At 30.8% G+C, this 72089-nt stretch overlaps 3 protein-coding genes and 1 long non-coding RNA gene across 32 annotated transcripts; all 4 read right to left on the bottom strand.

The window, feature by feature from the left end:
• Positions 1-23509: 23509 nt before the first annotated feature.
• On the bottom strand, positions 23510-25545 carry LOC131647422 (uncharacterized). Its single transcript, XR_009297831.1, has 3 exons — positions 25206-25545; positions 24951-25015; positions 23510-24398 (listed from the first exon to the last, which is right to left on the bottom strand). It is a non-coding gene; the product is annotated as an uncharacterized LOC131647422 (long non-coding RNA).
• A 1400-nt stretch (positions 25546-26945) lies between these two features.
• LOC131652952 (uncharacterized) lies at positions 26946-34061 on the bottom strand. Of its 29 annotated transcripts, XR_009298906.1 has the most exons (13): positions 33503-34055; positions 33335-33412; positions 33043-33131; positions 32165-32910; positions 31804-32059; positions 31488-31601; positions 31276-31372; positions 31142-31184; positions 30967-31070; positions 30714-30878; positions 30281-30383; positions 28717-30082; positions 26946-28613 (listed from the first exon to the last, which is right to left on the bottom strand). XR_009298906.1 is itself a non-coding variant. In XM_058922949.1 (4 exons), exons 1-4 carry the CDS (start codon positions 28742-28744, stop codon positions 27770-27772), a joined length of 411 nt encoding a protein of 136 aa, XP_058778932.1. In that variant the 5' UTR covers positions 28745-30202; the 3' UTR covers positions 26946-27769. The 29 variants fall into 29 exon arrangements, 1 of the variants encoding a protein (XP_058778932.1); XR_009298913.1 differs by having other exon boundaries at positions 30967-31601; positions 32165-32265; positions 32429-32443; positions 32828-32910; positions 33503-34059; XR_009298895.1 differs by having other exon boundaries at positions 26946-27587; positions 27831-27939; positions 28025-28613; positions 30967-31601; positions 33503-34057.
• Positions 34062-41828: 7767 nt separating this feature from the next.
• Positions 41829-42955, bottom strand: LOC131647421 (BAG family molecular chaperone regulator 2-like). The gene is made up of 2 exons (XM_058917310.1): positions 42559-42955; positions 41829-42369 (listed from the first exon to the last, which is right to left on the bottom strand). The coding sequence occupies exons 1-2, from the start codon at positions 42806-42808 to the stop codon at positions 42143-42145; spliced, it is 477 nt and encodes a 158-aa protein (XP_058773293.1). The 5' UTR covers positions 42809-42955; the 3' UTR covers positions 41829-42142.
• A 9748-nt stretch (positions 42956-52703) lies between these two features.
• Positions 52704-53872, bottom strand: LOC131647420 (BAG family molecular chaperone regulator 2-like). Its single transcript, XM_058917309.1, has 2 exons — positions 53425-53872; positions 52704-53234 (listed from the first exon to the last, which is right to left on the bottom strand). The coding sequence occupies exons 1-2, from the start codon at positions 53672-53674 to the stop codon at positions 53008-53010; spliced, it is 477 nt and encodes a 158-aa protein (XP_058773292.1). The 5' UTR covers positions 53675-53872; the 3' UTR covers positions 52704-53007.
• Between the last annotated feature and the right edge of the window lie 18217 nt (positions 53873-72089).

Raw genomic sequence — 72089 nt, 5'->3', positions numbered from 1 at the left:
CAAATTCTGTGAATATTAACTTGCTGAAACGCTGCTCAATTCAAAGCTCAGAAACTTCATCTTCATCAAAGCTCACTACATTGCTGTTGTAATATATTAGTGAGATTAAGCTTAAACGTTAAGAGAAATATCACTGTTGTGATTATAGCTTTTCAGAAGCATTTGTAATACTCTTAGAATTGATTACATTAATTTGTAAGTAACTAGAGTGATCAAGTGTTGATCAGGATACTCTAGGAAGTCTTAGCTTGTGTCTAAGCAGTTGTAATTAGAGTGATCACGTGGTGGTCAGGATACTCTAAGAAAGTCTTAGCTTGTGTCTAAGCATTTGTTCCTGGAGTGATCAGGTTGTGATCAGGATACTCTAGAAGACTTAGTCGCGGACTAAGTGGAAAACCATTGTAATCTGTTGCGATTAGTGGATTAAATCCTCTGGTGAGGTAAATCACTCCGTGGGGGTGGACTGGAGTAGTTTAGTTAACAACGAACCAGGATAAAAATAACTGTGCATATTGTTTTTATCGTTCAAGTTTTTAGACTACACTTATTCAAACCCCCCCCCCCTTTCTAAGTGTTTTTCTATCCTTCAAATTGTTCAACTAATTAAATAATATATTCATCGGATTACCAGATGTATGAGTGAATATTACTGACGCCTAATTGGTCATGCGTAAAAATCTCTTTCATGTCATCTAGTGCAACATTTTCGAGGAATTCAATACCAAAGACAACTTCATCCATATTAATTTCACGGAAAGCACTTGTCGTCAAATCTGACATATCAACAAGTGTTCCGAGCGTCTGCCGTTATCGAGGCACAAAAGCACCTCTTTTTGCCACGGCCTTCGGAGGACCATTTTCCTTGGGTGGTACGCTACTAACTTGTTGCGTCACTTGTTGTGACCCTCGAGCAGATACCTAAAAGTCATATAACTTAGGTAAATTATAAAATCATGCAGTTTTAGATTTAGATCATATATTAACACTTTAAATGTACCTCTTTTAGTGATGCAACAGACTCGTCTTCCTGCAAAATCCCTTTACCTTTAATTGCGGGTTTTGTAGGAGTAGTCTAAAATTATCATGTAAAAAATAACTAACGTAACGGTTCAGAATTTACATTCGAAAACTAAATGATTCATAATGGTTTTCAACATACCTCATCACCAATGAAAATGAGGTCTGAGGGCCATGCAACAAATGACCCTATTGCATCTCGCAGCAATGTTGTCTCTGAGACCATGTCAGGTATCGGTAGCACCGCATCATGATCTAATACAACATCAATTGATACTTTCAGGTGTCCATCCGGGAGAGGTCTATGGTGAAGTAAATCTCCCAAAGTGTTGTGCACTTTTCCCTTGCCAACTAGGCGATAATCCGGTGACGATAAGTATAGTTGGCAAGATGAAATGCCCTAAACCAATAATAAATATAGAGTCATTATCATTACAGAAATAGAACAATTGTAAGAAAAAAGAATTTATAATTACCTCAGGAAATTTTCTTTGACAGTTGATACTAGCTTTATCACTAGTTTCTTTCACCGATGAAGTATTGCACTTTTCTCTCATATATATCTTTTTATCTCTTTGCAATTCAGAGACTTGTGCTTGTAATTCTTGTAATTTTTGCAACACTTCTTCATTGGCAGGATTTCTTCTCCTAGAATTCTTATAGAAAGAGGTTGGAGTCACACCATGACCTTTACCCCTCACCCGACCGGGATACTCAGGAACATCTAGTGCTCTACTGAACCGCGTCAACCTGACGCCCATAACAGCAACCCAAGCAAGGACACGTCATTCGACTCGGGTCTTCGACGTGTGCAACCGCAAACTTAACAAATTCCGATACCCCTTTCTCGTACTCTTTCGACAATCGATTTGAATTCATCCATGTCTTATCCATGTCTTAATTAATCTAAACAAAAATAACTAATTAAGGCACAACACAGTATAATGCGTTTCTGTCAAAACGCAAAGTATACACAGAATGAATCCGAAGCAATAAAACGCAACATATTACTTTGTCGAGAGAACAATTAATTACCTGTATAGAAGTAAGCAACTTCTAGACCCACACAATGTAAGATTCTTGAAAACGATCAAACTTTCACTCTTCACAAGTAACCCCTATCTAGCAAAGATATTCCTGGAAAATATAAAATAAAAAAGTTAATTGAAGAGTATAAAATGACATGAATAGACAAATTTTACATGTGAAAATAAGCATCATTCCATAATTAAAGTGTATGCTTCAATTTAATTTCCAAATAATAAGCAGAGTTTGTGATTCTAAATTTCAATAGGCAAACGAATTTCAGAGCCAGAATTCGTATTTGTCCAATATTGGCAAATGCAAGTAAATTAGCTCAAAACACAACAATACGAGTCGGTAATGTTGAATTTGAACTTGACTTACCAAAGAAAGAAGAGGGGTTATTGGTTTCGACGGCGGATGATGCTGCTTTGATGTTCTTCAAATCGGCGATGGCCTTCGACTAACTACACCAATACAAAAAAGTCTTAACCAACTTTTTATTAAAACTATTAAGACTAATAATGAAAAAAGAAAATAGCAAGTTGTAAGTTCAAGAAAGAATTATTATGCATATAATTTACAAACATACAAACATATTCTAAAGAACAAAGGCATGGAGAGATAGAGAAAGTTCTAAACATATTAGGATGGAAATACAAATGACAAGTATCATAATGAAGATAACATGGGAAATGATGTGTCATATATCAAATAGTAGAGAACAACGATGACAACCACGACTAGTGGAATGTATCTATGTTGCAGCAATCCATGTTTTATTGGAATGCATCCATCAAACAGAAGACACAATCCAACTATGCAAAATATTATTTCATACATTATTAACAATAAATTATGATCATAACCAATTGTCAAATAACTATGGCAAGTTGGCAACTAATAATTAATTAGTAATTGGCCAACAATTAACAGATGAAGCAATCACCCAATTGCATACAATTTTTTCAAAAGATGAAGCAATCAATCCCTTGATTATGAAGACATGATAAAGATTTAGGTTTTCCACTTTTATCTAATGATATTGACATTAGTTCAGCCAATACACAAACTTCCTAGTGCCAAAATTATTCAATCAGAAGTAACTATTCTTAGATTGGTGTTTGGTAATGTAAAACATGTAGGATAATGTAAAAAATTTCACAGAAGTATTAAACAGCCTATATTTTATTTCTCAGATATGGGAGTATATTAAACAATCAAAGAACTCATCACTAATTTAATCAATAAACTCACAAACAAAATAATCACTATCATCTAAAACCATATCAACTAAAACCCTAACAATGTCATCTAACAATATCAACTAAAACCCTAACAATGTAACTCCTCAATATCAACTAAAACCCTAACAATGTCAGTAAAATATTGCATTCAATAGAACCTACCTTGAGATAGAGATAATGGAAAGAGATGGAGAACAAGCACGGAGGAGGGCGAACGGAGAGGCGACGACGGTGGAGGAGGGCAAACAGAGAGGCGAGGAGGGCGAACGGAGATGGAGACGGCGACAAAGGACAGAGGCTAGGGCTCTAAGTTCGTTTGGAGAAGAAGTTGTTCGTGAAAAATAGAGTTCTGAGAGAGAGGCAAAGAATGCGTGTGTTTGTTATTTTGTTTAAAAATTTCAAATTTAAATGGGCTACGCCAGCGCTTTTACTAAAGCACTTTCATACCCCCCCTTTACCAGCGCTTTTACTAAAGCGCTTTCATACCCCCTATATCAGCGCTTTTCCTAAAAGCGCTTTCGTAGATGCGTTGCCAAAAGACAAATTTGGCATAGTGTCATATTGGATTTTTTTTTTTTAAAATAGCCTAATCTTTATATTTTAGAATTGAATGAAAATCATTTAATTTCTAAATATTAAAATGTCTCAAATTGGCCCATACTTTATACTGGCCCAGTACCTGATTAAACTATCAAAAAGTTAAAATAAAAGTTTAAGATAGTTTCTTTATATATCTTCCTAGGATTCTGCGGAAAAAAACTTCAAAATACTCCTATATTTTGGAAGTGTATCTTCGAAGATATTTTTTTCGGAAAAAAAGGTTATTTCGGATGTGCATATCCGAATACACATTTTTTTTAAAAATTAAATTTGAATTCGGAGATGCACTTCCAAAGACATTTTTTTTGGAAAAGGAGTGTCTTCGGAGATGCATATCCGAAATATTGCAATTTTTTGTCTTAGAACTTTTCAGATATTCATATCCGAAAAAACTCAATACTTATTAAAAAATTAAAATCAAGGTGAATCAATACAATTAATAATATAATTAATTATATTAATTAAAATATATTATTAAATATATATATATAATTATAATCAATATATAATAATAATAACATTATTCTAATAAATATTTAAATTGACACCTTATTTTTATATAAAGTTAATAATAATAATACTAAAGATATTTATTTACTAATTATTTATTATTTTTTATGATACATAAAAAAATCATTTCATAAACGAATTATCAAAAACAATTTAATATTTATAAACAAATTTTCCAAAACAATTTTAAAGTTAAACATTACTTTATCTATAAATGATTTTTTTAATCATAATTAGTTATTAAAATAATTTTTATATTTATGATTTTTATTTATTATTTTAAAAAACTATGTCATTCGAAATTTATATTAAAATATAAATAAAGTAGTAAATAATTTTATTCTTACTTGATCTCTTTTATTTTAAATTTTTGTTGAATGATTATTAATGTATTTATTTTTTATATAATCATAATTATTGTGTATTAGTAATAATTTTAATAATTATTAATATGAAATTCATCAAAAAATAATGAAATTTTTTATGAGTTTTATTTTTTAATTTATAATTGGAATTGAAATAGAAATTTGAACAATATACTTATCATTATTATTATTCCTAACTTATAAATTATATCAATTTTAAGATATCTGAATTAATCAATATTCTAAATTTTTTAATTTTTGGGATTTTTTCGGATATGCATATCTAAAAAAAAACAGCTATTTTTTTGGGGTTTTTTCGGATATGCATATCCGAATTAACCAAAATCCCAATTTTTTGGGTATTTCGAAGATACATCTCGGAATTAATCAAAATCCCAATTTTTTTTTTGTGTTTTCAGTGATGCATCTTCGAAGAGTATTTTGGAGTTTTCAGCAGGGATTTTCACCCCATAAGAGTCTACAAAAAATTGTCAAAAATTAAAATAAATAAAAGTTTAATCTATTTTAAACTAGACTTAAAATTTGATATGGTCCAATAATAGGCTTAACCGAAAAAATCGATATAGCAAACTGACCCAAATTAAATCAAACCCAAAAAAATGATACTCAAAAGGGTCGGAAATCAAACTCATATATCTCATCCAAAGGTTAGTCCAATTTTGAATTTTGGGCCCGAACTGATCTATTGTCCATCCCTACATAAATCGATGTTCAATGTAAAGGAAAGCGCTTCAGCTGGTATAGTAGTGATGGGACCTACATGAGCAGAATAGACAGGATCCTAGTATCTGATGTTCTGATCACAACATGGGGAATTAAAGGGCAACTCATTGACAAGCGGGACGTTTCCGACCATTGCCCAATTTGGCTTATTTCTGATTTTGCCGACTGGGGCCCAAAACCGTTTAGAGTTAATGATAACTGGTTTGAAGATTCGTCTTTCTTGTCTTTCGTGGAAAGAGAATGGAGGAGTATCAAGGTTAAGGGAAGGAGTGACTATATCCTGAAGGAAAAATTAAAGATTCTAAAATCTAGTCTCAGGACTTGGAATGTGGAACAATATGGCAGAATCGATCTGGAGATATCAGAGGGGATTCAGGAAATAAACAAAGCTGATCTTCTGCTAGAGTCTTGCAGGGAGGATTTTAACAAGGAAGTGGTCATTGAAAGGAGTAGAGTTACAAGCGAGTTGTGGTCGAAGTTATGCAAAAAGGAGAATTTCTTGAGACAAAAGAGCAGGCTGAAGTGGGACACCTACGGTGATGCAAACGGTAGGTTCTTTCACGGTTGTATGAAGGAGAGACGCTTAAGGAATCATATCAGTTCTATTCTTGTGGAGGACCGGTTGGTGGAGTCCGTAGAGGAAGTGAAGGAGGAAGCTCGAAGGTTCTATTCCAGTCTGTATGCCGAACCAGATTCTATGCGCCCTTGTTTATCAGGTATAAGTTTCTGAGCCTTATCTAGTAGCGAAGCTGCTTTTCTGGAACTTCCTTTTTCAGATTCTGAGATTAAGGATGCGATTTGGGCCTGTGACGGTTCCAAAAGTCCGGGTCTGGACGGGTTCAATCTCAACTTTATAAAGAGATGCTGGAGTTTCATGGGACAGGATTTTGTCAACCTCTTTAAGGATTTTTACAATCACGGCAGACTATCCAAGGCGATTGTATCTTCTTTTCTTACTCTTATTCCGAAAAGAGAAAATCCAATGGGTTTAGCTGAATACAGGCCTATCTGTCTTGTGGGATGTGTGCATAAAGTTATATCCAAGTTGCTTGCTTCGAGGCTTAAAAGGGTGTTGGACCCAATCGTGTCGGTGAATCAAAGTGCTTTTGTCCCGGGAAGATTTTTGCTCGACGGAGTGCTTGTAGCCAACGAAGTGGTCGATCAAGCGAAGAAATCTAAGAACAAGTGTCTTCTTTTCAAAGTCGATTTCGAGAAAGCTTATGATACGGTCAGCTGGGACTATTTAAGGAGTGTTATGTGCAGGATGGGGTTTGGATCTCGCAGGATGGAGGCAACGGTTTTCTCGAGTTGGATGTCCGTTTTAGTTAACGAAAGCGCTACTAAAGATTTCAAGGTGGAAAGAGGGTTACGTCAGGGAGACCCTCTTTCCCCTTTCTTATTTGTTCTGGCAGCGGAAGGGTTAGCTGGTCTTGTTAAGCTTGCAATCGCAGCTGATGCCTACAGGGGTTATAAGGTGGGAAACGATTGTGTCGTGGATCTTTTGCAGTTTGCATACGATACTCTTATGGTGGGAAACACTTCTTGGAATCAAGTGTGGGCGCTGAAAGCAATTCTGAGGTCGTTCGAGGTGGCATCGGGTCTGAGGGTTAATTATAACAAGTGTAGGCTAATCGGGATCAACTTGGATCAACGTTTTCTTGAGGCAGCTGCCTGTTTTTTATCTTGCAGGATTGAAGGAAGCACATTCAAATTTCTCGGCATACCGATAGGTAGCAATCCTGGGCTTTACTCTACTTGGGTTCCGCTTATTTCAAAGATGAATTCGAAGCTATCAGACTGGAAGAACAGATTTTTAAGTTTCGGGGGCAGAATTACTTTGTTGAAATCGGTGCTTTCAAGCCTTGCCATCTTCCAATTATCTTTCTATCAAGCGCCATTGAAGGTTTGTAAGGAGATTCAACGGATCCAATCTAGCTTTTTGTGGGGCGAAAAGGAAAATATTAGGAAAGTTCATTGGGTTTCTTGGGATCGGATTTGTCAACCGGTCGAGTTCGGCGGATTAGGGGTGAAGAAGGTAGATGTTTTCAATAAGGCATTGTTGTTGAAGTGGTGCTGGAGGATTATTAACGGAGAATCAGGGTTGTGGTCGAACGTTTTGGAAGCTAAATATGGTCCTATCCTTTTTCAAATTATAGTAGGGGCTGCAGACAGGAATAGCCGCGGCTTCTCGACATGGTGGAAAAATATAGTTAACTTGGAGTGTGGAGATTCTTTTTCTGTGCTGACAGGTAATCTCTCGTATCGGCTGGGAAGCGGCGAAAACATTCTCTTCTGGGAATCTGTTTGGCTCGGAAATTCATCGCTGAGGGAAGATTACCCAGGTTTGTACGACATTAGTACAAAGAAGGGCAAGAAAATCAAAGAGTTTGGAGGACGGTACGACGATTCCTGGATTTGGGGAGATTATGGAATAAATCCGGAGTTACTGTCAGTTGGAGAGGTCGATGCTTTTCAACAACTTCGTCTTCGTGTTGATCTTTTTGTCTCGACGGCGAACGCAAAGGACATGGTTTTATGGCAGCACGATATTGAACAGGGTTACACTACAAAGCAAGGATATTTACGCTTGGCAGGAGGGGGAGAAGTTTCGTCCTTTGATGAGGATCTTTCAAAAGCTTTCAGCCTTTTATGGTCTGCTGCTGCTCCTTTCAACATCAAGGGCTTTGTTTGGAGATGCTTTTTGAATAGGTTGCCAACAAAGGATCAGCTCCGTCGCAGAGGAATTATTTTAACGAATGCGGATCTATCCTGTGTCTTTTGTGCAAATGAGGATGAATCTTTATTCCACTGTTTTTTCGACTGCTTGGTCTCGAGGTTAGTGTGGGATAACATTGCGGAGTGGATTGGTCTGGAACCGCACCTAGCTGCTAACCCGTGGCAAATTTTTCTTCATTGGTGTTCTTTTGCGAGGAAGTCGAAGGTAAAGAAAAGAAGAGAGGGTTTGATCTGGATGGCAGTGGTGAGGGGTTTGTGGTTAAGAAGAAATGACATCATTTTTAATGGTGGGTCTTGCAATGTAAATGATATCACCTGGGAAATTAAATTAAAGATTTGGAGATGGTCCTTTTTTGGTGAAATTGCCTATTCCAAATGTAATTTCTACGAATTCTGTAAAAACCCGTTATTTTACTTAGCGTAGGGTGCAGTTGGTTGGTAATCTCTCCGCATTTCCGAGCACTTTGGCTCTTCTTTTGTAAGCGGGTTCGAGTACCCCTAGTACTCGGTTTAATATAATCCTAGCTTATAAAAAAAACAATAACCTTACAAACACAACAAAACTCACAATTAATGCAAGCTACGAAGTTGAAATTAACAGAAAAACAAACAACAAAGATGTCATGGGATGGAGCAAATAAAACAAATTACGACAAACAATTATACAGGAAACCAACATACTGGAAGAAACTTCTTGAGAGTAAAAGCCCGATTGATTTCAATTCTAAGATATGAGGCAATTTGTAAAACAGGTTTCTCAAGAATGTGCACATGTGGGATCTTTGGTAGAGTCCTAATCAAAATCAAAATATGAAAACCCAATCAACTAACATAAAAGAAAATACATCATAAGGCCAAATTGAACCACAATAAAAACAATTTACTTTTCATTGTAGAACCTCATTAAAGTAGTGTTTTAAAAATCGGACCGGATATTAAATCGGTGAAGGTATTGGGCCACTGATTTATTGGTCAAACCGCATGACTAAACTGGATAACTCGGTTGAATAGACCGGTCATTATAACAAAACAATATAGGGATAAAACATGTCGACATGATGATTCAGTCTCTACAATATATAACTTGCACTTAAATTTTTTTAAAATATCATATCCTAAATAAATTCACAAGTTCATAATTTAATTCAAATTTTAAACATAGGTGTCACACAGAATAAAATAGTACGAAATTACAAAGTATATATTTGCAAACAAATTTAATCGCGACATAATCTAATTGAATAAATTATAATAAATAATTTCATTGTCTACTAAATTTAATTTTAAAGAAGAAAAAATTATTTCAATGTTAGTATCTCTTTCTTCAATATCAAAATCAACTGCATGTGAAACATCTTTATTTATTTATTTATTTTTTTTTATTTTCTATTTTTTTTATTAAAATGATGGTTTTTTAAGTTTTTGAAATAAAAAAAATTTAAAATGCTTTTAAACCACCGGTTCTGAAAAACCGTCGATTTTTCCGATTTTTTTGATTTACACCGGTTTTGACCGGTTCACACCGGTTCAATGACATATCCGATCCAACAATCAAACCAGACCGATTACCTAGCCGGTTTGCGGTTCAACCGATCCGACCAGCCGATCCGATTCGGTTTTTAAAACATCGACACCTTGGTGAAAATGGTTTTGACGAAGATGATGAAGTGAGAATATGAAGATGATGAAAATATGTAATAAATATTTATAATGGTAGATTTAAATGAAAAAATTTAGTGGTTGAGATGACTTGAGCACAAGGTCTCTTAATTTGAACCTTAATAAGGTCAAATTTTGTTTTTCATTTTTGTTTCAAGATTTCAATGCATACAAAAATTTTAAAAAATAAAAGTCAATGTGGATTTGAAAAAAATTAAAAATATATAAAAATTCCTTATTATTAAAAAAACTAATAATTAAAAAAAAAACTGTCACGTCAAAGATTCTAATAATTAGATTTTACGAAAAACCAAAAAAATCTTCAAATGTTAAAGAAAAAATTCAATTTTTTTATTAAGGATTTTCAAAACTCGCCTATTTAACAAAGAAAAAATATCTATTAATTCAATTATTAATTATTATATGAAGGACTTTCTCAATTTTTTTATTAGATGTCGTTTTGAATTGTTTTTACACTTATTAAAAAGATATAATTTGTATTGTATGAAAATATAAATTATGAAGAATTTTATAAAATAAAAAAAAAAAAAAAGAGTATTAGAAGAGTTCATGTTAAAATCTTAGACCATTCACATCTATACCATTCTATTTAGTAGTGTAAATGAGTCTCACTCAATATAGTATAATATTTCACATTTTCTAAATATTTAAACCACTCATCTATATTTTTTAAATATCCTTACCACTCATTTAAATTTTAAAATGAATCTCACTAATATTATTTTTATAATTAAAAATAAAACTGTTACATTTATTATTAATATTATTTTTTATTATTATATTTTTATTTCAAAATTTCACATGTGAACAGTATTGCTACGGTGTCCTGCAAAGCTCCTCTTTCACAATATTGTCATCTATATTACTACCTCCGGTCCTATTTGTAAAAAAAGTTTTCTTTTTCAGATACATTGAATAAATAATGTATCTGAACAATATCTTGTCCAGATACATTTATTGAAATTTGTGAGGTACCCACCTATGTGGGTGCTCTCAATGCATTAAGAAATTATTTCTACTTTATTTGGTTACCATGTCTTTCATTATATTCTTATGGAATAACAGTAGGACGTTGCTCTAGCAACTAGGGGCGGTAGTTTGGTTGCCTATGCTACTTGGACTCATAGGTCAAAAAAAGAAAAGGTTGTGCTGTAGGTGTTGAATGCTCTACTATACATAGGTGTGGTCTTCTCATAATGTCTTTTTTTTTTTTTTTCGTTCAAAGATAGTGCCATGATCCAATGATGTTTGTTTGTTTGGAGCTTGGAAGGTATCGTTCGAAAAATCTATTTTTTTTATAAGCAACTTTTATATTTAACTCGGAGTATTAGGGGTACTCAAATCCGAATATAAATACGTACATAAACTGCTACCTACTTATATATAGTTTAGAGAGTATTTAGACCACTCATAAAAGTTACAATTGAGCTTCTTTGCTCCTATTTGAATCCACCACCAAGAATACATCTTCATTTTGAAGATAGTTTCATCCACATCCCCAACCTCATTATTGAAAATAATACCATTTCTAGCTCTCCATAAGCACCATGTTACATCCATCCAAATTGAAATCTCCCTTCCCTTGGTCACCTTGCCCTTCAACTTGAGAAAAAATAATAACAAATGTTCATGACAGAGGGGAGCTGCTACATTGCCTCCCTGCATGTTAAGCCATAGAAAGACAACATTCTACACTTTCTTTGCAAACTCACACCTGAACATAATATGTGTAATATCATCTAGGCTATTATTCAAATTACACAAATTGCATAGCATTTCGCATCCGCAAGTTCCACTCCCCGCCTTGCAAGTTGAACTTTCGTTGGCAGCCTGTTACGTAACAACCGCCAAGCGAAAACTTTCACTTTATGCGACACTTTCGCCTTCCAAACAAGCTTCAGAGCTGATGCAACATTCTCACTTACACCATCCTCTTCACACAGCATTAATAACCTTTCATAATATGATTTAACAGAAAATCCATTCCCTCCACCATATGGCCAAAGCATTATATCTTGTTCCATACGATTCGGCCTAACCTCCAGAAGGATTCCTGCTAGTAACGTCGCTTCCGGCCACAATTCGACGTTATTCTGATCCCATTCCCATGCTATGTTCCAATGCCATCTTTCCCCCAACCAGTAACCATTACCCTCCACCGATGCCTCCTTGTTTGTCGCTATCGCATACAAATTTGGACATAGAATGCTCAATTTAGAACCAGCTATCCATTTGGATTTCCAAAATGGGATATCCGCCCCCGCCCTAATCTCCACGACACCCATTGTGAGAAACCCGGTTTTAGGACTGTTCCTTTGATTGAGATCATATCTCTCCACCACAATGAATCATTGGAATTCGCCTCAGCCTCCTCTTCCCCCCATAACTTGTTAATCAATTTCCATATACCTCTGTTGTAGTAGTTTCATCCAAATCGCATTTCCCTCTAATCCAAATCTCCACAACCATTTGCTTAGTAATGCTTTGTTGAATAGTGACACATCTTTTATGCCAAGACCTCCATCCTCTTTAGACCTGCACAAAGACTTCTAGCTTTGCCAAACAATACCAGATTTCTCTACCGTTCCTTGCCACAGAAAGTTACGTAGAATGCTTATGATTTCCTTAACCACTATGACCGGCACCTTAAAAAACGACAAGTAATACACAGGCACATTGGACAAAACAGAATTGATTAGTGAAATTTTTCCCCCCATGTTGAAAGTTTTGCCCTCAACCTACTTATTACTAGTTTCCAAAATTCTACCCTCCTATGATTTCCTCCCACCATGATACCAAGAAACTTAAAAGGGATAGAATCAATTTGACATGATAAGAATTGGGCCGCTGCCACAAGAAAATACCTATCCATACCAACAACATATAATTTACTTTTAGCCATATTGATACGCAACCTAGACACCATTTCAAATCCACGTAAAATCGCCTTTAAAGACCAAACATTATGCCACGATCCCTCTCCTACCATAATTGTATCATCAGCAAATTGCAAAAGGCTGTATGCATCAGTGTCATTGATCTTAAACTCACTGAACAGCCCCACATCTACAGCTTATTTTACAATTCTTGCAAAACCCTCCGCCACAATTGCAAATAAAAACGGCAATAGCGGATCCCCCTGTCTCAATCCTTTCTTGACTAAGAATTCTTCCGTAGGGCTTCAATTAACTAATACAGACATGCTGCTAGAAAAAATTCCAGCCTCCAACTAGCTTAAACATTTTTGACCAAATCCCATTTTGCTCATGACACCATGCAAATATTTCCAATCAACACAATCATAAGCTTGAGCAAAGTCGACTTTAAACATAATGCAACTACTTCTTTCTCTTCTCGCAAAATCAATTAACTCATTAGTTGCAACAATGCCATCAAGAATTTGCCTACCAGGGATAAACGCTGTTTGAGTTTCGGAAGCGATCTTCCCAATCACTCTGCTCGGCCTTGCTGCCAGGATCTTTGAGACCACTTTATACTATTGGTTAGGTACTATCGATATTTGATGATAAGACCAGTCCTGCTAAATTTAAATTGTTGTTAAGAACAACCAAGATGCAATGAGTATTAACAAACAACTTTTAATCTTTGACATAAAAAAGGAAGCATAAATCATTTTCAGTATAAGGAAAACATTGTGTTGCTTTGAGTATAAAGAAAATATTGTTTCTAAAGCAAGCATAAACCATTTTGAATTTGGAAGATGAAGAGATAAAGATATACTATAAGAGTTGGGTTGAAAAGGAAATGAGATGAAGTGTGTGACTAAAGTGTTGTGTTTTTATAGAGAAAATATAGCTTTGAAAACACATAATTACCTTTTATGTAATTGAATATTAATTTTTTTCGAAAAAGGGATATTAAGGGTCTGTTTGGTTCAACGGAGGGGAGGGGAGGGGAGGAAATTTAATAGAGGGGAGGGGAATGGAGGGGAAGGGAGGGGAGGGAATTTAACTAAATATATGTTTGGTTCAAATAAGGGGAGGGGAGGGGAGGGGAGGAGTTTTTAACAACATGTATGTTTGGTTCACAAGGGGAGGGGAGGGATTTTAAAATTAAATTACCTTTTTATCCTTATAAATATTGTTATTTGTACTTCATAAAAATAATTCTAAATAACAATAGTATTGAGTAAATTTCCCCAAATAAAAACTTGTTCGTTTATAAATTATACTATAACAATAAACAACACCACAATTAGTTGAACTATAGATCTTCAACGCAAATCAAACATTATCTAATCTTGATGATTCATCTAACCCAATAAAATAATTTCTATAATTTAAAATACATAAAATAATGTTAGAATGTTAAAAAAATTGGACAAATAATATTAAACTTAAAATCTTTATTTATAACATAAATATAATATATTTGCATATTGTTATTATTATTAATAGTATAACAAAAAAATCTTATTACTATTGTATATTATAAATAAAAACTAAGGATGTTGTTATTATTAAAAAACAACATAGTATCAAAAAAGAAAATTCAACAAAATAAAAAGGAAAAAATTCACCTGAGAGCAACAAATAGCAACCGCACAGTAGAAAAAAATGAAACGTGAAATAACACAGAAAAATCTAGTCTTTAATGATTCAATAAGGGCAATCTTGGAATTAAAAAAATAATTAAGGATAAAATAGGGAAAATAATAAAATTTTGATTAATGAATCTTCCCTCCCCTCCAAATCCCCCAATTTGGAGGGGAGCAAAAAGTGAGTTTAGGAGAGAATTTGCTCCCCTCCCCTCTCCTCATAAAAAATGAACCAAACACATTTGTTTATAAATATTCCTTCCCCTCCATCTACTTCCAACTAAACGGACCCTAAGACAAGAAAGTAATGTGCGATAAGGTGATTTCATCAGAGAAAATCAATATAAATATATAAAATGTAAAGTATTTGAAAAAACCATAATTAACTTTATGATTACAAACTTTAACTATAACTATTTTGATTCTAGGTTAAAATCCTAAACCCCAAATAAAAACTTGTTCGTTTATAAATTATACTATAACAATAAACAACAGCACAATTAGTTGAACTATAGATCTTCAACGCAAATCAAACATTATCTAATCTTGATGATTCATCTAACCCAATAAAATAATTTCTATAATTTAAAATACATAAAATAATGTTAGAATGTTAAAAAAATTGGACAAATAATATTAAACTTAAAATCTTTATTTATAACATAAATATAATATATTTGCATATTGTTATTATTATTAATAGTATAACAAAAAAATCTTATTACTATTGTATATTATAAATAAAAACTGATATAAGGATGTTGTTATTATTAAAAAACAACATAGTATCAAAAAAGAAAATTCAACAAAATAAAAAGGAAAAAATTCACCTGAGAGCAACAAATAGCAACCGCACAGTAGAAAAAAATGAAACGTGAAATAACACAGAAAAATCTAGTCTTTAATGATTCAATAAGGGCAATCTTGGAATTAAAAAAATAATTAAGGATAAAATAGGGAAAATAATAAAATTTTGATTAATGAATCTTCCCTCCCCTCCAAATCCCCCAATTTGGAGGGGAGCAAAAAGTGAGTTTAGGAGAGAATTTGCTCCCCTCCCCTCTCCTCATAAAAAATGAACCAAACACATGTGTTTATAAATATTCCTTCCCCTCCATCTACTTCCAACTAAACGGACCCTAAGACAAGAAAGTAATGTGCGATAAGGTGATTTCATCAGAGAAAATCAATATAAATATATAAAATGTAAAGTATTTGAAAAAACCATAATTAACTTTATGATTACAAACTTTAACTATAACTATTTTGATTCTAGGTTAAAATCGACTAATTGCATAATGTTTAATTTATATTAATTTGACAATAAATGACGCTGACGTGTCAACATCAAACTTATTTCAACAATTTTTATTTAATTTAAATTTTAATATTATTCCATTAATTATTAGGAATTTCACAAATTATTATTGTTCCACTAATGCATTTTTTATTTTATTTTAATTGTAATCTCTTCAAATAATAATCTTAAACATGAAAAGTCAACCCATTAAATGAAAATTTAAATCACGATTAGTTAATGCAGCTTTTCTATTGCCACTTTGAAAAATAAAGCATTCAAGATTATTGTTGTATTTTATTAATGGGAAATGTTAACCAGTGCCTTTGGGGCACTCTTTAAATGATTAAAATTATAAGTTTTTATTAAAATATGTATATTCAATGCATTGAAAATGTATTGGAAATTGAAATGTTGACTTTTATAAAGAATATTTTATTTATTTAATATGCTTAAAGAGTGTCTTGATGGTACTGATTAACAAGACCCTTTATTTATTTTTAATTATACTATTAACTTAACTAATCATTCTATGCATTTATAAAATGGGTCACGCTAACGAGTGTCCCGGAGACACTCATTAAGGTTTCTAAATAAAGAAGATATTGTCTAAATAATATTTATTATTTCAATTTTCAAATCATTAAATACAAATATTTCCAATAAAACATACAATTTGTTACTTAAAAGAAATTGCAACGTCTACTTTTCTATTTTTTTTACTTTACAATTAATTTTGCAGTCAAATTCCTTGCAACCTTCAAGTAAACCCTAGCCAATTTTGAATTTTTTTCTTGGAACACAATACCCATGCAATTCGCTACGCTCATCATATCTCATTTTTCCTTTATAAACTGGAATGTCAATGACCCTCTGTGCATCTTCCAGTTTAGATAAAATTTTCGAAAAAATTGTATGCTTCTTCCTTTAAATAGACTTCGATTGTCAAACCTTCTCTGTGAAATCCTTATTTGTTTGAACTATTGACCTACTTTTTGAAAACCCCACGAGACCACCGTGGTACCATAAATCTACCTCTGAAAGAGTCGATCTCAACTAATCTAACAACACAACCCCGATACTCATTCATCTTTATGCTTCTTTGAATTAGTAAGAATTTCAATCCCTCTTAAATCCCACCAGAGGTTAGTTTTTGAAAGTCACAATTTTCTCTAATTAGGGTTTTTTCTAAATGCTAAAATTGGTGATATGATGAACTTGTGTGGTAGTTCTATAAGTTTTATATTAGTAATTTATTACATAGCTTCGGTGGAATTTTAGATGTCCCATATTTTGTATAACAAACTTGTGTTATACTGTTATGGATGATGATGGGTTAATGGAAATATGCTTACATGTCCAATACTATTTTCTTACTGATTGTGTTGAAGTCATAGGAAGTTATCCCTTTCTAATATAAAAGCTTAATTTCAAATGAATATGTAGGTATAGGGATCTTCTTTAGATTGCACCAGGAATCAAATCAGGCTTTGATGTGTATGCCAATGCTACTTTGTTTTTTTACTATGTGAAGTTATAGTTTAAAATGAGAATAAGGTTGAGCTATCATTCAAAATAGTGTGAGATCATATCATATTATCTTCAAGGAAAGTTTGCCTCCCTTAAATATTGACAAATAGTAATTAGTCAAAATTTGTGTATGATGATTTTTGAAATGATAGCTATTGAATAGTCCACTTCAAATTTATTTTTCTAAGTGGTTTATTGGGCTTCTAGTGTAATTAAATTTATGATCACTCACATAAATTCATTTGATAGATCAAATGATCACTCACATAAATTCATTTGATAGTCTATTTGATCGAGGTCTTATTATTATTGTATATATGCTATTCATATACAAAATTACTATAAATTTAACAGGGCCCTATAACAATAAGGTGGTTAGAAGAGATATTAACGAGGGTGTGGAAACATATCTAACATCGACATTGAATTTGGAAGAAGATTTCTATGATCAAGTGTTGAATACCAAAGATTGACTAGAAGGATTGCAATTTTTATCGTTTCAGATTTGGGCGTCTCTTTTATTCTGAACTTTCTCCTTCTCTTTTCACTTTGATTCCAGTTTACTGGTTCACATGTTCATATGGAGCTGTTGTCTATTGGTGTTATGCTATGTGTTGTTGTGGTTGATGAAAAAGTTCTACCAGGTTAAGTTATGTAAGTTATATTTATAAAGTGTATGAGTAGTTTGTGCAAGGTTTTGTTTGGGACAACATGGCTTTGTTATTGTGTTTGGAATTTTATTTGTAAGCTTGTTGTTATTGTGATGAGAGAATGTTTAAATTCTTGATTTATGTTATCTGTGATTTGGTTTGAATTGAGAATAATTTTCATATACATATTTGTGGTCAAAGTTTGAATGGTCAATAGTATTATTTGTGATTTGGTTTGAATTGAGGATAATTTTCATATACAGATTTGTGGTCAAAGTTTGAATGGTGAATAGCTTTAGTTCTTGGTGTATTGGTGTATTGCTCAAGACTTTTTGGATTAATGGTTTCAGAAAATAAGATAGCGAAGGTTAGTGTAAAGAAACGGAAAAAAGTGATTAAAAAATTTTAAAATAATTTATTTGAGTGTTTTTTTAAAAAAAAAAATATATGTAATATATTAACTATAATTAAAAATATTATAGAAATATAATAAATGATATTAAAAATGTTAGTGTTTTTTTATGATAAAACGTTTGCAGTTATACTAAAAAATGCTATAATATTATAAATTGATAAAATACAATTAGATTAATATGAAATAAAAATACGTAAGTTTTTTTTAAATATGTAAAATATGCAAATTATGCTTTTCAATATTTTGGTAAAGCTTTAAATAAAGTTGCTCATCTAATCATTATATATGTCTTTTATAATATAAAATACTTTACTATTAAATTGTATAATTTTTTTAAAAATAATAAAATTGACTAGAAAATATTAGCTTTTTTATGATAAAATATTAACATTTATACTAAAAAAATAAAAATATTTATTTTAGGAAAATATTATATACATGATTTAAAATCATATATGATATTATAATCTAACACAAAAAACAAGAAAATTAACTTAACCTATAAATAACAAATATTTAATTTTATATAAGTAACAAATATTTTTAAAAAATTCATCTTCATTTTTTTTCGAAAGTAAGAATTCATCTTATTAGTGACATTATTATCATTATAAATGTTATATGAAATTATATTTCATATGAATACTTATTATTTATAAATTTACAATAATAAATATAATTTAAATTACAATTTTACTTTTACAATTCAATTTTAAAAAGTAACATTTATTCAATATATTCTAACACTATCGTTTAATTTTATAGAATACATTTAAAATATTAATTAATTAATTCAACTTTATTTTGGTTTTTCAAATTTGTTTTTGACTTAGAATGGAAAAGTTTTTGATCACTTATATAAAAGATAATTCAATCTATTAAGTATAATTTCTCTTATATTTTCTAGATTAACAAATATCGTATACTTAATAAAAAAATGATAGTATATGATATTGTGACATGATACTAAAAAAAAAAAAAATTTGACATGAAATAATATTAGCCTTTTTCATGATAAAATATTAACATTTATACTAAAAAAGAATATAAATATTTGTTTTTATAAAAAAAATATAAGACAGTTATGATTGGTTAATACACAAATTTTTTATGAAAACAAAAATTTGTTATTCTTTTTAAATTATACAAAAGTCATAATTGCATTGATTAATTCAATTACACATTGATCTTTCTTAATCAATTTTTTCCCTTTTTCCAATTTTTATTTTAATCTTTAAATTTAATTAATCGTAATAAATGTATAATTAATTTAGATTTGTAAAATTTATAAATATAATCTAATAAAAAGATTTTAAAATTGAAATTTAACGAGGAGCTGACATACATTATAGGTTATAAAAAAATGTAAATATGATATAATAAGAAAATTTTAAAACTAAAATTTGAAAGAGCTCTCATACATTTTAGGTTTAGAAAATGGGCTAATATCTAAAATAGTTTAATAAATTTTTAAATTTAACTCATCTGAATTCAACAGGGTTTGTTAGCTCATCTGGATTCACGTATAGATGTGAACGTATCTATGAAATATCAGTCGTAGATTGTTCATTTTAATGTCCATCTTTTAAATCTTTTTTTGTTGTTGTTTTATATAATTGAAGTTAGATAATCGAATGTACCGTTTATTATAAGTACAAATCAATGCTTAAAGGTTGGTGTATATTATTAACCTATATTTGTGACTATGTGAATGTTATCCAATTGAAGAATGAATTCAAAATTTATAAATGATGATTTGATATACGTGTAATGTGAATTCAGACGGGACCCGTGTGATAGCACGGATAGGGGTGGCAAAACGGATCTGGCCCGTTGGGTATGCCTGATTTGCCTGCACCTTAGTGCGGGGCGGGTCAAGGATTTAGGCCATCACCCTTTAATGTGATCGCCCCGCCTAACCCTATTTTTTTTGCGGGCATGTGAATTTAACACAGTTTTATATTTTTTTAAACCTAAAAGGTGTAGTAACCGCGGGCATTCCCTGTCCCGTCCACACTTTTGTGCAGGAAGAGGTAAGATTTTAGGCCCGCGCCATCAATTATGCCCGCCTCGTCCCATTTTTTTACAGCTTTTGTGGGACAGATTTAAACGGGATGGACATGCCCGTTTGCTATCCTTAAACACATATATCTTACTAGTTAATAATTAAGAGAGTTGAAACCACCATAGATTAAAAATGTCAATAAAGGGTTATTTTTCTCAATTTAGAAAGAAAAAATGTCCATCTAGAGAATTACAAAATATTTATATTATTCTCTGTATAATTTAACTTATTTATACCTGAGAATTTTTTTACAGAAAACACTCTATTAATAGTCTGTATTAATAAATTTTATATCTAAAATTTATTTCTGATCACGGTATTTAATGAAGTGAAGTTTAATTTCAATGTATTTGAATTTTTTTAAAGTGCAAAATACGATTCTTGGATAAAGAAATAGCAAAAGTATTAGCACAATAGTTAAGTAATTTCCATATTAATGCTTCATCAAGAGAAGTTGGGGGGGGGGGGGGGGGGGGGGGGGGGGGGGCTATACAACTTGCAGCTAACATGATTGTTTGGTGTCTTTTGTTTTCTCAAGAGAGGAGATTATCAGCAAAGAATTGACACCTTTCACTAGTTTTTTTTTTTCTTTCTTTCTATTATGTCTCTAGCAGAGTTAGTAACGTAGAACTCAACTAGTTTATAACACAAGCTACGTTTTTCTAACCTATGCAACATTGCATAGGAAAAGAGACAATTAATACACCACTTTTTTAAATATAAATTACCATATTTATATTTATGTATGTTCATCCATTAATTGGGTAGGAGAGAGAAAATATAAAAGATTATTTTTCATCAGAAAAATAATTAATATGATAATTTATATGAAAAGAAATAGTTTATTGATTGCCCTTATCCCATGCAATGTTGCATAGGTTAGAAAAACCCTAAATAAAATTATCTAAGATATGATTGGAATTAAGCACAAACTAGCACATACAGTGAATAAAATATAAGATCTAGAAGTAGAAGTAGTGAAATAAATAAGTGATCTTAATATCCCTATGATCTTTTGAAGTATCGTAGGAGGATGCAATTTTGTCCCTTTGCACCAAATTTCTTTAAATAGATACTTGTGTTTAAAATTAAATTCCTCGATTCCAGATTATAAGAGAAAATTACTTTTTATATTCATTGAATAATTAATGTATCTGGTCTATGTATAAATCAGATACATTAATTATTCAATGAATCTATAAAGTGATTTTCTCTTATAATTTGGGACAAAGGGAGTAGCATGTACATCAAACCTAATGAACATATAAAATGTTCGGTGTTTTTCCTTTTCAAAATTCGAGTCTTTTTAAAAATAGGTGTAATATAGACTATACTTTAAAAATATCGTGTTGAATTTATTGTTTTTTTTCAAAAATATTTTACAACTTTTGACTCATTGATCATGGTTTTAGCCATCTCTTGATAATATATACTGTATTTTTACTTCTATAACTCTATTTTATTCTAGATTTAGGGGATAAAAAAATCATGAAGAATATCACTTTATTATCAAATTTTTTTCAAAGAGTTTATTTTATAATTCTCCACTATGATCACTTTCGATATTTAAAATCTTTGTTTTCTTTTCATTTTAAATTTGTTTGTAAAAAACACAAAATTTGACTCAATGTTACTTCTAAAAAATTATACATATGCTCATTTAAATTCATCAACGACTGATCTATAATTCTTCTCTTTGACTAACGCAATACATACTAGTCTAAACAATTCAATGTGACAAAGTTTTAAAGATCTTAAAGTTTAAAACAATATTTTTAAAATCAAAAGAAATTTTAAGCATTTTCCCATTTCGACAAACTTTAACAATATGATTTATATTTTGACATGCATTGTTCTATCTATTACGACAAAGGACAACAATTATTATGGCAAAAGACAAATATAGTATTAACCTAATTTTTTTCACAATCATATATTTATTTATAATATTTTAGTTATTTATCTAATCAACTAACTATTATTAATAAAAATATTTTAATAAAAATATTTTTTAAATTATTATTAAGGCTAGCACAACTTATTATCATTTAAAAAATGTATTTTAATAAATATATGCTAGTCAAAATATAAAGTTTACCAAACAATTCTTCTTGATCACTAACAAATTAGCTTTATATATATATAGGGAGCATATCAAGTGAGAGCATTTTACAATGAGAGATGAGAGGAACAAATATCAACCATTGGATTCATCAAGAGAGAGAAATTAATAGCCTCATTAATATACTAACATTCTCTCTCTTGATGAATCCAATGGTTGATATTTATTCCTCTCATCTCTCATTATAAAATGCTCTCACTTGATATGCTCCCTATATATATATATATATATATATATATATATATATATATATATATATATATATATATATATATATATATATATATATATATATATATATATATATATATATATATATATATATACTAGTGGTATGCCCGTGTAAGGCACGGGACAAAATTTCTGAAATTAAAAAAAATATTTTATAACAACTTACAGTTACAAAATTTCTGAAATTAAAAAAATATTTTATAACAACTTACAGTTACAAAATTTCTGAAATTAAAAAAATATTTTATAACAATTTACAGTTACAAATGGAGTTATAGTAACATTATAATGAATGTTTGTTCAGAAAAATATTATTATAAATAATACATTTTTTTCGTTTATAAAAATATCTTTATAGTTGAAAATTAAATTTCCTTAATTTTATTTTTTTAATTTATTATAAATAATTTTTTAATTTCTAAATGATAATCTTAATTAAGAAAAAATTATTTGTTTCAATAATTTTTAACTTACCAAAAAAATATTTGATCTTTAAATATATAATATTAATTAAGAATCAAAATTTTTAATCAAAATTTTCAAATCGAATTCCATTACATAAAATATATTAAGTGCAAACTAATTTATAGTCAAATTCAAATATTTAAAATGTCGAGAATATTTAAAATGTGAAAAATATTTGTATCAGCATAATCATATTAGAGAATAAAAAAGTTGTCTAAAGAATTGATGTATCAATAGAATGTCCAATTCCAAAGTAGTTCCAAAGGGCATAAAGTTATTTACCATTCCAACATTTACTTTGAAGTCGTGGCCATAATCGAGCTTGCAAATAGTTTTTCAAAACGAAATCAACATAAGTAAAACACCTTTGGCGAGCCATTATTTATATTGCATTGATTACATTCATTGAAAGTCGGCTAGCTACTCACCTCCTTTATCTTCACATAAAAGTTGAATACACATGATAGACTCACCTCCTTCCTTTCATTTAGACATTTATTCAAACAAATAAACAACTTAAATTTGACAGCGATTTATGATGGATAAAAAGTGACAGCAGCGGGTTCCACAACAACATCAACAATGATTGTATTGATAGAGAGTTATGTTCGTTTTTAGGGGTGAACAACGGGCCGGGTAGGACGCATTCAACGTAAAAAGAACAACACAACACAACCTGCAGATGGAACATCAAGGCCCATTTAGCCCAAAATAAAATTTGGTTTAGACAGGTTGGGTCTTAGCAGGTTACAGGTTAATTCAAACAGTTTGTTCGGGTTATTGCGCCGATAAAATTTAAGACCCAATATAGTTAGAAAACTTCAATTTTTCCATAATATAATTCATTTTATTGTCTATTTAACCTAAATATAAAATGATTAATATTTAAATTGATCTATTACCTTCTAAAAAAAATAAATCCCCAGAATTTTGAACTATAACAAATATTCAAACATATTAATGGCCAATAAATATTAATGGCGGACTAAAATGAAAACAATAATGTCAAATTTAATCACAAATGAATTATACAAATTGAAAACGAAATCATTAATTCCAAATTTAAACACTTTAATGGCCAAAAAATAAGTTTTAATAAGTTTTGGATTTATAGCTCCTCTTTATCCATTTCGGTTCTTCAACCTGAAAAATATTATAAATAACTAAAAATTAAACATATTGAATTGAGATAACAATTGCATTTTAAATTAATATTGAGATTAATAATATTTAAAATCCAATTATTAAAACTTAACAACATACTTATTAAATAAAATAAAACAATATAATAAATTTACTGTTTGAAAAGTGGAAAAAAATCTAATAACAAAATACTTTCAGAGACCTTTTCTAATAGCAACAAAATATTATCAGAGATGCAGCCGAGAATAATAATTGAGATCAAATTTAAACCATATTCTACGAAATAAAAAGATTTTAATACCAACAAAATACAACCAGAGATCAGATAAAAAAACATCAACCAGTATAAAAAATAAACCTTTTTAAAAAAAACCAACCAACCTGCATATTTGTCTTGCTGTTGCAATGTAAAAAAAACACCAAGATCATTTGACAATATAGACCCTTAATTTAACAGATTGGGTTCAACAAAAAATTAAATAATATAAACCCATAATTTATAAAAAAAAAAAATTCTAAACAACAAAAACTCGAAATACTGTAAATCCTTACCTTTGCTAAACACGAAAAAAGGAAGAGAGAAAAATTTAAAATAGTGAAGTTTAGAGTTAGGTAACCTGAAACAAAAGGCAAAGAATAAAAATAAGGAAAATACAAATTCAATTCCAAATATAAATCCAAAAATAAAAAGGAGAATTAACCTTAGATCTTGAAATGGAAGATTAGAGAAAATGAAATAAAGTGTAAAAAAGTGTTAGAACTATAAACCCAAAATCAAAATTCTAAAAATAAAATTAAAACTTTAACCTTGCAAAGAAGAAGGAAGACAAAGATATAGCTTCAATAAGATGAAGAATGGCGTAGGCTGAAGGAGGTGAGGAGAGAAAGTGAAAGAGGAGGACCGCGACGGCTTTGAGCTAGGGTTAGTAGAGAAAAGAAACAATTATAAATGAGATTATGTGGTTGGGCTGGGTCACGGTTTTGTGTCTAGTCCTATTCATTTCCTATATTAATAGCTCAATGTGTCACTCAACCTCCAAGATGTTTTTTCAGTTTTCTATGCATGGAGTGTAGTGAACATTGAAAATGATATGGAAAATTAGAAAATGTCTTTTTAGATTTTACATAGAAACGTGAAACAATAAATATGGACAGTTAAGAAAAATGGTAAAGAGTGAGTAAAATATAAAAAAAATATATATATAAAAAATAAAGAGAGATTGGTTTTGAGTATAAAGAGGAAAGTATGGTTCTTTCAGATTCCCAAAATTGAATGATCATATTAATATATATAAATAAAAAATATAAAAAAACAAAATTTTAAAATATAAAAAAATAATTAGAAGTTACTATAAATAGAATGGAAAGAAATTGATAGAATGCAAAAGAGAGTGACACTTGGCAAACTTGCCAAAGTACTCCTTTTGATTTATTATATTAAATGATATATATATATATATATATATATATATATATATATATATATATATATATATATATATATATATATACTAGTGTGATACCCGTGCGTTCGCACGGGTACCCGTCTTTTTCGCGCATTTGGATTGAGATAAATAAAATGTATTAGTAAAAGATTAAATTTAAATTAAAATGGAAAAGTTATTAAAATACCAATATTAAAAAATTTGAATATTGAAAATAAAAAATCATTAAAAAAATAAAATTTATATTGTTTTAGATTGAATAATACATTTAAGGATGCATTTAAGAAATATAGAAGTTCCATTGAGAAATATTATATGTAAAGAAAATGTAGGTGTTCAACAATGTCATAGTCAGTTTTCCGAACGTCATGCCGTTATTATTCAATATTTTGATTTATAATTTTATGTTCCCGTTAATATTTAATCAGTAACTTTATGTTCCCGTTGATATTCAATATTTTGATCAATAACTTTATGTTCCCGTTAAAATTAAATTATTGAAATGATGTTTCAACCTCTATGTTTAAAAAAAAAATTGTCATTCTCAAATAAAGTTTGTTGACAACCGATAACCGATAGTATTAATATAATTAAGCAATCATAAAAGTTTAGAAAAGGTGTAGTAATTTATTTAGTTGAACAAATGTTATTGATTTGATACCAAAAAATGTGATTGACTTAGAAAAAAATGTGATTGATATAATAATTCGTGGGCACAGATTATTATGTTGTTACCTTTTGTTTTTAAAATGTAAAAAAAGAAAACAATATTATTTTAACCGAAAAAATTCGTAAATAATTTAATATTTAATATTCTCGTTAATATTCAATATTTTAAACAGTAATTTTATATTCTATTTTTTTAAAGTGTATAATGGATGAGTTGGGAGATTAAAAGAAATAATAAAAAAAGTTTTAAGTTTGATATATATAAATATATAAAGTTTAGATAAAATTCAACAGGCTTGCTGATGTGCCAAATGATCACGGAAAAGTCATAAGATTTTAATTTTGTATATTCACATAAATTCCACTGTATACCTTCATTCGGTGAGTGTAGCATACTAGCATCACGGCATTTATTCAATGCTACCCATGTTAATAGGTACTATAAACACAGATAACTCCAATTATCTTAGCCCAACCAAGGAAAACATTGTATCACTTTTTTTTTGACCCAAAAACATTGTATCACTTAAAATCAACTATACATGATTTTAAGTATAACTGTATATATAAATTAGCATACATAAAATCAAGCGGCTTCCAATGGTGGCATCTTATATGCATATAGAATAAAAAAAATCAACAGATAGGCACCTCTCTTTGCAAAGCCTCATCAAGTTCCTGCTTATCATCTGGTGTAATATCTTTTGCATACAACTGTGTCAAACAATCCTTGCAACTATCATCAATACAGAGATTAGGCCTTAGTACAGAATACAGATATTGTCAAAATGCCAGTAACATTGATAGATGTTCAACAATTGGACCTTTATTACTCCTCCTATCAGTCCTCACAGTTGAATTTAAACAATCACGGTCAAGGTAGTAAGGGACAAACCTGCCATGCTTTTGCAATAAAGATCTACGAACAGCCTGTGTAGGATGAGCAGTTAAGATTTAAGACCAAATCAACAGTTTGGCTCTTCAAAGCATCAAATATTTCAAGGGCGGTCTTCTTCAGCTGATTCACGAGCCTCTTGAAGGTCTCTTCAATGTCTGACTCAGTGATGGCAGAGTTCTCACCAGCAAAGCCAAACATATTTAACATCATCAAGAATACAGAATACAGTTTGACAAAAATAAAATAGAGAAATACAAACTACCAATAACCTATCTAAGCTCATCTTTTTAAGAATAGTGAATAGGCAACAAGTATGTTCACACCAGGTGTGGTTACAACAGGCTGAAGCAAAAACAAATTTAAGAAACCACATCAAAAAAAATAACAACAAATTTAATATGTTTTATAGGTAGTTGATACCTTGAGTATTGATGGCTAAATCTTATTGGGTCCTCTAGATGAGAATGAATCATCAACCTAGTCATCAATTTCTTCATCTTCCTCGTCACCATCCTTGCAATTCTGATACCTATGATTAGAAGGGTAAGATCCAGTTGAAGTCACAAAACTATCTTTAGAAGAAAATGACTTCGATTGAGTTGTTTTAGCCGTACTTTGTTCCTTTGTATCCTTTCCAGGCAAAACATCTTTAGTATCCTTCTCAGACAAAACATATTCATATGTTTTCACATTGGAATCAAATACATGCACACAATAGGAAGAAAGTTCGACTTGATGAAGCAAAGCTAACCAACAAATCATAAAGCAATATTAGAAACTAAATCATCATAAAGCAAGCATGGCTTGATGAAGCAAAGATAACCAACAGATCATAAAGACAAAATTTCAATCTCAAACCATGACACATGACCTTCCCACTTGCAAAAGACAAATTTTAGTAGCTAGTTGTTCGGATTTTCAATGGCCTACACACCACAATCAGGTGACATATATGAGAACAGTAAAATATACAACCAAAACTCGGCTCAGTGTATTTGTTACATACTCAAAAGAAAAATAATATTTTAAGCCCCAACAACAGATTTCACTTTCGAGATACAAATATTGTGTATTAATGTCGAAGTCAAAATTACTGCAGAAACTGGCATCTGAAACTTATACCTTTCCCAACACTGGAGCCATTCCCATTATTACTGAAGCCAGAGCTGAGTGGACATGTTGTGAAGAATCTGATGACAATTCCTGCAAAAGTTGTTCAATTTTAGAATGTTGAATTATACAACCAAAACAAAAGAGAGCTTTCATATATATGGTAAAACATCCATCAGAATATTTTCTTAATTACTTTTATCAGTATTTTTATGCCGAAACATGTCGTCTCCGAATCAAAAATAGTCTGAACTCCCGGTCATGTGATTATAAGTTCGCAATGGTATATCGTGTTGAACATGTATCGACAACATGGTTATCACAGAAGAGTGCAAAAATTCCACAATAATAGAGGTTAACCAAATCGAGCTGCACCAAAAATTCTGCTGCATAAACCGTAAGCCGAAACTCAGCTGCATATCATCCCTTTATGATAATCCGAATCAGCCCCCAAATCCCAAACAATTCTAGAACCTGCAGCTACCCTTTCTAAATTCAAACCAAGCTGGAAAACAAATACGAACTCAGTTCATCCACAATCACATTCAGAATAATCCACACATTAAAATTACCAAATTAAACTTACAAAACAACCAAGCTTCATCATCCAAAATTCACTCAAACACTCAGAGAACAGCTGTAGTTACCAATTGGTTCATGTGAGCAGTCAGCCCATTCAGAACAAAGAGGAAATAATGATTGCTAGCAGAGATTACAAGCAGGATTTCATTAGTAACTCCTAGTTCTAATTCATAATTAAATTTCTGACTAACAACTCGTACTAACTTCCACAAGACAAATTAAAAGTGAACTCAGACCATCATAATAAGACTTACTAATCTCATCTTTCATTATAAGACTTATACTTCAAATATTTCATTATTTTAAATATTATTTTGGATTTAGTTAATCTTTTCATAGAGAACATTATCCATTTTAAATTGATATCAATATACAATAAAAAGAGTTCATTACTCATACCAATTCACAGCTGCATGAATTTGCTGTGAAATCCCACACATGAATATTGCCATTTTGATCACCATATATTAGTTCAGTCTGTTTGATCACATGCAAAATCAGTGAGAACCACAAAGCAAGAACCTATAGGCACATATATCTCTTGTACTTCCATATATTAGGATCAAAGGAACCATAGCAAATGAAGAAAGAGTATTAAAGAGACATGTTTGATACTTCAAATGAAACATAAGGAAAGGAAAGATGCCCTTAATATTGAGCTATGTGATAATTCAAATATCAATAAACCAATAGTTAAATGAATCTCATAACAGTGATAAGTAGTTCAAAGAAATAACATAATAATGAGATTTGGAAATCAAGATATTGGACCATCCTTCTTATCTTTGTTAGCAGGAGGTCCATTTCCATTCCGTTGGACAGCAAATTCTTGTGACTCAGCCAAGTTAGGAGATGGACTAACTTCTTCTTCAATCTCGATATGCAGGGTCACCGGAATTTCCATTCAATAGGTTGTAGTACATATGAGCAAACCTGGCAATTTCTTGTCAACAAAAAATACCACCAAATTTACGGTGTACCTGCCAATCAGGGACCGAAAGATGAAATGATTATTCAAAAGGGAACAAATGTCAGTTTTTCTGAATCACAGCAAGCAGCCATGCGAGCTGCTTTATGGATCTATAGATTCATCCAGTCACAATAAATCAGAATTAAAATTTAAACACGACAAAATATGTGATGGCGAGAGCATGTTTTGAAATGAACAATGAAGTAACCTTCGGGTTCCATATTTCTGATATGTGCGCACAAAAGTAAGAGTAAAGATCATGTGCGACGAAAATATTAGATCACCGCATCCATATAACACGTCATGTGGAACTGCATATTAAAATAGAAGTAAGTACCAAAATAGCTGAACTATATAACCCAAGCTGTCATGAAATGAAAGCATTGCGAATATAGGGTGGAAGCTAAAATGAATCTGAACATCATGATTAGATACTTCAAGTGCAAATTCAAAGAGGATTTCAATTGCTATTTTCGGTAAAAAACTGCACCGTTTCGAAAATCCAATTGCTATTACATTTATCGTTGTTGAAATTTGAAGCAATTTGAGCAAGAACAAATAATAGTAAAAGTGAAGGGAGAGTGTCACTAAAACAGATCAAAATAGAGAGTCAAAGATTAAAAAACTAAAATGGCCATAACTGCAATAGATCCAATGAAAATCTCTCGGCAGCCTGCTTTGTCGAAGCTCCAGTTCCCGACACTGAATTGCAATCCATAATGAAAAACTCGATATTTGACGTTAAGCGCAAGAACATATCCCGGGTTTATCAGTATCTCACTGCTTATAGTGTGATTTATTTTCAACTGCATCAAATCAATAACATCACTCGTTATAGCAATGACTTTTTTCCTCGTACTTCAAGTATGCATCATGATAAGAATTGATTAATACCTCATTTCTGTCAGCACAATAACCCTTAAGAAATCCTTCACAAATAGATGCATTGGAGTTCACGTTGACATGTCTATATGAACAACTTTTGTTTGAGCATAAGCCTGCCAAAAAAAAGTCAGAATCATATTTTCATATTATTTACTTGATAAAAAAACAGCAATCTATGATACACCTTGCAAAAAGTATGAGCAATTAGGCATTCTCTCTGGAAGAACCTGCACAAATCAATTAAACTCAATGTTTAGTATGCAGATCAGTAAGTACAACAACTAAATTCAATTCGTTGGACTCCATATATTACAAAACCTTATGAGTCAATTTGCAGTTAGTAGTAGAACATAAACCATTCAGGAACTTAGTAGAGACATTTCCCTCCATAAATACAGTGCGACGATAGAGAATCCTAACTCAAAAAGTAAAGCTAATTGTAATTTGTAACGTTAATATAAATTCGCTATCTGAGAGGTAGTGATTTGTGCAGGTACTGTTGATTGATTTCCAGGAAACATGGCCCTGACCTCAAAAGACCGAAATCAACAACCTTTTCCCCTGCATCATTCGGTACAACATTTGTAAGACTTTCTTCAGCCCCCGGATCATTCGGTACAGCAACTGTATGACTCGATTCCGCCCTGCATCATTATCACAAAACATGGTTTAATATTTTTCATCATTATTACGCGCCAGCATAGTCAGATACAACACATTGTTACACTAATACCTACACAACACTACATTAAAAAATATAAGATACAACATGCTTATGCGACATCTTCGAGACACTACATACATGGCCACCAAAGACATAGAAAGAGAGGCTGAGATAGCAATTACCTCTAAATACTTCCTCCAATTTCCAGATGATAAATGGTTTTTCAATAAAACAGAATAAGTATTAAACTTAATATCAGCACCCGATGTCAACATTTTGAAGAATAGCTGCACACATGACAAATGATAATAAGAAGTTGGAAAGAGAAATATAGATGTGGAAATCATTTTTAATGTATAGGAGCACTGGACCCTTCCCTGTCTCCATAAATGTTGCATCTATAGTACTACCATTTGATTAGCGAATGCGAGTAGCAGGCTGCAATTTTGTAATCAATCAAATGTCAACAGATTATCAAAATCTACCGGGCCTACCGATGGAGTCTCCCTTTCAGGATGGATAAATATCAAAGATAAAACTAACCATCATCATTGGGAAAATGTGAATATGTAGTTGCATCATTGCAGCCACGTCTCTACGGTCGCACTGACTATTCCATCATTAACATGTGACTGCGTCAACCACTTATTGTTGTTCCACACAATTTGCAATGGCAAAGATTGATCAATTTAAATAAAAAAATATGAGCAAAGAATGTGCTAATAAGAGATACCATGAGTTAATGTCAACCAGATAATCACTCAATAAGATAGGCTAAAAAATAGAAGTTTAATTCAATCATAATACCTTGAAATGCTTTCGCTGCACATGGTTAAAAGACAAGAAGGAACTGTTAAAATATATATAATTATAAAATGCATTCATGCCCATGTTCATTGAAATATCACAAATTGGAGGTGCATTTTAACATAGATGAGAAATTAATGCAAAAGAAACATCAAGAAACAGAAACATCAAGTAAGAAAATTTTGCTTATGTCAGGACAGTTCCATTAAGATCTTCAATTTGTCTTTTAACCATTTCGTATTCAGTATCTTTTAACCGTTTCGTATTCAGTGTCTCTGATTTCTCGAGTTATTGTCCGTACATTCCTCAAATTAAACTCCTTCGGATATTTTGCAACAGCAACAACAATCACATGGTCAGTTATTTCGAAAATTACAAAACTTTTTAGCAATGTATTACCTTTCGTACTACATGGTCATGGTATTACCAATGTCGGCAAACTTACGATCCTCGAATATTAAGAAGTTTTGTTTTTCTGCAATCTTCAACATAGATGCCGTATGTTAATAATAAACCACTTTTCAAAACTATATAATCAAGTCAAAACTATAAATAAAACAAAGTAACCAAAACCCCCCCAAATTGAAATGAGCATTATCGCATAGCAAACACACCTCAGTCATCAACCACATCAAGCGAGCAATGGAAGAAGTTCTGTATGTACAATGGATTGTTCTGCAACAGCTGCTCCAACCATTCATCTCTGACCATTCCAAAAAGAACTATCAAAGTTGAGAAATATTGTATCATAAAGATCGACAAAACCAATATACCATAAAGACCGATAATAATTTCAGATCTATAATAATAATAATTTTAGATCAATAATAATTAGTTCGGATCTTGCACTTTCTAGAATAGAATGAGTTAATAACGAAACATAAGTTGAAAATGTCATAGATAAACCTTTCTGATTTCGGCCACCACCACACTCGTCGGCGGAAACCCGTTTCCACCACCACCACCACACTAACCGCTGGTAACCTGTTGTTGCCACCACAGATCTGAATGTTAAAAGCAACTGGTGAAAACATTATTCATATTTTTGTTAGAAAGATGAAAAGAACAACATACCTCCATTTGGCCAATAGCAACATCAAAACCCTATCCAAAAAATCATGATATCAACCACAATCACAAAAACCCTAACCACAAAATCATCATATAAACCACAAAATCATCACATAAACCACAAAAACACTAACCACAATATCTAAACAGTAACTTTAAACAGAAATCCAAAAAAACTGATAACCGTGTCGGTTTCGTTTTGGGAAATGAAGAGGAAGAAAGTAGAAAGTAGAAGATGTCTCTCTGAGAGAGAAAGAAGACTCGGAGAGAGATGTCGCTCTGAGAGAGAAAGAAGACTCGGAGAGAGAAAGAAGAAGAAAGAGACAAAGAGGGGAAGGTTGAGGGAGAGGAAGAAGACAAATTGAAAGAGAAGAGAGAGAGAAAGAAAAATTGAAATCTTGTCACACGTAGCATAGGAAGTAGTAAAGGAAAGAAAAAGGAAGTAAGTAAAGGGAAGCAAATAAGGCAGCCACGTGGCTCATTAAGAAAGCAAAGGGGCAGTTCGGTCTTTTCCAGAGCATTGAACTTTCTTATATTGTAGATATGTGGAATCCAATTAGTCAGATCGAATAATCCACATAAAGGGTTTTTCCCCACATAACTCTTGAGGATTTTTGTTTTTTTATTCCATGCTCCTTCGAACTTGAGATTCTAAGAGAAACAAACTCTTGGGACCCAAACTCTCATCCGTTGAACCAACCCTCTCATATTACAAATTAACTTTATGAAACAAATTATTATAATAAAAGAGGAAAACGAATTTCAAAATATAATAATCTTTTTTTCGTTGATAATGTCCTAACAAAACAATAACAAAGCTTCCTTCCACCTTAATTTATTAAATAATCTTTTAAGCAACGGCGTGGACGCATGGGTTCACACCATTGAATAACAAACAAACTAAAATACAATAAAAAATAAAATAAAATAAATACAATAGGAAAGGAATCAACAAGACAATTAATATAAATAGTACACATAACATGGCATTTCATCGTCTTGTACAATATTAAATCAACCAAAGGTCCAACAACATGATAAGTACTAGTACATGATTAACTTCCTATTCTAAGTGAAATTAACAAAAGACACGTTATATTATTACCTTAAACTTCATTTTTTTTTTCTTGTTTCTACTAACTAATTAATTAGTAGTATAACAAAATATATCAGATACACTGCCACCATCCTAAAATAAATATCACATCTCATAAAATTAGTTGTTATAAAATAATTATTGTTTTTAGTTTCTAATGCAATTATAATTTTTATTTTTCAATTATATCTTTTAATTAATATTTTTAATTTATTATTTTTACACTGTACATTTATGATAATTCGAATACACCAATACTAAATAAGGATAGTTTAATAAAAATACTATTCTCTTTTTTAATTTATATTATTTTTTTAATCTGTGTGAAATGATCAATTATGACAATTACCATGAGACTGAAAGAGTAATAATTATTATTAAAAATAAAAAATAATAATTTTTTCTTATAAATAAAATAATTTTTTTTAATAACTAATTATTAGTATTATATAAGGACAATCTAAAATGACAAATTCCACGGAAATCTTTAATCTAAACCTTTATAATATTATTCTTGTTATAAATGGTATGATTATGGATGTCCATCAATTAGGAGATTTCAGGTTGATTTCTCATTTATTACATATATGTTCTATAAATAGGACTATTGTATTAGAATCTCACACACTCAAAATATGAATAACGTACCCAGAATATGAATAATAGAATATACTCTCTTTCTCTCCTGTATTGTTTTATTCAGTTTTATCAACACGAAGCTCCGAGACTTTGAAGATATTGTTATTTATTTTATTTTTTCTTTTAAATTATATATTTTTTATGTGTTATTTATAAATATATTGATTGAAAAATGAAAAAGAAAACCAGTGATGATTTTCACGCATCCCTGATAGATTGCATGAATAATGTTAAAGCATCACTAGGATAGTAAAACAAATTATTTATATTGTTCCTGAAAAACTTATTAAGCATCCCTGAAGGATATCAAAATAAATAATTTATATAGTTTCTGAAAAACTTATTAAGCATTCCTGAAAGATATCAAAACAAATTATCTATATCGTTCCTGAAGAACTTATCAAATATCACTGAAGGATATATTGAGTTTTTATATAGTTCTGGAAGAACTTATCAAATATCTCTGAAGAATAATATTAAGTTTTTATATAATTCTCGAGGAACTTATCAATCATTCCTAAAGGATTGCAAATATTATTATTTTTATTAATAAAATATGTGATTGAGTTTCTGAAAAATTGCATAAAAAGATTTGTGATTGAGTTCCTGAAGAACTTCATAAAAATATTTCTGATTGAGTTCCCGTAGAACTACCAAAAAAATTACTGTTGAGTTCAAGTGTTCTTAAAGAATTGCATACATCCATGCAGGACTCATATTTAATTATCATAGTAAGAATTGTGCAGAACATGACATTTTAATTTGGATTGATGAAATTATTTATAATTCTAAAAGAAATTAAAATTTAATATTATTTTTAATAATATATTTTGTCTCCATCGATTAGAAAAGTATCAATGACGATTTTCATGGATTCTAGAAGAACAACATCAATCATGTTAAACAAGGATTGTATCAATCATATTAAAGATTCGCAGAAGGATTAAATCAATAATGCTAAAGTTTCTTTTGGAAATATTATTATTTTTATTAATAAAAGATTTGTGATTGAAATCTTGAATAACTACTAAAAAAATCATGATTGTAAATTAATTAATATTTAAAAATATATCTTTTATAACTAAATATTATTAATTTATTATAAATTATTGATTGACAAAATTAATGTGATTAATTTAATATTTATTTTATAACAGAATGTTATAGTTTTATGACAATTTTATTAAGATTGACAAATATTTATTTGATAATTAAAGGCTATCAATTTGTTATTAATTTGTGTTATTTTTAATTAGTTTATTTTTTAAAAATAAAAATAAAACGAATCGCTCAAATATAAAGTTAATTTTATCAGTATGTTAGATATTTATTTTTGAAATTGTTATATTATAAAGATAAGTCTTAATGATGATTTGATTGAATAAATTATTTTCATAAAAATAATGCATTTTATAGTATACATATATTTTCCTTTAAATTTCTAATGAACAAATATTTATTTTCTTTTATCTCAAATTTGTTTATTAAGTTATAATTCTTGCATAAAATATGTAGAGTTATTAACATTTCTTGAGTAATTTTTGTACTCTACATTCTATATATATAAATTGTAAGAAAATGTAGTAATGTGTTTGATGTACAATGTGATTATGGTCAAAATTTATAAATTTTAAATTTAGATGTCGAAATTGTAATTAAATTATATGCCATCTAATTTTAAAAATATAGTTTATATAAATTTTATTATTTATTATGGATTGAAATAAATTAGAAGAATAGAATCATATGTATTATTGTAAACTAGAAGTTTACAGATCTCACTTCACTTAAATGTATTGTTAACAAAATTGGTTGGGTCATCTCGTATGTATTATGATGCGAGAATTAGTTTTGAAGAACCAGAAGTTTTTTCAATCCAATAAAATTTGTGTGTTTCCAAAGAAAAATTTGAGAAATTGAGCTTTTATGACATTAATTGTTGCATCGACTAAAAGATCATATATATGTCTACTCACAACCAAAAATTTGTGAAATTATTTTCTTGACTAATTAGACTAAGATCTTGTTTTTTGGATTTTTTTAGAAATTCCTGTATAAGTATCACATTTATTATTAAAATTGATATTGAACATCATGTAATAATATGTTCATAAAAAGAAAATGGACCTGAAGATTTATTCTCTAGACGTCTAAAGTTAATTATATGGTTGATACTTATGAGATCATCAATTCTAAATTATATATTTGAAACACCCAAAGTATGATATTAAGATATTTATTCGCATTAAGCCAACAAGATACCATATCTTAGTCCTTCCTAATTTATTTTAATACTTCTCATCAAAGTAAACCTTTGGATGTGTTGTGTAGATTTCAATTGCTCCAATATAATATATTAAGATGAGTCATGAAAGAATATTGAAAAAATATAATTAATATGAATCTCAATTTTAAGGATATAATTTGAGCAAATAATCAAATATTTGATTGCAGCCTAATAGGTTGGTTATCACTTGATAAATTAATTTTTCCAATTTTAGGGGGAGGGAATAAGCAACTGAAATCATGACCAAGAAATTCAAATGAGCAATTTTAGATTATGATCCTCGTAAAATCCAAAATGAATCAGAAGTTTGAAAGATTATTCATTTGTAAATTTTATACAACCAATTACAGCTGCTAATAATACAATCGAAATGGATTATCCAGTTGGATAATCTAATATTGTAAATGAATTGAAATCGTGTATGAAGCATGGTAGGAAAGTCGGTTCCAATATTAATAATCCTCTACCAAGCAAATAATCTAAAATTAAAGATGACACAAGTTAAGATATAGAAAATCTAAAAGAACCTTCACACATAAAAAATATTTCATCTCTAGAAGAGATTGATCAGATACATGAAATTCATGAAAATAAAGAGATCTCGAAAAATTATGCCTATAATGGAATACAATGGAACCGACAAGAAGTCGACATTGATGATATTTTGCATATAATATAGCGTTAAATGTTATAAATGAAAAGGAGGATCATGAGCCAACATCTACTAAAAATTGTAGACAAAGTGAGAATTGACCGAAATGGATAGATGCAATTTAAGTATAATATTGAATTCACTTTGCAATAGACAATTTATTGGACCTGTAGTCTGAACACCTCAGAGGTTTGCATCCAGTTGGATACATATGGGTTTTCATGGGAAAATGAAATGAAAATAATGAAATTGTGAGATACAAAGCCCAACTAGTAGCTCAAAGACTTTTGCAAAGACCTGAAATTAATTTTGATGAGACATATTCACATGCAGTAGATACAAGTTGTAACGCCGTTTATTTTATTTAATTATTTAATTTGATGTTTGTGAGTTATTTGGTTAAATAGTGGTTTATTTGTGAATTATTGATAATTATTATATTTTATTATATAGTTGAATAATAATAATAATAATAATAATAGAATAATGAGTTAATTATTAATGAGACATATTATGGTGTTAGCATTAGAATAAATGGGGGTGTGATGTTAAGCTCATTAGTAGAATAATAGTTAGTGAAGGATTAATAAAATAAGGGGAAAAGAGAGATTTAGAAAAATATAGAGAAGTTGGAGAATTGGAGAGAACGTGAAAGAGGAGAAGAACTCAAGAGGTTAGGGCAAGATTCCATTGAAAGAGTAGAGCACCTTCAATCCAACGGTAAGGGCGAGGTTCTAACCATATAAAATTGGGTATGATGATTAGTAGATAGGAATGGGGTTGAATTTCTGTGTTGATGTTTTTAGGTTTTCCTTTGATTTCATCTTCCTTGTGTTTTGTGTGGATTTCGCATATGCATGTTGTTGTTGATTTTGTAATGGTATGATGATGATCTTGTGATGTATGATTACATAAAGATTTTAGGATCTTGTGATGAACTGATGTGAAAAGAATCAAAAGGATGATTTGGATTTTGAGTGGGATTTGGGGGTTTTTATCCTATAGATTAATAAGAATTGTGTTAGGATGATGTAGTTAATAACCATAGTTTTAGGCATGTATTAGAAGACTTAAAATTGTTTAAAATAATGGAAAAATTGGGTTTTGGGGTCAAGGAATCGCATACCTAGAAACAGAAAATTGCAGAAAATTCTACATAAAACAACCATGCGTCGACTCGAAGGATCTTTGTGCCGACTCATGCAGGAAAAATACCCAGTATGCATCTCCAGAGGATCGACCAGAGCTGACCCGAGGGAGATAGAATTAGCTATGCGTCGACCTAAAGAGGTTATGCATCGGCTCATCGCATACCAATTTTTGACAGATTTTTCGAAAGCCATAACTTTTGAACCGTAACTCCGATTGATGCGTCGTTCAAAGCATTGGAAAGCTAACACAATAAAATATACCATGATAGAATAAAATGAATCATAGAGTGTGATTTTATAGTGCTTGTATTATGATTAAGTGATGAACTATGTAGTGTTAACATAAGAAGTACGTCATTTGTTATGAATTAACGTAACCATGTCATAGTGCAACTTGAATTGTGTTTTCCTTATGATGATATGATGTAATTATGATGATGTGTGTAATATGAAGTTTATGATGTGGAATGAATAACATGATGAATTGATATTGTCATGACGGTGAAGTGATGGCCTATATTGGTGTTTGTTGAAGGCTTATGCCTTGTAGATGCATTTTATGATGTCGCATTTGTGGAGTTGTATACTTTGCATTAACGGTGGGCTGGATTGGAAAACTTTGATGACCTGAATTGGCAAATTATGATGAAGGTGTATGCCTTGTTGATGCCTCTATTTATTGACACTTTGCGATGAAGGTGTATGCCCTATTGGCACCACATGCACTCACATAGTCATTGGTCTAGTTGCATTTTACATAACGATATATAATGATGAGCTGTTGGTGGTGAATACTTTTATAATCGACGATGTGATGACGAATTGAATGTCGTAGAATAACTGTATACTGCTTGGTAATGAATGATGTTAATGAATTGCGGAGTGGTGAATCGTGTATTACTATATTCTCATATACTTGTTATCATACGCTTTCATATATACCAGATGCATATTGTTCTGAATTTTGAGAAAGCTACTTCATCAAATTGAGCAAGTCTATCTATGGACTGAAACTATCTGGACGCATGTGTTATAATCGTCTCAGTGAATATTTTCTAAGATAACTCCATTAGTCCTTGCATTTTTATAAAAAAAATCTAGAAACGTATTTGCTATAATAGATGTACATGAAGTTGGCATAAATATTATGAGAACTCCTGAAGAGCTTCAAAAAGATATAATTGTTTAAATAAATTGTTTGAGATGAAGGAATTGGGAAAGACAAAGTCCTTACTAAGTGAACATTTGGACAATAGAAATTTGTACACCAATAAATTTATATAGAAAAAGTGATAATGTATTTTTATATGGGAAAGTCTCAATTTTTGTATATATCGGTGATATTAGATCAATGGATTTGGATAAGATTCTTTTAGACCTCGAGAAAATGATGAAGAATTACTTGGTCCTGAGGTACCATATCTCAGTGCAATTAGAGCACTAATGTACCTTGCTACTTATACACATCTTGATATATCGTTTTAATTAACCACTAAATACTTAAGAATCAATTGTCCAAATAGTCCCATGAATGAAACGATATTTAACTACAATGATTATGACTTAATATAAAAATTGGAACATGATCAAATGAAACCCAAATATCAAATTCAATAACATGACATCTCTGATAACTCTTCACCACATATTTATATAATAAAATCTACCGTTAGATTGAAGGCTATTATGATATAGATCATATTTATAAAATTTAATATCAATAAAAAAATCATTTAATATGTTAACGAGATGCATAAAAATTAAAGTCTTACAAAACTTTAACAAAACCGTTAATTTTGATTATTCTCTTTAACATATCAAATGGTTTTTAATTGATGTTAAATTTTATGGACACAATCTATTTGATCTTAGTTTTCAATCTAATGATAAATTTTGTTATATAGATATGCAGTAAAGAATTATTAAAGGTCTCATATTAGTAAGTTTAACACATTAGTGTCATTTTTTATCATAATTCATATCAATTATATAGGTATAGTTATGTCTATTCATCTTTATAAACTTTGTATAAACTTTTAGTTTTATAATCTAAAATTGACCTATTTAATTAAGTATGTGTTGTAAATAGCTATCTATTTTTACTAAATAGACTATGCTAGATCACTTTTTATTAAGTAGGTCATGCTAGATTGGTTATCATATGCCCCTATCACTCGGCTTGAACTATTTCAAGTTACCACACTTTGAACTCTTGTAAAGCACTAGAAAAATGGCTTTTTGAAAAGAATCTTTATAAAATGGAGAAAACAAAATTCAGAACATAATAATCTGTCCCTTTTTTTCTAAGATATTGTCCTAACATTAACAAAGCTTCCCCCTTAAATCTAAACTAAGCTTTTAAGCGTCGGTGTGCACGCATGGGATCATATAAAAATACCATTAATCAACAAGACAACAATCAAGATTAAAAAACAAAACAATATAAAATCAGTCCAATACAAAAGGAATCAACAAGACAATAATATAGATCAGGACACATAACATGGCATTACATCAGCTTATACATTTTCAAACCAAACAAAGGTCCAACAACAAGATGAGTACATTATTATGTTCCTCTATACTAAGAAATTAACACAAAAAAGTGAAGAAAGACCAATCATTACATTAAACTTAACTTCACTCTTTTTCTTATTAGTACTCATTACTTTACTCTTTTTTTTATTAGTACTAATTAATTATGAGTTTTAGAAATTAGCTTCCGAATATTTTGAGTTCAAATTCACACAGTTAGGAGATTTTACATTCACACATTTGAGACATCAACGACAGTTCAGTCAAAATCAGATGATTTATATTACACACTAATTGCACAACAAGGATTGTCAATTGATTCTCTTCTTGTCAAACCAAATAGCTTCATTTCCTTAATAGCCGGATCTTCAAGAAGAAGAACTTTATCTTTGTCCCTAACACCAATCATGTGAAGAAATTCATTGTCATCTCTCTCTTTACCTCTGTAGATAAGCCTTTGTTCTCTTGGCTCCAAACTTGTTACCAATGACAAAGCCAACTTCAAATCACCTAAAATTTATTCACAAAATTTAATCATATACTCACTTAAGGGCTATGTTTAGACTTCTATAATAATACACAAAAATAAGACATTTATGGTTCATAAGTACCAATAGAAAAAGTTCAAAGTTTATTGTAACCAAAACAAAAGTCTTTACAAATGAAAAGTGTTGTAGGGTAGGGTCTCATTAGACTTACCAAAAGTTGAAGTGGCTTCAATGGAAATGTCATGCCACTTTGACATTGTTGAAACTCTAATTGTGATCATTTCTTCATCACTTTTATTGCTCTCTCTATTTTGTACAAGCATGCCACCAGGTCTAAGTTCCCATTTGATTTCACTACACTCCTTTTCAATTTCAATTGGAGATGGTGCTACTACTTTGTTTCCAATATTTCCAAGCTTTGATAGGCTTCTACAAAACCTCTTTGATTTCAACCTCATCATCTTGTTTTTTCTGACCCTTTTTATCTTTTTAGATGAATTGAAACTGGAGGAAGTAGTAAGAGAAGTTTATGTGGTTAGGGACTTATATAATACTTGAAAACATAAAAAATTGATAAAGTAGAAGACATGAATATAATAGAAGCCGACCTAGTGTTACAAAAGGGTGAGAGTTGAGGGAACAAACATATGCAATGAGGTTTGTATAAACACATGGAAGGAAATATGGGCATTTGTCTTTTCTGTTGATCTTGGAAAGGGCTATGGCACATGGGGAGTTGGTACTTAGGTATAAACAAATTGGTTGATCAACTTGATAAACATTAAGGAATCAAAAGTTTTTTAGGTGGAAAAATAATCTTTAAATAAAAAGAAGTTTCAATCTGTTTCACAACTTGATAAACATTAAGGAATCAAAAGTTTTTTAGATGGAAAAACAATCTTTAAATAAAAAGAAGTTTCAATCTGTTTCATTTAAAATCTCGGACTAGATCTAGTTTGTTAACTTAGAGATTAATTTCAAGTTAACATTTCTCCATTCACTTGCATTAGAATTTTGAGAAATTCTCATTGCACTCATATACTTCTATAAAGATCCGCGGTGAAAACTCCAAAACAATCCCATAATTCAGATATGTATATCCGAAGCCTCATTTTTTTAATAAAAGAGTGACTTTGCATATGCACATCTGAAGTCATTTTTTTTTTTTTATAAAAAAGTGTCTTCGGATATACATATTCGAATAATTTGTGGTATTTCACAAAACGCAAAAGCCACCCCCACTGTTTGCTTTCTCTTCAAACACCAAATTTTCACTTCTAACTCATTTTTATCAAGCATTTCTAGTCTACAAATTTCATTCAAGCATTTCTAGTCTACAAATTTCATTCAAACATTCCTAAAAGCTCAAAGCTCATTTCAAGTTTTACTCAAAGCTCCAAAAATTTGTAAGTTCCTCTACTTTCAACTTCTAGCTCAAAGTTGCTATTAGGGTTGTTAGAATGACAATGTTTAGGTTGAAGTTATTGTAGTTCAATGATAGTGTTTAGATGAAAAAAAATTGGATTTTGGATGACTTAAGGCAAGAAATGGAAGTTTGTCAACATGGTTGTTCGTAGGTTATTTCGGAAGTGCATATCCGAAATAACTGATAAGTGTCAAAATGTAGTTATTTTGTATATGTAATTTGTGGCACTTATCGATACTTATTGTTTATATCGTGTGAATAATCTCCGCATTTTGTGTAAATATGTATACTTTGTGTATTATTAAGTTTTAGTGTATTTGTGTACCGTTTGATAGTTTTCTATTCATTTAAGTAGGTATTGATGCGTATTTGGAGCATAAGCAATAAAGTGTCGAAGACACGGCTTCAAACACGCGATTTTGAGCAACTCATCAACGAATAAGCCTCAAAATAAAAGAATAATATATCATCAATTTGGTTGATATTTATTCATTGTTAGATAGGAAACTGAATAATCTTTCCAACGCTTCGAACCGGGCGCAAATCGGAGTTGTGGTTATCAAGTTATGGTAATTTTACTAAAACTATTTTTTTGTTGACAACTCTGACCGCGTGATGCGCCCTCCTAGCGCGCTCTGCGAGTTTCAAAGTGTATACATAGGGAAAACTGATTTTTTAGGTTATGTTTTGGGTATTTTTGAACCCTAACTCATCAACCATCAATTTTTTGGTAGAGAGAGCTTGAAAACAACATGGAGTTGTGCATTTGGATGATCGGGGGTGGATTGCTCATCAATCGGAGCTGAAAACCCGTGAGATGGTTGATTTATCTCTTATCCACTTTGTGTGTTTCTTTTGTGTTGGGTTTATATGTAAGTTTACTCTAAACCTATGTATATTTGTTACATTATTGTTGTATAAAGATTGCTTTACAAATCTTTGTCCGTGTTTCCTTGATCTTTTTGCTTAAATGCTTTGAATTTCTGTTGTTGTATGAAAAGACATCACAAGTCTTGATTAGGGGGATATCTGTTAGCTTTAGATTCTAGAGATAGGATTGGGGTTAACATCCACATAATATCGAAGTTTAATGCCTCTATGTTGTTCGACCGGTTAAGACATCATCGAAAGAGAAATATGGTTGAACTCTCGTCGGTGTTGCAAAAATGGATATTGATGTGAGAGATATGTGGTGATTCTGATGAGTATCGTAAGTTGAGTGCAACGGAGTGATAGGTTCAAGTTTGTGAGGAGTGAGTATATTTACATGCCTGATAAGTTATTTCTTTCCAAAGAATGTATTCTTTTTATGTTCATATGTTATATTTTCCATTTTTACTTAAAACCCATTCAACCCAAACTCAAGAACTAAGAATCCGTTGAACGGCAATTCAGTAGCACTAATCTCTGTGGACACGATAAATTCTCGGATAAATACTTCCAAAACTTTTGTTGCTGGCCTTTTATTGCTTCAACAATAACCTCTAACCAGATTCGGATATGCACTTCCGGAATGTTCATTGAGTTGTTTTTTTTATTATTTTCAAATATGTTTCATACTCTTACCAGTGGCATTTTTCAAGAAAATGGCTGACAACCAGACACCAACCGATCGACTTAGACAGGGGAGGCCAACCCAGACAACCTCAGCTTGGCGTGAAAGAGCCGCACATCAAGGAGTGGAATTGGGGGATCTCCATTCTTGTATACCTATACCAGAAGCTGAATGAAGCATGCAACTAGAGGACCGGACAGTTGACTGGATCTTACACACTCCTCACGATACATTTATTTTTAATTATATAACATTTAATCTGTTATTTGTTAAGTTGTACTAACATATTTTCATATTTGTATTTCAGAGCTAGAACACCTCTTACTTCCACCGCATTCATGGCTACGATCCTGATCCGCGGTACATTGACGACATGCCTATGCCTGCACGATACGTCCTCCATAGGGAAGATTATAAAGTGGGGCCGTATCGGGTATACCTCAATCGTACAGCTCATGATGACATCAACTAGATGCCTTTCCGTGATTACCTTCATGTTGTATTCCGGATGGTTGGCATGTGGGACCAACACCATGACAGATATCTACCGGAGCGGTGCATCAGACAGTTTGGGAACGTGTAGATGATACATAGGTCTCCATTTGAGGCTTCTTCTGACACCGTTACCCGCCAAGATCTCACTGCTATCTTTTAGGATTGAGAGCATCATTTGGTGTTAGAGGAGTATCGGTGTATGCAGACCACCGAGAGCTGGCACTGTGTAGATGCATACGTGACATGGTTTTATCAAGTGTCACATCCTATCATGATACCCGATGCTCGTGGACGTCCACCTAGGTCAGCGCATGAGGAGCTCTTGGAGAACCAGCAGGTCGAGGATGACCATGTCACTGATCTCCCGCCGATATGTCGGTGGATACAATTGATTAGGCATGAGGCATTGGACATAGGGATCATTCAGGAGGGTGGTGCAAAGGCGGTTGCCATAGTGCAGAGGATGGTTAGTGAGACGTCAAGTGCGGCGGCGTATAGGAGGCAGAGGAGGTCGTAGGGAGTTAGGATTAGGCATACTCAGTTGTAGTAGTAACCAATGTTTTATTTATGAGTTTTTTTCTATGTTGTAATATTAATATATTTTGCACTTATCCGAACAACGATTAATATAATTCGTTATTTTATTTTAGTCTACGTATTTTTTATTTCTATTACATTTTATCGGATAAAAAGAGATATTTAAATTGTGCAAATTTCTCGTAACATATTGAAAACTAAATTTTCATGATTAGTGAGAGAGTAATAATCAATGCCTAAGGCTATCTATTATCATAATTTGATTTATCACAATATCTAAAAAAAAAAAACTTAACAACATCATTTTAGCTAATCACAAAATGCTTAAGAATCAATTATCCAAATAGTACTCATGTACGCTTGCGACTTATCAATATACATTATACATCCAGCCTATTAGTTTTTATTGTCACTAGCGTTCAGACGGGCACTCCCGTGCCCGTCTGTCTGCTTTTTTAATGCGCAGAACAGAGTAAAATAAATGTGTGTATATCTTTTTAATGAAGTTTTTATTTTACGATCAATTTTAAAAATAATATTAGTTAGACATAATTAGTAGAATTAAAATCAAGATGATAACTCAATTTTTGACATACGATATTAAATATAATATTATTTAAATATAATTATTAGAATTAAAAATAAGATGATGAATGTCCAGTATTATTTCCTCTCCCCTTCTCTCTCAACCATCTCCTCCCCCCCTCTCTCTCTCTCTCTCTCTCTCTCTCTCTCTCTCTCAAACTATCCCCCTAACTTTCTCTCTCCCTCAACTCTCTCTCTCTCTCTCATCTCTCTCTCTCTCTCTCTCTCTCTCTCTCTCTCTCTCTCTCTCTATCCCCTTTAACTCTCTCTCTCCCTCCCTCTTCCCTTCAAATCTCTATCTCTTTCTCTATCTTCCTCTCTCACAAAAGAAGGAGATAATGTCACACAATATTAATATAAGAATGCTATGACACTATGAGATGGAGTTGAAAGGAAGGAGGGAGAGAGTGTGTGTGTGAGAGATAAATAAGGGAGAGGGAAAGGGATATGGAGTGTGAGAGAGAGAAGGTGCCAAAGTATTTTTACACTCTTAATTGGTCTTGAAAACATTTTTTCTTTAGTGTTGAATACTTATCATCTTAATTCCATTTATATTAATTGTGTCAAACTAATATTATTTTTAAGTGGGTATATGCCAAAAACATCATAAAAGACATATATGTGTTACCACACTTTTATTTTGCTTCTCCTTCGATTCATGTATTTTCGCACTAAAAAGTGAGATAGATATATATATATATATATATATATATATATATATATATATATATATATATATATATATATATATATATATATATATATATATATATATATATATATATATATATATATATATATATATATATTAGAATACTAAAGCATATTGAAATCGCTACTTATATATAGTTTAATTTTCGCACTAAAGAACATTGTTACTTATATATAGTTTAATATTTTTCAATCAAGTGGAGTTCTATTGCTATTAAAAAAAAATAGCGTAGAAACAGTTCAACATAATTTTACAACTCTCTTCTTTCTTTCCTCGTTAAAAAAATTACAAACTCACCCCATCTTTATCTTATAAAATTCGAGAAAGAGCATATAAAGTGGATTAGTATAATAGTTGTTCAAAATTTAAAATTGCCAATTTCATAGAGCCTTCTTATTCAAATTTTGAGTTATGTGGAAGTTGTAAACATGATAATTGAGGAATCAACAACTTAGCAAACTAAGCATGGAATTATGGATGAAATAATTGAAGAATCAACAAATTAGCAAACTAAGCATGAAACCTGAAATACTTACATTTAGTCTAAGGCATTCAGTTTGAAAGTTTCCACTATGAAAATTATAATATCTTAATAATCAGTTTGCATCCCCTCACAATCTCGATCCCACTTGCAACATCGGCACCGAGTAATGTCACCTTCCATATCTCCATGGACTTCTCACTTTTGTGTTCATTACAGTGCGTCCCTTCTTCCTATTCAAACATTAAAAAGAATATTTAATAGAAACATTTTGGAAAATGAAATATAAAGATAGGATGAGAGTGAATTGCAGTTTTAATATAAAAGAAGAAGTTATATTTCTTCCATTTTGATTTCGATCAAATAAAATATACATGAATAAATTATAAAGCAACAAAAACCTTTCTTTCTTCCATGACAAACACAGTTATCGTTTTAAAAATCCAAGTGAATGATAGATGATAACTTAGATCCAGATTACTTGATACTATTCATTTATGCAGACAGATTAAAAAAACATTAGTATTATTCAGAATGTGAGTATAATTGAAAAAAATCTAAACTACCACAAACTAAAGACTTTTGTTATATAAAAGGAGATTGAAAATGATCTAAACTGCCACAAACTGAAATCTTTTGTTTTGCAAAAGAAGTGAATTGTGATGTTGTTCAATTTGAAATTAGTGTTTCCGTTAAAAAAATCTGTTACAAAATAGAGTTATTTTTAATAGAAGTTGAGGGGTAATTAAGGCATAAATTAAGGCCAACTCAAAATCCCCTTTATAAAAAACTGTATCTTTTTATTAGTGTTTTATTTTTAAATTTTAAACAAAATATAATTTTAAAGGGTAAAATAGGAAAGAAAATAGGCCAGACCAAAATCCCCTATCCCCTTTATATATAGTTATAGATTTTGATAGAATAACATTAACCTATTTAATTAAATAGGAGTTTTTAAAAGTCTAAGTTTGATTTTTTTAATAAGTCAACATATTTTGTTGGTGGAGGAGTACTAAACTATCCTAAAATATTACTTTATGATTTCTTTATTTTTTATTGACGAGGTTTTTTCTGTTTGTAATAAGACGTGTTTGAATATATTTGAGAAACACGTGATTCATTGTAAGGAGTTTTTAGATTTCAAATATCGACATGACCTTGTTAGAAATGTCATATTTGATATGTTTCGATGAGCCGAGTATTTGTGAAGAAAGAAGAACTAGGCATGGCAAATAAATCCACCCTCGCCAATCCCGATCGCTCCTGTCCCAAAATTAATAGGGAAAATTTGAATTAAACAGGTGTGGGGGCGGGAAAAATCCGGTTTTTATTTACGGGGCCGAGGGATGCTAGTATTCGCCCCGCACCCAATAACTAAATTTAATTTATTTTAAATAATTTTATTAACTTTTTAATCTTACAATATCATATTTATTAGAATTATTATTTATTTTTTAAAAAATATAATTTAAATAAAAATGATCAAGCATTATAATTATTCTTAAAATAATTAATTATTTAGTTTAATTATTGATTTTTATTGTTATTAAAAAAAATACTCCCTCTATCTCATATTATAAGAGAAATTTAATTTTTAGATTCATTGAATAATTAATGTATCTGGTCTATATATAGATAGTATATATTAATTATTTAATAAATGTAAAAAGTGAATTTCTCTTATGATATGGGACATAGGGAGTATAATTTATACGGATGGAGACGGGGCGGGTGCAGGGAAATCTGTTTCTTGTTGGTGACGAGGTGGGGAGAACAATTATTAGCCTCTACAGGGTTTGGGGCGGGTCTGGGAGGTGTGGACAGGACTGGGCCTGCTTAAACCCCCCTGCACCGCTCGTTGCCTTGTTTAAGAGGCACGTGTGGATTTCTTGACTGCTCCACAAGTATGGGTGGGTAGGATGGAAACGTACTTGTGCGGACTTTACTGAAACTTCTCCAAGAACGGACCAGCTACCTTTAGTGTAACGGTGCCTTTGTAACTTTTAGGCAAAATTAATAGGAAATGAATCAAATATGTTATTGAGAGAGAGAGAGAGAGAGAGAGAGAGAGAGAGAGAGAGAGAGAGAGAGAGAGAGAGAGAGAGAGAGAGAGAGAGAGAGAGAGAGAGAGAGAGAGAGAGAGAGAGAGAGAGAGAGAGAATGGTCTAGAATGAGATAAGACACAAGACATAATCCTTGTCCAAAGTTAGCTATCCTTGTCTGAATTTCTCCACACGTAAGACATAAGACAGGGGATTGGAGGTTATAGTGTGGATAGATAGTTCTCAAAATTGTCTTAAATAAAATGGTCAAACATAAAAAATAGTGTTCCAACAATTATGATTTCATACCATTTGCTTTTGAGATTTTTGATTACCTAACATCAGAAACAATTGTCTTTTAAGAAAATAAATTTTACCATCTAAAAATATATAGTGACGCTGGTGCAACTTGTTGTAGATCTAAGACATCATTTTGTCAATTAAAAGATCTAGACAGCCCAGAAAAATTAACTTTTGAAATGAACCTTTATAAAAGACAATTTCTTTATCCACCCTCTACCTTCTTAGGAACTACTGCGAAATTCTAAAAATGTCCATATATTTCGGAAGTGCATCTCCGAAGGCATCAAAAAGGGGGATTTCAGAAATGCATCTCCGAAATCGTTTTTTTAATTTAAAAATAAGGTTTTTCGGAGATGCATTTCTGAAGAGGTGATTTCGAAGATGCATCTCCAAAAACACCTATGTTTTGCACTTTAAACAAAACAACCTCCCCCCTTTTTCATTTTACCCTAAAACACAAAATTTTTGATACAGCAACCACTTGCTCCTACTACTACACAAAGGAGGACCTCTAAACTTGCTCTATAACATTCAAAGGCTACATTCAAAGCTTCAAATTTGTAAGTTTCACAACCTTAAACTCTAGGATTGAAAATCATATTAGGGCCGTTAGAAATTAACATAATGTAGTAGGTTTAAGTTATTATGGGTCAATGGTAGTGTATAGTTGATAAAAGTAGGATTTTGAATGAGTTAGGGCAAGAAATGGGTTTTTACAAAAAATGGAGTTCGCAGGTTGTTTTGGAAGTGCACTTCCGAAAACACCTCTCTGACCAATTTCGGAAATGCACTTCCGAAATGTAGTCAGATTTTTTTTTATTGTCTTAATTGTATCGCCTTCTTACCGGTTTCAATTTTTTCAGAAAAATGTCAGGAAACCAGGCACGACTTAGACAGGGTAGAGAGACCTGGACCACATCGGCTCGACACGTCGTCCAAAGGGGGAATAACGCAATGGCCCCATATCGCGTGTACCTCGACCGTGCACGATGATATCTGTTGGACGCCCTTCACTGATTACCCTGATGTTGTCCCATTCGACCGCGTCGTATTATATTTTGGATGGGTGACATGTGGGACCAACACCATGGTCAGGTATTTGTCTGAGCGGTGTATGAGGCAGTTTGGATGTGTACAGATGATACCGAGGTCTCCGTTTGAGGCTGCTCCTGACACCGCTACCCGAGTGGGCCTCACTGCTATATTTGAGGATTGAGCCCATCATTTGGTGCCTGAGGAGTATTGGCGTATGGTGGCCACCCAGGAGTGCCACTGTGTAAAGGGGTATGTGACATGGTTCTATCGGGTCTCACATCCTTTGATGACATCCAACGCTCTCAGAGATCCACCTAGACCAGCACGTGAGGAGATCTTGGAGAACCAGCAGGCCGAGGATGACCATGTCACTGATCAACTGCCGGTATGCCAGCGGATACAGATGCTTGGGGCAAGATGCATTGGACAGAGGTGTCATTGCACAGAGCGGTCTAGAGACAGTTTCCATTGTGGAGAGGATGGTTAGTGACGCGGCCGGTGCGACGGCGTATAGGAGGCAGAGGAAGTCCCAGAGAGTTAGCGTTATGCATACTCAGTACCGGTTGCCTATTTATGTCTTATTCTTGACTTTTTGTATTCGGGTTGTATTATTTTGACATTGAGCACTTACTCGTCCAACAATTTTTGTATTTATAATATTGGTATTTTATTCATATTTACGTATTAAGCATACTCAGTACCGGTGTTTATTCTATTCAATTTTGTCAATTAATGTAAATATGAGATTTATCATTGTTTTGAAAAGAAAAAAAAAACTCAGAGCAAATTTCGGAGATTCATCTCCGAAATAATGGAAAATATGAAAATGTGTGTTTTCGGAGATATATTTCCAAAAACACCCAAAAATAAATATTTTCAAAAATGAATCTCTGAATTCTGATACATCTCCGAAATCAGAAATATTATGGGGTTTCCAACGGGGGTTCTCATCCCAAAGAGTAAATAAAGAAATTGTCTTTGAAATGAACTCTTTTATAGCACTAGAAAACAAATCTGTCCGATTTTAAGAGATATGGGCCCAAAATTGACAAAGCTTCCACCATAAATTCGTAACTAAGCTTTTAAGCGTCGGTTTGCACGCATGGAATTATATAAAAATACCATTTATCAACAACAAAACAATGAAGATTAAAAAACATAACAATAAAAAATTAGGACAAGACAAAAGGAAGCAACAAGACAATTAATATAGATTGGAACACATAACATGGCATTACATCTGCTTATACATTTTCAAATCAAACAAAGGTCCAACAACAAGATGAGTACATTATTATGTTCCTCTATACTAAGAAATTAACACAAAAAAGTGAAGAAGGACCAATCATTACATTCCATTACATTAAAGTTAACTTCACTTTTTTCTTTTTCTTGTTAGTACTAATTAATTATGAGTTTTAGAAATTAATTTCAATATATTTTCAATTTGAATTCGCTACAGTCAGAACCATCACACATTTGATACATGTTACACACTAATTGTGCAACAAGGATTGTTTATAGACTCTCCTCTTGCCAAACCAAATAGCTTCATTTCCTTAATAGCTGGATCTTCAAGAAGAAGAACCTTATCTTTGTCCCTAACACCAATCATGTGAAGAAATTCATTGTCATCCCTCTCTTTACCTTTGTAGATAAGCCTTTGTTCTCTTGGCTCCAAACTTGTTACCAATGACAAAGCCAACTTCAAATCTCCTAAAATTTATTCAAAAAATTTAACCATATATTTAGTGTTATGTTTATAGTTCTATTATAATAATGCACAAAAATAAGACATCATTGGTTTATAAGTACCAATAGATAAAGTTATTCAATGTTTCTTGTAACAAAAACAAAAGTCATAGCAAATGAAGAGTAAGGTAGGGTAGGGTTTCATTAGACTTACCAAAAGTTGAAGTGGCTTCAATGGAAATATCATGCCACTTAGACATTGTTGAAACTCTAATTGTGATCATCTCTTCATCACTTTTATTGCTCTCTCTTTTTTGCACAAGCATGCCACCAGGTCTAAGTTCCCATTTGATTTCACTACACTCCTTTTCAACTTCAATTGGAGATGGTGCTACTACTTTATTTCCAATGTTTCCTAGCTTTGATAGGCTTCTACAAAACCTCTTTGATTTCAACTTCATCATCTTCTTCTTTTTTTTTTTTCTTTTCTTTTTGGAAGAGTTGAAATTGGAAGAAGTAGTAAGAGAAGTTTATGTGGTTAGGGACTTATATAATACTTGAAAACATAAAAAATTATAAAGTGAAAGACATGAATATAATAGAAGCCGACCTAGTGTTACAAAAAAAGGAGAGTTGTGGGAACAAACATAACCAATGGAAGAAGATATGGGCATTTGTCTTTTCTGTTGATCTTGGGAAGGGCTATAGCACATGGGGAGTTGGTGCTTAGGTTTAAATAAATTGCTTGATTAGTGGAACAAACATTAATAGGAATCAACGTTTATTAAAAAAAAATCAATAGGAATCAACAGGTTTATGGTCGGCTTTCTTCTAATTTTTAGTATTTGATCCTTGTTTATTGACTAATGACTATCTATTTACTAAATTAATTTTTTCAAAATTGAATTTTATTACTAATTTTTAATGTAATATTAACTATCTACTATAACGTTCGTATAGTCGAGAACATTGGGTTGAGATTTGCAGGGGATTTCATCCGGAAAAACAACGTGTTTATCCTCCAAGATCTTTGGCATATTTGAGGGTTTTAGTGCAAGACTTTCAATAAAGGATTGCGGCCAAGTGAAAGCCTTGGAGTTTTGGTAACTCACAGAGGAGTAACGCGAGAACGGTAAATCAAAGGATTGCCGCCAAGTGAAAGCTTTGGAGTTTTGGTAACTCGCAAATGAGTAGCGCAAGAACGGTGAATCAAAGGAGTGCAGCCAAGTGAAAGCTTTGGAGTTTTGGTATCTCGCAAGGGAGTAGCGCGAGAACGGAGAATCAAATTGGAAGTTCTTGTGTTCAATAGTTCGCAATTGGATTCAATCGAGTGAAAACTTTGAAGATTGAGGATCTTGCAAAGGAGTAGCATTAGACGATGAATCTATTGGATCTATTGTGTCTAGGTCTTGTTGAAGATCAAAAGAATAGAAGGGGTTGAATCAACAACAAACGGTTAGGGTTTGTTAAGGTTGTTATTGGAACACTTCTCTTGTAGTTATTTTTTGCAAAGTAAGAAATAACTTCTCAATTTCATTTGAAACTGACGACTGACGTACCCAAACTCGAGGACGACGTGGGGAACTGCCTTACCAAATCCTCATGTCGCTCACTATCTCTTTCTCCCTTACTCTCATTTAAATTCTATATGCAATTTGTTGAATGTGTTGTTTGATAGATCAATTCGTACAGATATTTTCTTTGATTATTAAAGTTGAAAATTACTTTGTTGATTATCTTACAATCACTTTGGTTGTAAGTGCTTTTGCATATTAACAAAGCTTGAATGAAAAATTTATCGCACCTCAAGTGTTCGATAAAATGCTAGTTTTTGTTTTCATTACACAATTTGTTTGGACTAACATTGTTTCATCGATCGACTCGTAAGACTTTTTCTGCAATTGGTTTGTTTAAAATAGTGTGTTGATTAGCTTATAATGACTTTGATTATAATTGGTTTTTATATCAATGCAACTTAAAAGAAAAATTCTAAAAATTAGATTGCATACCAAGTGTTCAACAAATTGCTAGTTTTCGTTTTATCAATAATCTCATTGGAAATAGATAACCATTGTGATTTGTGTTAAACGCTTAATTGAGATAGACTTGTGTTGATTGTTCTTATTATTGTTTTAATTCTATACGACTTGCGCATATCCGAGTTCCAATAGTGTGGTTCGTATAGACGACTTGTTCGATCTATATGGATATTTTCCGCTCGCACTTTTTTTTAAAAAACTTTCAAAACTAGAATTTTAATTGGTGCATGCATTTTATATTGGTGATCTATTCACCCCTCTCTACATACGTTGATGTCCTCTAACAGGATCCAGACATCATATATTCGTGTGGCTAAACATGAAAAAAATTACGAACTAAATCATATTAAAAATGAATAATAATATTATTTAATGCAATACATTACAATGAAAATCGTCTATTATTCATTTCTTAAAAATGAGCAAAAATAACATCATTGTTAATTGTTCCAAGAATATATCTTTCTGTAAAAGTTACAAGACGAACATTTAACCACTAATCACCCATTTTGTTACATAGATGACTCTTCACAAATTTCATAGCTGAAAAAACACGTTCCACGCTTACAGATTCTACCAGAAAGACTAAAGTCAATTTCAAAAGCTTATAAACCATATCAAATGCGTTGCACTTATTTGTTTCCACAAGTTTTGCACAAAGATCTGAAAGTCCTTTTAACTTAGCAAATTTTGGGTCACATCGAATATTTCTAACATAATTCTGAAGTTGATGTCGCAACACCACTTCCGACACATCTACAAAATCATTTGGATAAAGTTCAACCATCCTTAATAATTTTTTCAAATCAAAAGCTGCAAATAAAGATGAAAGACTTAAACATGAATCACATTCTAAAAGTTCATTATTCTCTTCATAAAACCTAGCATTGAGCTCGTGCAACTGCAAATCTAAAACACTAAACAACCAATCATGCTTATAATGATGCAAATTAGTAACAGTATAAGTTGTAGCATGTCTCCTAGGTTTTTCCTTGCACATACGATGCATCCATATCACGCACATCAATATCATGCTTATTGCAAATTTCTATAACTTTAGATATAAGTTCTTCTCATCCATCATTCCTCATTTCTTGATAGTATTGACAAGTGACAAAACATTCAAAAGATCTTGATCACGATTTTGTAATGCTACACTCAAATTATTTGTAATTCCATAAAATCTCAACCATCAAAGGATTGAAGCACATCTAACAAAAGCATAGTTTCACCATATTTTTCAAATGACGTATCATTCTCAACTTCTTCAAGTACCCCAATAATGGCACCATACAAAGTCATCAAACTAGTGAGAGTCCTAAAGTTGAAACCCCAACGAGTGTCATCTGCTCTAGCAATAGATGATTCTTGAATTAATCCACGAACAGTCTCTATCTCGACCTGTTCAATCAATTTAGAAAATTGGGTTAATTATTTGTCCCGAAGCAATTCTTGTCTCTTGTTAGAAGATTATATGAAATTAACAAGCATATTGACCTTAGCGAAAAAAACACTAACATCTTTGTGAGTTTTACCACATGCCACAAGTTCCAATTCACTACTACAAATAGCACGTTTCACCTCGAGCGCGAAATGCATTTAACCTCGGCTACAGAAGCGAGGTAACAAAGGGCGTCATTAAAAGTATCAACTTTACCCCTGCTATTTAAAACATCGAGTCAATCAATCGCTGTTTCCACTTTAGTCTTCTCAAATTTTGGATCTCTGATTCCCTCGAGAATTCTGCAAAATAGCAAAGGGAAGGGTTTGAGAACCATATTTAGATTTATGTCGGGAAGGAAATTTCCCTAGAGGGCGTGCCGAAGGTTTGCAATTCTCTTTCCGATCCAACATCATTCTCACTTTTCCCCTCATCCGGGTGTTTACCAAGGCGGCTTTGCCAAAATACGACAAGCTCATAATTAATACCGACCATGAGGTAAGTGTTAGGGGTGCCCGCTATCGGTACCAAAGCACATGTGACTATAGGAACTTCCCCCTTGCACCATGTTTGGGGATTCCCTTATCACCTAGTCTAGTCCTAACCAAAAAGGTCGGCACGGGGCACCGCTTAGGGAATATAAGCATCTAGGCTCAAATATTGATCTCCAAGTAAGTGAAGCAGTTCAGTTGAGGTCAGGGTCCAAAAGAAGATGCTCATAGGCAACGTCCCTCGAGCGACATCGCCTAACTTGGATAAAATAACTATTGAGTCCTAGGAGCCAGGCTAGAGAAAGCAAATGGAAATGATTGACCATGCAATCAGAAAGATCATTTCTATGTGTTACTCCCAAGTAATGTCATATATATATATATATATATATATATATATATATATATATATATATATATTTATTTATATATATATATATTTATATTTATATTCTCTTGAGATAGATACCCGCTCTAGAGGGGATCCGAGAAGTCATAAGGTTATTTCCCAGAGCACAATTTATTTCACTAGATATCTTTGGAGTAATTTCCTTTAAGTCTCCACCAACTCAAGAAATGACCCCTTAACTAAAGAATTAAGGGGCACATCACTCCCTTTAAATAGTATGCCACATCTCAAAAGAAACTTAGTAGTTATAAGGAATGTGTTTACACGAACACGATATTCGATATTCATTTGCTTAGTTTGATTAACAAACACAACCTTAATACTTTAGTTTGGATTCATAAGAGCATAATCCATATGCACACAATCAACATGACTATTGGAAGAAGTAGCATGATTAGCCAATCTTTGAGCATTCTTCCAGTAACCAAAATCGTCTCCCACAAAGTGATCCCCTATATTTAGATATATTTAAAAAAAAACATGGCAACCAAAATGCTAGGTCCTTGATTCACTATAATCAATCCAGTGATACAAATCAAATCAATTTTTGCAAAATCGACATTTTTGTTTACCTTGAACAAACCAAGGGTAAACGAAATTGTGAGGAGGTTGATGACAATCTATTTTTAAATGTGTTTTCCTTACCTTATTTTGGATGTCACGATGATAGCTTGAAATTGAAGGCCTATTCGTTTCCAACAATTCATAATCAACAACTTTGATACTCTCACTTGGATGTTGAGTATCACATGCTTCTAGATTAGCCGAAGAAGTAGCTTTGTCTTTAGAAAGTAGGGGTGTTCGCGGTTTGGTTTGGATAGGTTTTAAGGCAAAAACTCATCCGATCCAAAAATAAATTTACTTGCGGTTTGGTTCGGTTTTGGATGATATGTTAAAAAAATCCAATCCGATCCGGTTTAATGCGGTTTAATTTGGATCGGTTTTTGGATATCCAAATTACAAATTAAATTTTTATTAATATAATAAAAATACTAATAAATCATAGATTTGATTTAATATATATCATATAGTATATTAAAAGTTAATATTATAAAATGAAAATGATCGATTATAGTTGAAATAAATGAAATAATAAAAATAAATAGATTAAACTAAGCTAAAAGATAAGATAAAAAAATTAATTATCATATAATAATAATTTTAAGTTACATATCATTCTAATAAAAAATAAATAAGTACAAAATACATATACATACGGTTCGGTTTGGTTTAGATCGATTTTGAAAAATCAATCCAAAATCCGATCCGAACCGTGCGATTCTCACAAAAAGGCATCCAAACACACCCAATAAACTTCGGTTTTTTGCGATTTTCGGTTATTTTGGATCGGTTTGCGGTTTTTATTTGGATTGGTTTGGATTTGAACACCCCTACTAGAAAGTACCGAAAAAAATTTCTTCATCATATAAAGAGAACAATGAAACCAATTGATTATAAAGAAAACAATTTATGAGAAATTAAGAAAATCGATAATTTTAATAAATTGGGGTTTTAAAGTTCAACTCAAAAAGGAGAAAAGAATGAGGAAAATTTGAAATACACACATTACCTTTGATTTTTCAACCACCGACAAATAAATGCAACCAACCCAAGTGAAAAAATCTGGTAAAAAATGAAGGATTATTGGACTAGCAAATATGAGACCAAGAGATAAATATGAGAAATGGTGGGGTTTGAGAGAGAGAGGAGAGAGAGAGAGAGAGAGAGAGAGAGAGAGAGAGAGAGAGAGAGAGAGAGAGAGAGAGAGAGAGAGAGAGAGAGAGAGAGAGAGAGAGAGAGAGAGAGAGAGAGGAGAGAGAGAGAGAGAGAGAGAGAGATTTGGGGTAAGTGGTATTTTTTTAATCTAATTATCTAATTATAATAAATATATATATATATATATATATATATATATATATATATATATATATATATATATATATATATATATATATATATATATATATATATATATATATGGGACATGATCAAATGACACCAAGGTGTCAAAATTAGTAACATGAAACCTTCGATAACTCTTTACTGTAAATTCGAATAATAAAATCTACCTTTGAATTGAAAGCTAACACTATATAGATCATGTTCATAAAATTTAACGTCAATCATAAATAATTTGATATGTCAATGAAATGCATAAAAACTAACGTCTTACAAAACCGTTAATTTTGATCTTTATCTTTAACATATCAAATGATTTTCGATTGATGTTAAATTTTTTAGACATGATCTATATGTTGTTAGTTTTCAATTCAACGGCGAATTTTGTTATACGACTATGCGGCAAAGAGTTATCGGAGCTGTCATATTAAAAAATTTGACACATTGGTGTCATTTGATTTTGTCCTTATATATATATATATATATATATATATATATATATATATATATATATATATATATATATATATATATATATATATATATATATATATATATATATATATATATATATATATATATATATATATATATAAGTCAGGATCAATGGCACCAAAATGTCAAACTTAATAACATGACACTTCTGATAATTCTTTACCACATATTCATATAACAAAATTCATCATTGGATTGAAAGTTATTATCATATAGATCATGTCTAAAAAATTTAATATCAATGAGAAATCATCCGACATGTCAACGAGATGCATATAAAAACTAACATTTTACAAAACTTCATGAAAACCGTTAATTTTGATCATTCTCTTTAACATAGTTTTTGGTATTTTTACTTATTAGTTAAATATATTATATATTAATTAATTTTAAATGTATATATTCAAACTTTTTTTTTTTTTATAAAAATTAATAGAAAGATTTGGAAAAATAAAGGGTCAATATTAGATATGAGTGTTGCTAAAGGTAGCCGATCTTAATCCATAATGTATGACCATTCAACTCCTCTTGGAATAGACTAGACTTATGTTTGTTTTCATAAATCAAACCTCACATACATAATGATCATTTTCAAGTAACTGTTAATCCATGTTAGATTTTCACATGTTATGTTCCTGATGAATGCACCTGCATCTGTGGAACTGCACATACCGACATTCTAAAAATCATAAGATTCAATTCAAATATTAAAATAATGAGAATTATTTTCTAGATAAACTGAATATTCTGTTATAAAACCATCGATCCCTAGTATAAATAAACAACCGTAAATATAATTTTGTGAAATTAGTAAAAGGGTCCACTTCCATGTGGTAGGAAGATGGATGAAGAAATCATATTATTATCTAGCTAGGAAATCTATTATTTCAACAGTTTGGTCAGATGCAATTTGCATAGATAGATGCATGCAACCAAATGTTTTTGATCCTCCCATGATGCTTTGATAATTACGTATCATATGTTGATTTTATGGATTAATTGTTTCGTTCAAATGACAATTATTTTGATTCTTATTGTTTGGGACCATAGGCAAGTGGCATGTTACGAATTATGATATCCAACATGGATCTACTTATGATTTTATTCTTATTCTACTTAATCAATGTCTATTTTTAATAAAATATAATATGATTTTTAAGGGAATTTTACAATGAATGTCTTATATCATATAAACGAAAAATAAGTAACTGAATAAGCTAACAAAAAGGCATTACAAGAAATCGATGTGGCAATAGGTTTGCATTTTTGGACAAGGAAGTGGGACTTCATGTTGAATTTTAAAGAAAACGTAGGTTTATAGGTTTATTTATTGCGAAAAGTATAATTAAATAACTAGGGTCTTACACGTGCGTTTGCACGGGTACCCGTCGTTTTCGTGCATTTTGATTGAGAAAAATAAAAGATATTAGTAAAAGATTAAATTTTGGTTAAAATTGAAAAAGTTATAAAAATAGTAATATTTTATTTGACAAATTATAATGAAGGAAAAATTTTAAAATCGCAAATTCACAAATAGTAATGAAAAAATATTCAATCAAATTATATAATTCAATTAGTGATAACTATTTAATATAATTGATTAAACTACAAACTATTAGCCCAATCTCAAACTATCAGCTAAAGAGAATCGATTATTTTTTTGCTAGCTAAGGAGAAAATTAATTATTTTGGCTCAATTATAACTACAAACTATCAGCACAATCTCAAACTATCAGCTCTCCCTTGTAGGCCAATGAGAAACCACTACAAACTCCATTTATAATAATGATTCATTCAAAATACATAATTAATAGAAAAATACTTTGACCAGTTATTTCATGTTCCCGTTAATATTCATTATTTTGATAAGTAACTTCATATTCCCATTAATATTTTAAATTTCTTCCCGTTAATTTTCAATATTTTGATCAGTAACTTCATGTTCTTGTTAATATTCATTATTTTGATCAGTAACTCCTTGTTCCCGTTAATATTCATTATTTTGATCAATAAGTTCGTATTCCCGTTAATATTCCAAATTCGCTTCCGTTAATATTCAAAAAATTTATCAGTAACTTAATGTTTTTGTTAATATTCAAAAATTTATCAGTAACTTCGTGTTCCTGTTAATATTTAATATTTTGTCAATAACTCTGTGTTCCCGTCAACATTTATTATTTTGATCAGTAACTTCGTGTTCCCGTTAATATTCAAAATTTGTTCCCGTTAATTTTTAAAATTTGGATCAGTAACTTAATGTTTTCGATAATATTCAAAATTTTGATCATTAACTTTGTGCTCCCGTTAATATTTAATATTTTAATCAATAACTCCGTGTTCCCGTTAATATTCAATATTTTGATCAGTAACTCTGTGTTCGCAGTAATATTCAATATTTTGATCAATAAACTTCATTTCCCGTTAATATTCAATATTTTGACCAGTAACTTCATGTTCCCCTTAATATTTAATATTTTGATCAGTAACTTCGTGTTCTCGTTGATATTCAATATTTTATTCAGTAACTTCATGTTCCCGTTAAAATTCAATATTTTGATCAATAACTTCATGTTCCCGTTAATATTCATTATTTTGATAACTAACATCGTGTTTCCGTTAATATTCCAAATTTGTTCCTGTTAATATTCAATAGTTTGATTAATAACGCCATGTTTCCGTTATTATTCAATATTTTTAGCAGTATCTTCATGTTCCCGTTAATATTATATACTTTGCTCTGTAATTTAATACTCACGTTAATATTCAATATTTTGATTACTAACTTCATGTTCTCGTTAATATTCATCAATAACTTCATGTTCCCGTTAATAGTCAATATAATTTGATCAATAACTTTGTTTTCCCGTTAATATTCAATAGTTTGATCAATAACTTCGTGTTCTCGTAAATATTCAATATTTTGATCAATAACTTTATGCTCTTGTTAACATGCCATTTTTTTTATCAGTAACTTCATGTTTCCGTTAATATTCAATACATTTAATATTTTGACCAGTACTTTAATATTGCCTTTAATATTCAATATTTTGATTAGTAACTTCATGTACCCATTAATATTAAAAAAATATATTAATATTCAATATTTTGATTAATAACTACATGTTCCCGTTAATATTCAATTTTTTTTATCAATAACTTCATGTTTCTATTAATATTCAATATTTTGATGATATTTTTAAAACAAAAATAAATTAATTTTAACATTGTTTAAAAATATTTGATGATAATTAAAATATTTTATAATAACAAAAATCTTAAATTGACAAATTATAATGAAGAAATATTCTATCAAATTATGTAATACAATTAATAATAAATATTTAATATAATTGGTTAAACTCAATTTACAAATCAAATATATTATTCCATATATAAAAATATTTGAATCAATAGTTAATTATTACTATATATAAATATTTTTGTTTTGGAATTATTTATAAAACTATGTAAATTAATTGTAAATTTATTCTCGTTATTATTCAACATTTAATTAAATGTGTTAATATGAGTACCATATGTGCATACCATATAATTACCCGTGTGTATCCGTAATTTATTATTTTGTATTTGGATAGAATTGACCCCATTAAAGTTTTGATGGTAATATTTCAATTATATTATATTATATATAGATAAATATATATTGATTATTGATGAACTTGTCCAGTTAAAATTTTAAGTTTTATAAATGACAAACAAATTGTATGATTAATAAAAAAATATCATACAATTTTGATATTATTTATTCATATATTACTTATGTTTCATTCTATTACTATTTATTCATACAATACTTATGTTTCATTCGATTACTTATGCTTATTAACACCCATAGTTATTTTTAAATATGTTTTTTTTTTAAATAGTCAATAGATCTAATATATTTATTTTATTTAATAATCTCTATAAATTTCATTAATATATATAAATATATATATATATATATATATATATATATATATATATATATATATATATAATAAAACTTTCAAATTTTATATTTTAAATAATTTAGTAGTATTAGTAAGAAATCTTATTAAAGTAAAAATAGAAAATAATAGTTAGTTTTTCTATACAGAGAATGACGATGGCACATGTTGTATTCTAAATATTTTGAAAATATACTTTATTTTTATAATAATAATTATGCATTTTTTATCAAAAAAATCCATGCAATATATAAAAGCAATGATATGCCTAAAATACTTTATTAAAATATGTATCTAATAATATTTATCCTTTTGTTAGATGAGAGGTTAGAAATCTTCTAACCATATGAAATTTGTTTTCAAAATTATGTTGATAAATTCATTATTTTGGAAAGTTTCTATTAATTAATTTTGAAGGAAATCAAGTGAGATAAATTATTTTTATTAATTTTTAATGATAATTTGATTCACTCAATTTTTGGTGATACAACATCAATATAATTGGAGTACTAAATATATTTGTAACGTATTTATTTTATACCAGTTAAGATATTGGTAAGTAATTGATATGATTTGAATGCATTGATTCTATATCAATTAAATTGTTCCCAACGTAATGATTTTAAGGTATGGGTCGTCAAAAAGGCTTTTATATCTTACAATAATTTTAGGTAAATCATACAAAAGTACAATATTTTCTCAAAATTATATTTTTTTAAATCATACAATATTGTAAAAACAGTATAATTTTGTAAGATATAAAAGTACAATATTTTCTCAAATCTAATAATTTAAAAATACACATGGTAAGTACTAAAAGAATAAGAAATCAAAAGTTGCAATCACATGCATTAAATTATAAATTAAAAGTTGCAATCAATTAATCAATGATTACTAAAGGTAATTATGATATTTAACTTTTTTATAGGTAAATTATTTATGTCTTTTCATTCTAAACTCTTTATTTACCAAAAAAATGCATTGTTTTTTTTCTTTATTCTTTGATTCTATTTTCTTATCCATTTCAAAATTATGTATATATTTTTAATTTGTAATATTTTATTATATTCTATCTTTATTTTTTTTGTTTTGTTCGACCTTACAATAAATAAATATCAATAATATTTTATAAAACTAACTTTATAAGTTATATATATATATATATATATATATATATATATATATATATATATATATATATATATATTGATAAACTTAATTTTTTAATTTGATCTAACTAAAATATTCTTTAGTTCTATGAATTAATATACAATATTATGTTATTTATATATTATAATATCTATAATTTTTATAATTACTAAGATTTAATATAAATATCACTCAAACATAAAATCAATCAATCTATGAGATTTATTTATTAACATTTGCACTTAAAATATAAAAAATTAAAGTTCATTCTATGAATTAATATAAAATATCATGTTATTTACCTATTATAATATCTACAATTTCGACAAAACTTGCACAAGCATAACCCAGTAATTTCAAGCAGATTCTCCATTATATATTGACACCAGCCAACTTGATTTCTACTTTTACTGCTCAAACTTTCAGGGCAGTCAAAGAAGAATATTTATTTCAAACGAATTTCAAACGAATCGTATAGACGATGTTTGCTACTGTCTGCACCAGAAAAAAATCCAAAACGGACAATATTTAAATTGTTACTAAAAGAATAGAAAATAGGGATTGGAAACAACCCATGTAAAAAACTAAACCATATAATATGGAGTGACGTCAATTGGTACTTCAGAATGATACACTACAAATTCAACTTGCAAATAATATGAAACGCCAATTGGTACTTCAGAATGATATTTTCTATCAAGAAAAGAAAGGAACAAATGTTAAATACCAGTCTGTCCATGAATAGTTGTGGGAATGGCTGGAATTGCAAAAATAGTATAAACCAAAATTTCCACGATTAGTATGATCAGTTATATATAGTAATGATAAAACCGTTTCGAAATGTGGAAGGTGGAGGGCTTGAAAGGCAGAAGGGTTGGAAGTTATGGATGGAAGAATAGAAGGTTGATGCTGCTGATGTGGAATATTGTGGAGACATCAGCATGTGGATAGTCCCAATGATCAAGAAAAGGGAGACTTTTCTTATATGATAGATGAGGTTTGCTATGTGAACATTTGATTTGTGTAGTTTACACCGTATATGCCAACAAACAAATTTTATCTTACACATGAATCAAGGCAAAAAAAATTATTAAAAAATAAAAATGGTATGTGTTGTGTATATAAATACGGCGTGGGTGTTATAAAATGATGTAAAGATATCATTTTCCTTAAATAATAACTCATGTATTTCAAGCCTAAAATCCCATCTATTGTGTTCCATCACCTTGCAACACCTACCACCGGCCTCATAAGTGATCGTTGGATTCATCTAACGATTCTAGAAGATATCTTTAAAGATTTGTGAATGATCCCAAAGATTCATGGAATGATCTTTTACTAACAATTCCATGCTTGTAAACTTTCAAGAATTGTAGGATTAGACAAGAAAAATTTAATGACGTCGTTCTATCGATGTTAGACTACTAATGTCGGTCTTTTGGGGTAGATATCTACAAAGAAGGTTATGATATTATGAAACTATTAAAATTGATATTTTTTAGAGGTACACTTATTCAGAAGATGCCTAAATTTTGAAAATCGACAGACCGTATTTTTAAGGAACTCATGACATTTATGCTCCCAGACAGTTGTGAAAAGTAAAGGGTTCAAGGTCAATTAAAAACATATAATCTTACTATAAAAGACAGAATACACACCACTATCGGATACACGTCATTATGTGAATCTATGTGCTTGCATGTACTACAGTTGATGATGCATTCATCTTTTAGGTGATCATAGTGGTTTTGATGATGACACAGATGTTGAATGGAATAATGATGGTTGGTCCTTTGCTTGATCATGTTGATCCTTGGTGATACATTTTCAACTGTCTTTTTGATGATGTTGTTCATCTTGAAGTTATCTCAAGCCTCATTGGGGGAGAATATTTCGTATTCCAATGAAGTGTTAAAGTCAAAGATAGCAAGGATCTGAGGTTTTAAAGTTTTGAAAGAGAGGAAGTGTGAAAGATCGTTTTATCGCTCGTGCGCTTAGCATGGTGTCTAAGTGACTAGAGTATTGTAAAAATATTAGAGTAACTCATAAGTTACTAAGACAACTCTCACACACTCACAAAATATTATTGAGGACATTTTTTTATAACTTTAGCTGTAATTTTTTTCATATATAAGTAGTTGATTACAAGCTCGGATAATCCATTATGAATAAAAAATACACTGAATAATCAATTATCCATTAGGTCTAGTCGATTTTCTCAATTGTAACGCAACATAGTCTATTATTAAGGTTTAGAGCCGATTATTAATGACACAATTTGAAAACTTTACATTTTTACCCTACATAATGAATTCTATCTATGGGATAATCGATTATGAGCTTTAAAAAGCCCATGAATCGTTTTCCTTTTTGAGATACATTTTCTCATATATTCCTTACTATTTCTCACACCAGATTTTGATTTTAAAACATTCTTCTCTCATTCTCTCTCTCTCTCTCTCTCTCTCTCTCTCTCTCTCTCTCTCTCTCTCTCTCTCTCTCTCTCTCTCTCTCTCTCTCTCTCTCTCTCTCTCTCTTTCTCTCTCTCTCTGTCTGTCTCTTATTCTTTCTTGGGAATTCTCGAAGGAATCAGAGATCCAAATACATTAACCCTCTTATTCTTTCTTGGGCTTGAGAGTTTATTATACTCTATATAGATTGTTTGTTTCACTAACCCCCACTTAAAATACATTCATTTAAATTGACATAGATATTATAATCTGAAAATTAAATTGTATTTGAAAACCAACTTATATCAATCATTGTTTTCGGATTGCATGTGTCTCATCATTAATTTGATATTCTTTTACGTATAGATTATGGTATAATGATATGGTTCCTTAAAGGCACCGCTATCTTCGATTATAGTTAAATTTTATTAAGTACAAGAAATTTAACTATAATCGAAGACAACGATGTATCTAAGGAGTTAAACCAATAAACCATAATGTATATGTAAAAGAGCATGAAATGCGCGATGAGACGCATGCAATCAGAAAACAATGGTTTGTTTAAGTTGGTTTTCAAGAATAGCTTAATTTTCAGATTATAGATTTCTTCATTAGTTTGAAAGCTTGTATTTCCTTAGTGAGGTGTATGTAAAACAAGCAATCTACATATTATATAATAAACTCTGGGCACTTTTCACAGAGGTTATATATTGTAACTGTGATCAAAGGTCAATTATGATCTACATGATTTGTGTTGATGGGTTTTGAACCCAGTATACCTATCTGTAAGTATCACAACGATTTATAAGTATAATCGTTGTGATAAGTGGTGCGCGTCCTGCCTTTCAGTAACAGTTTCCAGACTGTGATAGAAGCAACAAACTTACAACCACACCCTACTTAACAATGATATGACCAGCATGATGATACCCATTTTTCAACCGTTGTGAAAAGGGTTTTCCGTAGTAGTGTATCTATAAATACCTCTTCTCTAATGGGAGAGGGAGACAAATCTTAACTCATACAGATCACACCCTACATATGCTTATACCTAAGGACACCACTCATGTACAAAGCCTCTAACCTCACATGAGGATGTCCTATAAACCACCACAAAATACCACCGTACGGGGCTTCTTCCTATCGTGGGCAAGGCCTAACCACCATTATTTGTTATACATCTACTAAGGACACTGAGTGCCTCTATCCTTGCAGGGTAACACGCATACTTGTAGTTTTTTACCAGTACAATGGCGCCCACCGTAGGACTATGGTGAAAATAGACTGGGCCACACCTCCTTAACTCTAAATCCTTTCATCTTCCCTCTGAAGATGGCTTACAAGACTCTACATTCCAATACAAAGACCATTGCCATAGGTTTTGCTAGCGGAGGTATCTATAGCTTCCCCCGAAGGAAGAATTCAAGGCAGCTATTTGTAGCAAATGCAATATTTCTTTGTTTCCCCGGGGACACACGAGGGAAAATAGGGGTTAACACCACCTTGTCCAAGGAGGATTCCCTTAGAGTTAATCCTCACGATAATGACCCCCTAGTCATCACTTTGCACAATGGCAAATGGGATTTCAAGCGGGTCTTGATAGATCCTGGTAGCTTCGCTGATATCAAGTTCTAGGATGCCTTTCAAAAATTGAAACTCGACTCTAACGACGTCAAAGTGTTTAGTGGCTTGTTAACAGGATTGTGAATTAAACATGTACAAGTAATGGGCCATGTGACCTTGGAGATCACATGTTGTGAGGGCACATATGCCAAGGAAGTTGATGTCAGCTACCTTATTGCAGACGCCTTATCCCAGTATAACATCATTCTTAGGCGAATGCCATCAACGCGTTGAGGGCAATCATTTCCACCTTGTACCTGGTCATAAAGTATCCATTTCCAGGAGGACAATTCGGTATAATCCAAGGAGACCAACATATTGCTCAAGAGTGTTATCAAAGTATCTTGGCGAGGGAGAGGGAAGAGCTCACCCTTGTTGGTGCCCCCTTATGAAGTTCCAAATACTGACCTCGAATGTTACGACTTGAAAGAGATCCAAATAGGCCCTTTCGCCCATCAGGTTATATAGATAGGAACTTAACATTTTGAGGAGGAAGAACGCGACTTAGTCAATCAACTCATTAAGAACGCCGACTTGTTTTCTTTGGCTCCCTCTGATATGCCTGTGATAGACACCAAAGTGGTGAGTCATTATCTCACCGTCCACCCTTCTGCCAGACCAGTGGCACAGAGGAAGCAAAAATAGAAACTGCGTGTGAAAAGAGAGAAAATGGTGATGAGTGACCATTGTGTGAAGAGAGAATCAATAAAAGGTGGAGTGAAGAGAGGGAGTTGGCAAGCGATGAAAAGAATAAGGAGCGCAAATAAATATACATGAAGAGGAAGAAAAAAGACAATATCATAAAAGAATTAAGACATAACTAATTACTAAAAAAAATATTTTTGCCAAATTCGAGTAATTAGAACCCGAGATTTGCGTTTCGTAAACAATTTAAAAGAAAATCTCAATCAACGGCTTAACTGTTTTTTTTAATAATGTAAGATTAGTTAAGCAAGAACTTGACTTAATTTTTTTTTTTGAAAAAATTATAAAATTACCACCTTATATATTTCTTACGTCAATAATGAGTCAACGTACTTATGAATCTTAAAAGGTTGTGTTTGTTTCCAGAAAAGGAAATAATGAGTCAACAGACTTATGAATAAAGAGTCAGCAGACTTAAATAAGAGTCAACTAATTATAATTTTTCACGAATACTCATATTTATAATTATTTTTATTTTTATAATTTTTGAATTAAATAAAACGTACTCTTTCCGACCATTATTATAAGCAAAGATCATCTTTTTAGGTTTATTGAGTAATGAATGTATATGGTCTACATAAAAAGACCAAATACATTTATTATTCAATAAACCTAAAAAAAATTATTTATAATAATGGCCAAAGAAAATATAAATGTTTATAAAAAAAGTTATTTTTAATCAGACAAATAAATAGAAATATCATTCTAAAGAATTATAATCTTGAAAATGTGATTCCAAAGAAAGACACTCAAAAGATTTTTTTAAGTTTTATATGATTTTTACTTATGAAATAACTTTATTATATATTATTATTAGATGTATATTTTCTTTATTTTTGGATAAAAATAATAGTAGAAAATTAAAAAGTCAATATTAGACATGAGTGTTCTAAAGGTAGCCAATCTTAATCCACTGTGTATGACCATTCAACTCTTGTTGGAATAGACTAGACTTGTGTTCGTGTTCATAAATCAAACGTCACATACATAATCTCCTTTTTTTAAGTTATTGCTAATCCATATTAGATTTTCACATGTTATGTTCCTGATGAATGCACCTGCCATGGAACTGCAAATACTGACATTCAAAAAATCATAAGATTCAATTCAAATATTAAAAAATATTGAGAAATTTTTTTTCCAGATAAACTGAATATTCCCTTATAAAACCGATCCAAGTTATATAAATAAATAACAGAAGATATAATTTTGTGAAGTTAGTAAAAGGGTCCATTTCCCTGTGGAAGAAGAAATCATATTGTCTTATTTAGCTATGAAATCTATTATTTCGACAGTTTGGTCAGATGCAAATTAATTTACATAGATAGATGCATGCAACCAAGTTTTTGATACTCGCATGATGCTATGATGATTTTATGGATTAATATAACAATTATTTTGATAATTATTGTTTCTTCCTAACTGACAATAGGCAAGTGGCATGCTTCGAATTATGATATCCAACATGGATCTCCTTATGATTTTATTCTTATTCTACTTGATCAATGTTTCTTTTAAATAAGTATTCTTTTGATATGATTTTAAAGAGTTTTGCAATGAATGTCTCATCATATCAACGAAAAATAAACTGAATAAACTAACAAGGCATTGCAAGAAATCGATGTGTCATTATTTTTGGACAAGAAGTGGGACCTTATGTTGAATTTTAAAGAAACAATAGGGTTATTATAAGGAAAAAATATATTAATTATGTATTCATCACTGCGCAATGCCGATCACAGGATCTTATTTATAGTTTAATCTAATACATACTTATAAAATCGGTTTGAGGTTTTATAACTAACCAATGTGAGATTTGATCTTTTTTCAATACATCCTCTTACGTCTAGTACTGTTGGACTTGATGCATGGATATAAACAGTAACAGACTATGCATGATATTATATTAGCTAGAGTTATAGTTTAACTTAACACATTCTTATAAAATTAACTTGTATGATGAAGAATAAGAATGTCATTCTATATAAATACTTTAGAGTCTCTATGTTTAATCATGTGGGACTTGATATTTTCTCAATACAAATCATCATGCCTAACACTATTGAGTTTGGTGTGTATATAAACGGTGGTTAACTCATGGTTTGATCAATAGACTCTTATATCATGTTAGAGTTATTGTTTAACCTAATGTATTCTTACAAAATCGAACATTTGTTTTTCTGACATCTCACCAAGAACTGTATCATCCACAAATATCCGAGTAATCA

This window comes from Vicia villosa, linkage group LG2, assembly GCF_029867415.1.
Source record: "Vicia villosa cultivar HV-30 ecotype Madison, WI linkage group LG2, Vvil1.0, whole genome shotgun sequence".
Lineage (NCBI taxonomy): Eukaryota > Viridiplantae > Streptophyta > Magnoliopsida > Fabales > Fabaceae > Vicia > Vicia villosa.
The sequence above is the reverse complement of the archived record's forward strand: the minus strand, read 5'-3'. Positions and strand labels throughout refer to the sequence as shown.

Coding starts and splice junctions, on each gene's coding strand:
- LOC131652952 (XM_058922949.1), bottom strand. CDS start 28,744: ATGTTTCGGCATAAAAATACTGATAAAA. Junction 28,614..28,716: donor GCATAAAAATACTGATAAAA/GTAATTAAGAAA, acceptor CAACTTTTGCAG/GAATTGTCATCAGATTCTTC. Junction 28,157..28,532: donor TGGCTCCAGTGTTGGGAAAG/GTATAAGTTTCA, acceptor TTTGTTGGTTAG/CTTTGCTTCATCAAGTCGAA.
- LOC131647420 (XM_058917309.1), bottom strand. CDS start 53,674: ATGATGAAGTTGAAATCAAAGAGGTTTTGTAGAAGCCTATCAAAGCTA. Junction 53,235..53,424: donor TGAAGCCACTTCAACTTTTG/GTAAGTCTAATG, acceptor AATAAATTTTAG/GAGATTTGAAGTTGGCTTTG.
- LOC131647421 (XM_058917310.1), bottom strand. CDS start 42,808: ATGATGAGGTTGAAATCAAAGAGGTTTTGTAGAAGCCTATCAAAGCTT. Junction 42,370..42,558: donor TGAAGCCACTTCAACTTTTG/GTAAGTCTAATG, acceptor AATAAATTTTAG/GTGATTTGAAGTTGGCTTTG.